Here is a 68348-nt window from a genome sequence, read left to right on the forward strand (position 1 = left end):
TTTCTTCGAGTTCCATCATCTTGCCTTTCTTATCCAATAAGAACTCCTTCTCCAAGAAGGTGGCATTCCTTGAAACAAACACTTTTGTTTCAGTAGGATGATAGAAATAATATCCGATTGAATTCTTCGGATACCCTACAAAATAACAAAAGGTGGATCGACTATACAACTTATCTCCCACTGTCTGCTTCACGTAAGCAGGACATCCCCAAATCCTCAAGTACGAATACTTAGGAGCTTTGCCATTCCATAACTCGTATGGTGTTTTGTTCACTTCTTTAGTATGGACGTTGTTCAACAAAAATACCGCAGTTTCAAGAGCATAGCCCCAAAACGAAGGTGGGAGCTCAGTGAAGCTCATCATGGATCGAACCATGTCCAACAAAGTTCGATTGCGACGCTCCGAAACACCATTAAGCTGAGGTGTCATAGGAGGAGTCCACTGAGAGAGAATCCCATTCTCTTTTAGATAGCTCAAAAACTCGGTACTCAAGTATTCTCCACCTCGATCCGATCGAAGTGCTTTAATCCTTTTACCTAGTCTGTTTTCTACTTCAGCCTTGAATTCTTTGAACTTTTCAAATGATTCAGACTTATATTTCATCAAATATAAGTACCCATACCTAGAATAATCATCAGTAAAGGTAATGAAGTAGGTGTGACCAAATTTTGTACCAATACTAAATGGTCCGCAAACATCCGTATGGATCAAATCCAATAGATTTTGACTACGCTCAGGTTTTCCTTTGAAAGGAGATTTAGTCATTTTTCCTTTCAGGTAGGACTCACAAGTAGGTAGAGAGTTAATATCAGACATATCAAACATGCCCTCTCCCACTAGCTTGTTCATCCTCCTTGAGGAAATATGACCTAGCCTAGCATGCCAAAGGTTTGCCAGGTTTTGACTATCGATTTTCCTTTTGTTCGTTGTTACCGGTTTATCAACATAATTTATTGGAACGTCTTTTAATTTTAAGTTATATAGATCGTTTTCAAGTTGTCCATTTCCAATCAAACATTCATTCTTGTAAATATTGCAAATCTCATTCACAAAATTGCAAGAAAAACCATCTCTATCAAGCATAAAAATAGAAATAATGTTTTTAATCAAGTCTGGAACAAATAAAACATCTCTCAAAAGTAACTTAAAATTGTTCTGCAAAATTAAATAAACGTCTCCCACAGCTTTGGCTTCAACTCTAGAACCATTTCCGAGCCTCAGCTGGGTCTCACCCATTCTAAGCTTGCGACTTCTTGTCATCACCTGCAAATCATTGCAAATGTGAAATCCACATCCGGTATCTAATACCCAAGAAGTAGTATTAAGTGAAACATTTATTTCAATATAAAACATACCCTTCGCAGTTCGCAACTGCTCTAGATATTCCTTGCAATTACGTTTTCAATGACCGGGTTTCTTGCAGTGATGGCAAACATCCTTGAACTTTTCCATGTTTGAAGCCTTTGTCTTGTTCTTCTTCTCGGGTCCGGTTTTCTTGGATGGGGCAGAACATTTCTTACCCTTTGTACTTGGCCCCTTCTTAGCAGAAGAAGAGGAGCCCACCAAGAGAACCGATTTCTCCTTCTTTAAAGTGGCTTCATAAGTTACAAGCATATTGACCATCTCTTCAAGGGAGGCCTCTATCTTGTTCATATTGAAATTCACCACAAAACCGTCAAACGATGAAGGAAGAGAGAGAAGTAATAAGTCCACATTGAGTTCATGCTCCAATACCAATTCAAGCGTTACCAACTTCTGAATGAGCCAAATCACGCGTACCCCATGATCACGGACCGAAGTCCCTTCACGCATGCGACACGTCATTAATTCTTTTACAGTAGCGAACCTTTCAGCTCTCGATTGAGCCCCAAAAAGTTCCTTGAGTTGTACGTGAATGTCAGCAACATTCACGGTATCCTCAAATCGCCTCTTGAGTTCATCAGACATCGAAGCTTGCATATAGCATTTGGCCTTGATATCATGGTCCCACCATCTATCAAGTTTGGCCAACTCTTCCGGGCTTATATCAGCTGGTGCTTCCTTCGGAGGAGATTTTTCTAACACGTAGAACATCTTCTCCGAGGTCAAGACAATCTTCAACTTACGGAACCATTCCGTATAGTTTGCGCCAGTCAGTTTGTTTTGTTCGAGAATTGAGAATAGTGGATTGCGCGAATTCATCTTAATGAAATACTGAAAAGAAACAGACAATAATCAGTGATTATTTAATTAATTTACTAAGACATAAAATAGGCGAAATTTATTTTATGAATCTCACTCCCACTATTTTAACGATTTCACTACCCTCTAGTGAAAACGAGAAACATTTTCTTTAGTGGGAACATGGAGTCCAATTGAAAAACTATAGTCCCGAATAATATCAGCCAACCATAATTTTCAAAAGATAGAGCCCAATTGCTTCCAAAGCAACCTCTATGTTTTTTTTACCTCATGTCCAATAAGGGCCCAATAATATGACGCCGATTATTGTGACATGTCAAGATGACCCATCAATATTAAGTTGTGATGGACGGTCGTCATGTGGATCTCCAATAATATGAGTCAATCTCATGGGAGTTCCATCCAACTTACAACATGTGTCGATCCAATGTACAGCTTTCCGACGAACGGGCCCCCCCAATAATATGAGCCAGACCGTATCCGCGGGTAGCATCTCATACATTGATCGTTGATGGAAGGTAGGAACATTTAAACAATATTTAAATTTCCTTTATTTATCTTGATATCAATTTTAAATCATATTTAAAATGAGGGATTTTTAATTTTGAAAATTTGTCTCATCATTTAAAATTTGTATGCTTGCGGGATTCATACAATTTAGTCTAAACATGCATACAACGATAATATCATATATTATATTTTAGGATGATCGATTCCATTACTAATCGACCCGTGGTTGCCAATCACGAGTCTAAGTCCAATCCTAGGTGATATGCAAGTATGCAATGCAATCCTATTACATTGTGCTTCCAATTTATATTTCTTCAGTCTTTATCATTGCTTGCTGGTCCCACCTCCATCTTCAAAATCTCCCACTATTTCTAGTGAATTTACAATAAATTACTATGACAAATAAATGGATACATTATAGGGGTGGGAACGAGCCATAAACCAGGCCCACTTTTATTACAAATGATAAAATCAAATTTGGGCCATAAACCAGGCCCATTAATAAAACCCAACAATCAATAATAAAACCAAATGTAAACAACCTAACATACACCTATAATATTGGTCATGGCAATCGATCATCCTTATCCAATAGTATTTAATTCAAAAATTAATTTATTGGATATCATGCAATGGCAATAAATGTAAATAGATAAAATCATATTTCATACATAAAATCTTATTTTATATATAAAATCATATTTTATCTAGTTTATCCATAAAATCATATTTTACATATAAAATCTAATTTTATACATAAAATCATATTTTATTATCAATTGTACCAAAATTAATAATTAAAGATTTAATTTATTGGATTAAATTTATAAATTTCCAAAATTTAAAATTTATCCAAAATTAATTTTCTTAAAAATTTTGGGCTCAAACAATTTTGACCCATTGCCTCGTGAACCAACTGAAACAATTTTCAATCGGGCCAAAAACTGGGCCCGATAACAATTAACGGGCTGAAATTAAAAATTTCAAAAAAATAAAATTTTAATTTTTCTGGGCTGCCCGGGACGATCCCGGGCAGTCCCCGACAATCGGGCCGGGGGCCCAGCCCTTTGCTGGGCCGCTCGTCGCGGCCCAACTGCGCGCAGGCACCCTGCGCGCAGACACTCTGCGCGCAGGGCAGCGGCCGCCCGCTGCCCTTTCAGGCAGCGGGCAGTCCCCCCGCAAAATTAAATTTTTTTTTTTTTTTCGTTTTATTTTTCTGAAAAATCGAGGCTTGTACAATTGAACAATATTTTAATCGTAAAATCCGAGAACAACCTGGCTCTGATACCACTGTTGGAACACGGTCGTTCTCCGGATTGAAAAAGAAAGTGATACCTGGTGCAGCGGAAGTTTTAAAATTTTATATGGAACGATTCCATATGGGTATCAAATTCCTACGATTAAAATTGATAATATAAAATTTAAACAATATAAATTTTACCTTAAAATCTCGAAACGAGATTATGGACACCAACAGATTAAACTGCTCTTGTTGTATATCCCAGGAACTGATGAACGAACAATTCTTCAATCAGGTCCACGAACAGAAGTTTAATCCCTCTGATAGACTGCACTAGAAAGTCTATCAGAAGTTTCTACGAAGAGATAGAACAGATATGATCTGTTAAATCAGTCTGTAAATTCAAAGATTTACAGACTGAATTTTCGAACACTGTGAGAGGGAGAGGGAGGGGTCGGCCGAAAACCCTAAGAGAGAGCTCTCTAGGTTTTCGAAATTATGACCTGTGTTATTTAATTTCTGTACTGCAATAACTTATTTATAATGTGGGCTGCTAACAGCTTATGGCCCATTAGTCATAAGTTCAAGTCTGACAAGCAAAGCCCGCATGTTCAGAAATTAATATAAAATTCATCGTGACTCAGATTGATAAACCAATTTCACCAATGTGCACAGAAACCATTTCTGCATCTTTTAAAGTCAAGATAAATTTTCTGAATCCGAATTCAGTGGTTTCCAAAAATGTCCATCACTATGTCATTTTAGGAAATCTTACTCCCTCTACTTTTAAGTAAGAAGTCCCACTTCTTTATTCACTAAATTTAACTCTTTAAATTTAATTATCTCAACGGGGATTAGAAATCCATTACTTGTGTGACCCTCAATGGTTCAGGGATACAGCTAGCCGTGGGCTCACAACTCCTTGTGACTCGGAACAATAATTTTCGACTTACCCATCGAATCATGGTAAGAGCGCCTAGCAACATCGCCCCATGATTCCCTAGGTATCACTGATAGTGCCTGCAAGAACCAATAGATTTTGGTTAGCGTACAGTACGGTCCCTTCATCCATATATCCCGATCGAATCAACAACTATTGGTAAATCGAGAGTCGTTCGAGATTCGACAACTATGCAATACATCTTGAAGATCAAATAGTGACATCGCATGTGCTACTAGGAAACCAAGTAACCTAAAACACATCATGTACTCTGGCCAGAGATTCGTCACACTAATATCTCCTCAGATTGCATAGGATATCCACATTCGCAAGTATGTGGTGAATCCTTGACAACAAATCATTGACTCCTATATGTGTCGTAACTGTACCCAATCCCGACTCCTGATGACCCCAATAGAGTCGGTAAACGAGTCAAAGTAAAGTACTAGCATATAGAGTCTCAATGATATTTCAAGTAGTAAGGACTAATTGTGTACAACCAAAAACGCGGACTTTATCCACTCGATAAGTGATAACCACTTGGAAAGTCCGGATAGGGTAGTTCAATCATTCATCATATGAATATCCATTTGCATGCTTTGAACATCTCTATGTTCCATACCAATGAAACGTGGTACTCGGCATCGCAAACGCTAGTCTTAATCTCGAGCGATCCTTATCCTTATTAACGGACGGCTCAATTGACTAGGAACTGTTTAGAATATACAGTGACTTTAAGATGTGTTTCATGATAGGCATCCCCATGTGCTACCACATCTTACATACACTATAGTATATTCAAGGTCTTCATCTAAACATCTTATAGTATGTTACAACATAATAATATGATAAAAGATAAAGTAAATGTCATTATAAAAGTGTAAATTATATTAAACAAAAGATTGTTTATACATAGAGTCATAAAAGCCCTTAGCCACAAGTTGGCTCACCGGGCACCCACTCTTTCAACAATAGTCTAGGCCAATCTCTTGGATTATCCTACATCATTTTCTTTGTTAGATTCCTCCGCTTGTCCATTGGCTTAAGGATAAGATGGAGAGGAACAATGAAATTTGATGACATAGTCAGCTGCAAAATTTTTCACTTCAGACCCTACAAACATAGTTCTTTGGTCTATAATTGTAGACTTTGGGATGCCAAATCAATGTATAATGTGATCCTTAATGAAATAAATGACATTTTTTTCTCCATCTTTTTCAATCGTATTGCCTCTGCCCATTTGGTAAAGAAATCAGTGGCCACAATAATAAAACTATGGCCCTTCGATGAAGATGGATAGATTTTACCAATTAGGTCCATGGACCATCCCCGGAATAGCCATGTTTCACAATTGCATACATTTCATCTGCAGGAACTCGTTGGATATTACCGTGATTTTGCAAGGTTGACACCATTTTGCGTATCTAATGGAATCTTTCAACATGGATGGTCTGTAGTATCCGTACCTCTTTACAAGCCATCGCATTTTGATCCCAGACTAATGATAACCACATACTCCTTCGTGAACTTATTTCATGACTTCTAATGCTTCAGAGAACCCAATGCATCTCAACAACAACCCATCCATTCCCTTTCTGTGCAGATCCCCTTCAACCAAGACATAGTTCAGAGATTTTATCTTTAAGTCATATGGAATTGACTACTCCGAGAACTGTAAAACTTCTTTTTAAGTTCTTCTCTCCAATTACCTGCGAAGTTAACAACTAAACTTAAAGTTTCTACCTGTATTACCCTTTGTGTGATGGAGGGGTGATTTTTCTTCTAGATTAGCACCAATATGTGAGTAAGTTCCTCTAAAAACTTTAATCTAGAAGAAATCTGAGCTAATTCATTGGCCTCTCATTTTGTTTTGTCTTGGTACGTACTGGAAGTTGATTTTATCAAATTCATCAGTCATATGTGAAGCGGCTATAAAATATAGGGCCAATGATAAATTGGTACACTTGTTTTCACCAGCAACTTATCGTAGCACCAACTGTGAGTCTCTAATCACTTGCACGTTCTTGGCTTGTAAATCTTTTAATATCTCCAATCCAATCACTAGTTCCTCATACTCTGCTTGATTGTTGGTTCATGGGAAATCCAAGTTGAAGTACATAGTTGTTTTCACTTCAGTAGGGGATATGATCACAACTCCTACACCTGCAGTTTCTTCTGTACTGGATCCATCAAACTTCAGTATCCATGGTTGTTCCTTGATCCCATAAACAGGGATCTCCACCTCCTCTGGTATTGACTCATCGAAACTTGGATGGTGAGCTAAAAAATCTGCAATTGCTTATCCTCTCATGGACTTTTGAGGTTAATAAACCAAAGTGAACTCTACTAAAGATAATGAAAATTTACCAATTCTTCTTGATAACACTGGTCTACTAAGAATGTATTTTATCAAATCAATTTTTGATACAACAAACATTTTTGACTGAATTAAATAATGCCTTAATTTAGAACATGCATAGAACAATGCTAAACATAGCTTTTCGATTGCAAAATATTTACATTCTCCATCATGAAGTGAACGAATTAAAAACTATATATAGCCTGCTCCTTGCTCTCATCATTATTTTGGACTAACAAACACCCTATTGATTCTGGAGCGGCTGTGATATACAATTTCAAAGGAACCCCATACCTTGGAGATATTAATACTGTTGGAAATTTCCTCAAAACTTAGGCACAACTCTGTTATATACCCAAAGCGCTCCGCCACTCACGGCTTCCCAATACGATGCCTAAAAACCCCTAATATTGACTCAAAGGAGCTAAGAACGAGAGAGAGGATTTAGAATGTGCATCTAAAATTAAAACCTCGGACCTCTATTTATAGAAACAGTTTTGACCGCCCGAACCCCGGGATAGGACCATCCGAACTCCCCAAGCAACCCCCTCCGAACACGTGTCCTAGATTGTGACATCACTCTCACCGAAATATGATTGGAGCGTCCTATCCAATCCTTTGGATCATCCGATCTTACGGTCCTATCCAATCAAATCCTTATCCATTTATTCAGATGAGATCGGACCGTCCGATCACCCTTTTAAGTGTCCGATTTGCACGGGGCTTCCAAACTAGGCTCTAATCAGTTCAGACCGTCCGAACATGGTTCGAATCATTCGAAATACCCAAAACCCAAAACTCTTCCGGTCCCCTTTTTAAGATCCTTTAATCAAGTTTTAGCCATTTAAATATACTTAGGCGTTTGATTACTTAATTTGGAGATAGGTTACTACATGTTTCCTTTTTTTCATGGTTCTTGAATACCCTTAGTGGCAAAATGTTCACTGTAGAACCATTATCGATGAGTAACCTTGAGACTGGTTGACCATTTGCATGCACCTTGATGTATAGAGGCCTAATATGCTTGGTCATCTCAATGGTGGGTTTTTCGATAACCAATCTCTTTGGCTTATGTGGTTTATCTTGTATTCTCACACCACTGCATGGTTCCCTGGAGATATCTTCCTGCATTGGTTCCATTGTACTGGCATGTTCCTCACTAGACTTGAACATATCAGGTAAGATCACAAATCCAGTGGCACAATCCACCAATATGGTGAACTTGCCTACTTGGAAACTAACTTGCTTCTTGGTATTTGGTTTTTCCTCGGACAACAAGTCATCATCTTCAAATTCTTTGTCCTCAGTTGCATTTCTACCAAACTTGTTCTTGCTAGGCACTGGAAGTTCACCATTAATTTTGCACATCATTGTTTTCTCCCTCAAGAGCCTTCTTTTTGAGTCCTTGTGAGTGGTAGAGGAAACTTTTTGTGGCGCACCAAATGCTACTGTCCATTAGGTTGTACATCAGAGGGGGAACCATGAATCTGGGTTTATTTCACCTTGTGATATGGATTTTATGATCATGGTTCCTCGGCCTGGAATATGACACATGTACTAGAGATACCACATTAGTTACCTGAAGCATTGTGTGATTGCCCCCAGAGCGGTCTTTCCTGTAACCCTCGAAAGATTTCCTTGGCCCATGGGTCATGTTTCTTTATGTATATGTGTGGCTCTTTCCCTAATTTTTCCAAGCATATTGAGTTTGCTTGTCAATGCATTTCTCTTCTTTGATTTCAAATATTATGTTCTTAGGAACCCAGCATATTTTTATCATCCTCTTGGGACCCATTTCTTTGTCTCGCTGATTTTCCCTCCTCCGGTTAACGATACTCCTTAGATCTGGGGTACTAACATTCACTTGTGCAACTAGAGAAAAAGAATCCTCATCAATCAAAATGGTTTTTTTTTTCTCAGGGAACTTCAATAATCCCTTGTTTATTATGTCTTGGATGACATTCTTAAACGCCCAACAAGAATTGGTAGTATGATTGAAAGAATTATGATACTTATAGTATTCTTTTCCTTTCAATTCCTCTTTCTTTGTCACTTTATGGTCTGCAGGAAATGTGACGAACTCCTCCTTGACAAGAAAATAAAAATTCTCCTCTTTCTAACAAAAGTGAACTAAATGGTGCTCTGACCTTGCTTCACTGATGCACTTAATTTTGCAAGTTCACCAGTTTGCGTTTCAGAAATGGACATATGAAGGAACCATATTTTCCAACCTCCACTAATGCCACGTCCGTCACATACTGATATTGTTTTCTTTCTACGTGATTCCTCTTGTAATAGTTCCTCATACTCGGCCACTTTTACGGCCATTTCGTAGAAACCACGAAATTCGATTCCCTAAAACTTTTTCCACAACTCAAAGTCCAACCCCCTATGTAACACCCGGTATTTTTTTAATACGTAAATCCGCATGCATAATTAGGATATTTAATTATTTAAATTTTAGATTTATGGGTTAAATAATTATGTGAATTATTTGTGCATGATTTAATTTATTTTTAAGCATTTAACCCATAATTAGTGATTTTTATGATTTTTAGTATTTTAATTAATTGTTTTGATCGCGTAGACGGGACCGTGGACGGACGAGATGACAACTTTCCACCCAAATTATTTTATGAGTATTTTTAGAGCCCAAAAATATTATTTTGAGATATTATTCCCCAAAATTATCAGTATTTAATTTTAATTATTTTAGGAGTCCGTTTTTACCCTATTTAAGCCAAAATATGGACTTTTTAATACCTTTAAAATTCCTATTTTTACTAATTTCGAGATTTAAATTTTACCATCAGTTTTATTATGTTTTTAAGAGTTTTTAAGTTATATTTTACTTATTTTAAATTCCCTTTTTATTCCCTAATTAAATATATATCATATTATATCAATTCCTAAACCTATTCTACACTCTTCCTCACGTAAATCACACACAGCCGCCACCCTCACTTCTCAGCCTCTTCACCATCGGCCATCACCATCCAAGAGCCTTAGCCGTGGGTTTTTCTAGCTCGAAGTCATCCCGTCGTCGCCCCGTCGTCCCGAAGCCCGTCGTGCACATTTTAGCTCTATCAAATCGGTGTTAAGGCATGATTTTCTTCTCTTTTCAATCCTATATCAGTGTATGTATGTGTGTGGGTGTGTAGCATCGAGATCTATCATTTTTTACAGCAAGTTTTCAAATTCTTTCTCTTATGCACTCGGTTTTGGCTTTGTGATGTTCATGCTCACGTTTTTACTATCCATGGCTTGAAGGGGGCTGCTGGCTAGGTCCTACGGGGTCCCTAGAGTGTCTAGATGGGTCGGCTTTGGCTGGGTTGGGGCTAGGAGTCACGGCCGATCGAGTTTCAGAAGGGAAGCCATGGGCGCGCAGGTTAGGGTTGTCTTGGAAGAGGGTTAGGTGTTGGGGAAGGAGGCAGCATGGGGTTCGGGCCAGGGCATGGTTCGAACTGGCAGGACCCTGGGGAGGTCCTGCCGGCGGGGCTCCGGCCACGGTGGTCGGAGCTGGGCTGCAGCAGGCCGTGAAGGCCTGCTGCTCGTGCGGCCGCGGCAAGGGGGAAGAGGGAAGAATAGGGTTTCGGGTTTTTGGGTTGTTGGTGGATCCGGGTCGGGCCATGTGGTCCGGGTCGGGTCGGGTCTAAAATAATATGGGTTAAGTTAGTTGGGTCCGGGTCCGGGTTATTTTAATTGGGCTCGGGTATTTTTATTTTTAAGTTTTTAAGTTAATTAGGAGTTAAATGGGCTAATTAAATTCCCAAAAATTTAATTAGTACCATTTAATTTATTTGGGCTCCATTAAATTATTTTGGGTTAATTTAATTATTTTTGGGCTTTTATTAATTTTTATTTAAATTTTTAAGTTGGCCAGAAATTTTTATGGGCTTGGGAGCCCATGAAAGTTATTGGGCCTGTTATTGGGCTTTTGGGCCCATTGGGCCAGGGACAGTGTTATTGGGCCTAAGCTAGTCTTAATGGGCTTTGGTTGATTTATTGGGCCTAAAAAAGTTGTTAATGGGCTTAAGTACACTAATGGGCCAAGTCTTAAGTTAATGGGTTTGTATGTCTAGGGCCAGCAGTTGAATCAAACCATGAGAAATTTCATGTGTCCTGAGTTTATATTTAATTATTTTATGCATGAAAAGTTATTTGAATATTTATATGATATTAGAAAATAAATTAAATATAAATGAAGGACACACAATTTATTTAAAGTACATGCATTCATGAAATCAATTTTTATGCTATGATTGAAGTTCTATGGTTGAGCAAATAAAATATTTTAGGTGGAAATTGAAGTAGTGTGGCCATTTATGTATGGGCAGTTTCTGCCATTTATGTATGGGTGGTTCGCCACCAGTCTCGTACGATGGCTTCTTAGATTGATCAGTCGCACTATAAGTATGGGTCACACTTACGGATAGGACCATTCGATGTTAAGAAAATAAGTGCTCAACAACTCAAGTATGTATGATATTATGTATGTTATGTATAATTCAGTGATTTCTTTAAGCAACATTTATGTTATTATGTTTGAGGCATGCTCATGCATTTATAGGTTAAGTATTATGTATGAAAGTGTATTAAATTATTTTAAACCCTTGTTAGTATGCATGTTGGGCCTCTAGGCTCACTACACTGATATGGTGCAGGTGAGTACGTAGAGGAGCAGGTTACCCCTACCGGTGGTGAGGACGTATGAGCGGAGCTGCAGTGGCCCCGTGACCGTAGTCTGCATCGTGCTAGTGTTCTATGCATGAATATTTTAAACACTATTTTATTTGAAGATTTTATTCCAGTGTTGAGATTTAAGTATTATTTTTATGCAACTTTCTAGTGTATGCACTGTTGATTAAATTGTTTTGAATTATTTTAAGTATTGCATGATTCAGACGTTTTAGTAATTATTTTTATGTTGCATAATTATTTATTAAATTTTAAATCTCTTTTATGGTTGTACATATATGTATGGGCATATATGTATATATATATATATATATATATATATATATATATATATATATATAAATATTTTACTTAGTATTTATTTTAAAATTAAAAGAAAAAGAAAAATTTTTAAATTTTCCGCATTTTAGAAATTTATAAGTCTAGGATGTTTCAGTTGGTATCAGAGCACGGTCCTTGGAGGGGTCATTACTGCTATGCTAGCTCAGAAATCCACGCTACCGGTCTGTAAGTTTTAAGTGTTTATAGCATGATTTAATTCTTTGAATTTAAGTTAGCATTACTTTTAAACCACTTAGTTATGCATGGCGATTTACGTAAAGTAATATGTGGTGGTGCAGAATGCCTCCCAGACCAGTGAACCGACGTGGGGGACCTCCACCTCCACCTCCGCCTCCACCGCCACCTCCGCAGAATCCTTTATCAGCATTGGAGCAGGCCAATGCTAATATGATGGCGGGTATTACTGCTCTGTTGGAGCAGCAGGCTGCACGTCCCAGACTGTCCCATGAGGAGGACGTTGCTGAGAGGTTCCAGAAGAAGGGGCCCAAGGAGTTTGTTGGTACCACCGATCCTTTGGTGGCTGAGGGATGGATTCGCTCTCTTGAGTCCATCTTTGATTATATGGGGATCACAGACACCGACAGGGTGAGCTGTGCGACGTACATGATGAGAGGAGATGCAGCCCTTTGGTGGGAGGGTGCAGTTAGAGGAGTCCATCTACCTACACTGACGTGGACCGAGTTCAGGCGTATCTTCTACGCCAAGTACTTCACTGAGGATGTGCGCAGTCGCATGATCCGGGAGTTTATGAGTCTCCGTCAGGGGGACAAGACAGTGGTCGAGTATGTGAGACAGTTCGAGAGGGGCTGTCGCTTTGTGCCTATGATTTCTGATAGTCCACCAGAGAAGTTGAGGCAGTTTGTGGAAGGTTTGAAGGCGGATATCAAGCATGATGTTCGCATGGCAGACGTACTTACTTATGAGTCTGCAGTTAGTAGGGCCTTGCGTTCCGAGGAGGGTCGGAGAGAGATCCAGAGAGAGCAGCAGGGTAAGAGGCAGTTTCAGCAGACGGGGTATCAGCGACCATCTTCGCAGCCTCCTGCGAAGAAGCAGTTTACAGGGCCATCTAAGGGCCCGAATCAGCAGAGGCCTCAGGGGAAGCCACAGCAGCAGACTAGGGGCGGGGCCCCTACTCCAGGGAGATATCCAGTATGTCCGAAGTGTCAGAAGATGCATTCCGGGCAGTGTCTTATGGGAGCAGGAGTCTGCTATCGTTGCAAAGAGCCGGGGCATCAGATTGCCAACTGCCCGCAGAGGCAGAACGTCAGTGGGCGAGTATATGTGATGCAGGCGGAGGAGGCAGACCCAGATACCTCCTTGATCACCGGTATACCTAACCCCTAGAACTTTTTCAATTCTTTGCTTTTGTTTATTGCGATTATATCTGAATGCCTGTTACTTGAGTTTAACTATCAGCATGCTAGAATAAGAATTTTGTTTCTTTGTGATTAGAATTAAGGATTGTAGTGTTTTAACCTTGGGAGCGTAGTGGTATGAATTGTTGGGAATCTTCTGCGTGCAGGGAGAATTCTAGTTGGAGGCAACTCCACGTTTGCGTTGCTAGATTCAGGAGCCACGCATTCGTTTATCTCCCGAGATTTTATCAGACGGATAGGCATTACACCGGAGGTTGTCGACTGTGGTTACGATGTTACCATGCCATCCGGACAGACTATCACTACCACTAGTGTCATCAGGGATCTGGAATTGGAGTTGCAGGGACACTCCATTCGAGCAGATCTAGTGGTTCTTCCATTGACCGGGTTTGACTTGATTTTGGGTATGGACTGGCTATCAGTTAATGGAGCTTCGATTGATTTCCGACGTAGGACAGTGTCAGTGAAGCCAGCAGGAGGTGAGATGTTTACTTTCTTTGCATCTCAGTCTAGCAGTATTCCTCAGATGATATCACTTGTTCGTGCGAGGAAATTATTGCGCCATGGATGTCAGGGCTTTCTTGCTAGTGTGGTCACTACCTCAGACGTTTCTAGCAGATCTTTATCAGATATAGAGGTGGTACGTGACTATCCAGATGTTTTTCCTGACGATGTTGCAGGAGTTCCACCAGTGAGAGAGGTGGAGTTCAGTATTGAGTTGTTGCCGGATACTGTGCCTATCTCTAAGGCACCGTATCGACTTGCTCCTACAGAGATGAGAGAGTTGAAGGAGAAGATTCAGGAGCTGTTGGAGAAGGGCTTTGTTCGTCCTAGCTTTTCTCCATGGGGAGCTCCAGTGTTGTTTGTGAAGAAGAAGGACGGCAGCATGAGATTGTGCATCGACTACCGAGAGCTCAACAGAGTCACAGTGAAGAATAAGTATCCACTACCGAGGATAGAGGATTTATTCGATCAGTTGCAGGGAGCTTCGGTATTCTCCAAGATCGATCTGCGATCTGGTTACCATCAGCTGAGAGTCAGAGATTCAGACGTGTCTAAGACTGCCTTTAGGACACGATATGGACACTATGAGTTCTTGGTGATGCCCTTTGGGTTGACCAATGCTCCAGCAGTTTTTATGGATCTCATGCATCGTGTCTTCCAGCCGTATCTAGATCAGTTTGTCATTGTATTCATTGATGACATATTGATCTACTCGAGGAGCATTGAGGAGCATATACAACATTTGCATACAGCCTTGCAGACTTTGAGGGAGCATCGACTGTTTGCAAAGTTCAGTAAGTGTGAGTTTTGGTTGGAGCAGGTGGCGTTTCTAGGCCACATTATTTCTAGGGATGGGATTGCAGTGGATCAGTCCAAGGTGCAGGCAGTGAGGGATTGGGGGATTCCAAAGAATGCTTCGGAGATTCGCAGCTTCTTGGGTTTAGCAGGATACTATAGGAAGTTCATCAAGGATTTTTCCTCTATTGCAGTACCCTTGACTTCCTTAACCAAGAAGAACGCGAAGTATATTTGGAGTCCAGATTGTCAGAGGAGCTTTGATCAACTGAAGGATGCACTTACTTCAGCACCTGTGTTAGCTATGACAGTGCCACATGAGGAGTTAGTGGTGTACACCGACGCGTCCAAGCTTGGTTTGGGCACAGTACTTATGCAGAGTGGCAGAGTTATCGCATATGCGTCGCGACAGTTGAAGATTCATGAGCAGAACTATCCGACGCATGATTTGGAGCTTGCAGCAGTGGTATTTGCGTTGAAAATCTGGAGGCACTATCTTTACGGCAAGAAGTGCAAGATTTTCACCGATCACAAGAGCCTCAAGTACTTCTTCACCCAGAAGGAGTTGAACATGAGGCAGCGCAGATGGCTTGAGCTTGTTAAGGATTATGATTGTGACATTAGCTACCATCCGGGTAAGGCTAATGTAGTGGCCGACGCTTTGAGTCGGAAGTCCTCCGTATTACCCAGTTTGACAGTACCGTTACCACTGCAGAGTGAGATTCAGAGATTTGATTTGGAGGTGTATTCGAGTGGTCAGGCTCCGAGGTTGTCAGTATTGACAGTGCAGCCGATTCTTCGAGATCGGATCAGGGACGGACAGCCTACTGATGAGGAGCTACAGCGATGGAGACAGAGAGATGAGGCCAAGGGTGACCTTTTGTATTCAGTTGTGGATGGGATCGTTCAGTACCGCGGCAGGATGTGGGTACCGAACGTTGATCAGTTGAGAGCCGAGATTCTAGCAGAGGCTCATGCATCTCCGTACTCCATTCACCCCGGAAGTACGAAGATGTACCGAGACTTACAGTTATTGTATTGGTGGCCCGGGATGAAGAGTGACATCGGGAGAGTGGTGTCAGAGTGCTTGACTTGCCAGCAAGTCAAGGCAGAGCATCAGCGTCCAGCAGGACTTCTTAGACCTCTTCCCATTCCGGAATGGAAATGGGAGAATATTATGATGGACTTTGTGGTTGGCTTACCGATGAGTGCCAGAGGTTGCACAGCGATTTGGGTGATTGTGGATAGACTCACCAAGTCAGCTCATTTCTTGCCGGTGAAGACTACTTATACTTTGACACAGTATGCGGAGCTTTACATCAGAGAGATTGTTAGACTGCATGGCATACCAGTGTCTATTGTGTCAGACAGAGATCCGAGATTCACATCTGCGTTTTGGAAGAGTCTGCACACAGCTTTGGGGACGAGGCTTTTGTTCAGTACAGCATTTCATCCCCAGACAGATAGTCAGTCTGAGAGGGTGATTCAGGTTCTCGAGGATCTTCTGAGAGCTTGTGTCATCGATTTTCAGGGCTCTTGGGAGACTAGACTGCCATTGGTGGAGTTTACCTATAACAACAGTTTTCAGTCGTCTATAGGTATGGCTCCTTATGCAGCATTGTATGGGAGGAGATGTAGATCTCCTGTGCATTGGGATGAGGTTGGTGAGCGGATTTTGCTGGGTCCTGAGATTGTGCAGCAGACAGCTGACATTGTGACTCAGATTCGGGATCGGATGAGGACTGCTCAGAGTCGGCAGAAGAGTTATGCAGATGCCGGACGACGAGATTTGGAGTTCGCCGTAGGTGATCACGTATTCCTAAAGGTGTCACCTATGAAGGGAGTAGTGCGTTTTGGCCGGAGAGGCAAGCTTAATCCGAGGTATATAGGGCCATTCGAGATCTTGGAGAGAGTTGGCACGTTGGCCTACCGTTTAGCTCTACCTCCAGGGCTAGCGGTAGTGCACAACGTTTTCCATGTATCCATGCTTCGGAGATATGTCTCCAACCCATCGCATGTGTTGGATTTCGAGCCCTTACAGTTGCCACCAGATCTAGTGTATGAGGAGAGACCAGTACGGATCTTGGCAAGGGAGGAGCGGAGGCTTAGGACGCGGGTCATACCGATGGTCAGAGTCCAGTGGCTGAATCACTCGGAGGAGGAAGCTACTTGGGAGACCGAGGCAGACATGAGGACTCGCTACCCGGAGTTGTTCGGGTAAGTACTTTAATTTCGAGGACGAAATTCAATTTAAGGGGGGGAGAATTGTAACACCCGGTATTTTTTAAATACGTAAATCCGCATGCATAATTAGGATATTTAATTATTTAAATTTTAGATTTATGGGTTAAATAATTATGTGAATTATTTGTGCATGATTTAATTTATTTTTAAGCATTTAACCCATAATTAGTGATTTTTATGATTTTTAGTATTTTAATTCATTGTTTTGATCGCGTAGACGGGACCGTGGACGGACGAGATGACAACTTTCCACCCAAATTATTTTATGAGTATTTTTAGAGCCCAAAAATATTATTTTGAGATATTATTCCCCAAAATTATCAGTATTTAATTTTAATTATTTTAGGAGTCCGTTTTTACCCTATTTAAGCCAAAATATGGACTTTTTAATACCTTTAAAATTCCTATTTTTACTAATTTCGAGATTTAAATTTTACCATCAGTTTTATTATGTTTTTAAGAGTTTTTAAGTTATATTTTACTTATTTTAAATTCCCTTTTTATTCCCTAATTAAATATATATCATATTATATCAATTCCTAAACCTATTCTACACTCTTCCTCACGTAAATCACACACAGCCGCCACCCTCACTTCTCAGCCTCTTCCCCATCGGCCATCACCATCCAAGAGCCTTAGCCGTGGGTTTTTCTAGCTCGAAGTCATCCCGTCGTCGCCCCGTCGTCCCGAAACCCGTCGTGCACGTTTTAGCTCTATCAAATCGGTGTTAAGGCATGATTTTCTTCTCTTTTCAATCCTATATCAGTGTATGTATGTGTGTGGGTGTGTAGCATCGAGATCTATCATTTTTCACAGCAAGTTTTCAAATTCTTTCTCTTATGCACTCGGTTTTGCCTTTGTGATGTTCATGCTCACGTTTTTACTATCCATGGCTTGAAGGGGGCTGCTGGCTAGGTCCTACGGGGTCCCTAGAGTGTCTAGATGGGTCGGCTTTGGCTGGGTTGGGGCTAGGAGTCACGGCCGATCGAGTTTCAGAAGGGAAGCCATGGGCGCGCAGGTTAGGGTTGTCTTGGAAGAGGGTTAGGTGTTGGGGAAGGAGGCAGCATGGGGTTCGGGCCAGGGCATGGTTCGAACTGGCAGGACCCTGGGGAGGTCCTGCCGGCGGGGCTCCGGCCACGGTGGTCGGAGCTGGGCTGCAGCAGGCCGTGAAGGCCTGCTGCTCGTGCGGCCGCGGCAAGGGGGAAGAGGGAAGAATAGGGTTTCGGGTTTTTGGGTTGTTGGTGGATCCGGGTCGGGTCATGTGGTCCGGGTCGGGTCGGGTCTAAAATAATATGGGTTAAGTTAGTTGGGTCCGGGTCCGGGTTATTTTAATTGGGCTCGGGTATTTTTATTTTTAAGTTTTTAAGTTAATTAGGAGTTAAATGGGCTAATTAAATTCCCAAAAATTTAATTAGTACCATTTAATTTATTTGGGCTTCATTAAATTATTTTGGGTTAATTTAATTATTTTTGGGCTTTTATTAATTTTTATTTAAATTTTTAAGTTGGCCAGAAATTTTTATGGGCTTGGGAGCCCATGAAAGTTATTGGGCCTGTTATTGGACTTTTGGGCCCATTGGGCCAGGGACAGTGTTATTGGGCCTAAGTTAGTCTTAATGGGCTTTGGTTGATTTATTGGGCCTAGAAAAGTTGTTAATGGGCTTAAGTACACTAATGGGCCAAGTCTTAAGTTAATGGGCTTGTATGTCTAGGGCCAGCAGTTAAATCAAACCATGAGAAATTTCATGTGTCCTGAGTTTATATTTAATTATTTTATGCATGAAAAGTTATTTGAATATTTATATGATATTAGAAAATAAATTAAATATAAATGAAGGACACACAATTTATTTAAAGTACATGCATTCATGAAATCAATTTTTATGCTATGATTGAAGTTCTATGGTTGAGCAAATAAAATATTTTAGGTGGAAATTGAAGTAGTGTGGCCATTTATGTATGGGCAGTTTCTGCCATTTATGTATGGGTGGTTCGCCACCAGCCTCGTACGATGGCTTCTTAGACTGATCAGTCGCACTATAAGTATGGGTCACACTTACGGATAGGACCATTCGATGTTAAGAAAATAAGTGCTCAACAACTCAAGTATGTATGATATTATGTATGTTATGTATAATTCAGTGATTTCTTTAAGCAACATTTATGTTATTATGTTTGAGGCATGCTCATGCATTTATAGGTTAAGTATTATGTATGAAAGTGTATTAAATTATTTTAAACCCTTGTTAGTATGCATGTTGGGCCTCTAGGCTCACTACACTGATATGGTGCAGGTGAGTACGTAGAGGAGCAGGTTACCCCTACCGGTGGTGAGGACGTATGAGCGGAGCTGCAGTGGCCCCGTGACCGTAGTCTGCATCGTGCTAGTGTTCTATGCATGAATATTTTAAACACTATTTTATTTGAAGATTTTATTCCAGTGTTGAGATTTAAGTATTATTTTTATGCAACTTTCTAGTGTATGCACTGTTGATTAAATTGTTTTGAATTATTTTAAGTATTGCATGATTCAGACGTTTTAGTAATTATTTTTATGTTGCATAATTATTTATTAAATTTTAAATCTCTTTTATGGTTGTACATATATGTATGGGCATATATGTATATATATATATATATATATAAATATTTTACTTAGTATTTATTTTAAAATTAAAAGAAAAAGAAAATTTTTTAAATTTTCCGCATTTTAGAAATTTATAAGTCTAGGATGTTTCACCCTATGTGCTAAATTGACAATTTGGGTTTTGGTAGGAACACCTTACAATGGCTCTTCAGCCTCTTGAAACGTTCAATGAACAACCATGTTGCCTCCCCGAGCTTTTGAGTTAATCGAGACAAATCAGCAATGCTAGTCTCTGGCTCAGTTTGATAGAACTGAGTATGGAACAAATTCTCCAATTCATTAGTGAAAATAGAGTTCCTCGGCAGTTGAGTGTACGTACCATGTAAACCTTGTCCGAGTGAGAGTATTTGGGAACAACTTCATCTTGAAAAATAAAAAATTCTCATAGTTGGCATGTGTTCCACATCAAATGGTGAACCTTGCTACATGCTCTATGGATGATTGACCATCTTCTTCTGAGAACAGTGTGAAATCTGGTACGTTTATGCCTTTGGATAAGGATTGTTGATGTCGATGATCTCTGGATAAGGTTTGTGGAACTCAGTCCCAGTCATTGGCCTAATTCCTAGTCCATGCAGATCCTGAACCATCTCTCTTATGGTTTCCTGATCCACTGCTAGTGGGCCAGTCAATGGATGATGATAAGTAGTTGCCTCCCAAGTGTTCAACACGGGATATGGGCGAGCAGGTTGTTCATCATAGAATCCTGACATTGCTCCAGGGTTGGTAACTTCAAAAACTCTGAATAATAAATCTCTTACCACTGTCTTTCTAGTTTGGTGGAACTCTCATCCATGGTTCATCTTCTCTTGTGTGCGGAGGAGTGTACCTATCGTTTTGAGGACCAAATCTGGAGTTTCCAGGGGGGCGAGGATCGCCTGCCAGGGAACTTTCGCTAGATCCTCCACCTACGTTGGATTTATGACTCTCACCAGCAATTTCCCTTGGATTAATTGTTTGATCCTGAGATATTTCGGTAGTTTTAGGCACAGGTTCCCCACTAGTTTTGAGATTGATCATCTCACCATGCATATAGCTCATGGCCGAGTTCATCAAGCTATGTGCTTCCTCCATGCATTTTGTTAGAACCTAATTGGGGGGGGGGGGGGGGGGGGGATTTAAGTTCTATTGGCAACTTTAGCAATTTAAAGCGATTATGCAAGTACGCAAGCGGAAGACTTAAAGAAATCAAATTTAAATGAGGTAAATAAATGCGTAAAGTAAATAAAGTGATAAAATAGATAGGATATGTTTATGGAAGTTCGACGATAAATCATCTACGTCTCCCCTTCTTGGCTAAGATCGATTAACCAAGGATCCACTAGCTTTTCGAAAGCTTCGAACAACAACATGATCACCGCGTCTCTTGGCCTTGATGGCTCCAAGGATAGCCGATACAAATCAACACGCTTGGCCTTAAGGGCTCCAAGGATAGCCACAACAAACAATAACAACTCGGGCTTCACACTCGAGTGTTTAAAACGATAGCACAACCAACTCACAAACTATTTTTACAAACAACTCTCGAATATATCGAATATAGAGCACTTGGATGATAAAAATGTTTGTAAGAGAAGTGGAATGAGTTGGGATACTTCAAATGGCTTGAAATGGCCTCTATTTATAGTTGAAACTGGCCAAGGTTCGGACGGTCCGTTCCAGGTTTGGAGCCTCCATTCAGAGTGAGGAGCGTATGTCTGGAATCTGTTTGAAGTTTGGACGGTCCGTTCCGCTTCGGGTGCACCATTCTGCACTACGCGGCAAATTTGAAAAATTCATATCTCTCAATCTAACCGTCGGATGGAGCTGAAATTTTTACATAAGCTTTAAAACATCCTAAAATTTATTGTGAAAGGTGGAGATTAGATTTGAATTATTCAAACACGTCCAATAATTATCAGAATTCGATTCATCATGTTTTCGCTTCTTATTCTGCACGGCACTTTAAAAAAAACCATATCTCTCAATCTATCCATTGGATGTAGCTGAAAATTTGACAGAAGATTTATAACAACCTAATCTTGATTTGTACTAAAGTATATTGGATTTGGATTTCGCAAACATTCCCAGTTATTTTCTGAAGTTGATTCTTCATCATTTTGCTCCTTCCCAAAGTAAGGTACAGCTGGGCATATTTGAAAAACTCATGACTCACAATCTAGCCGTTGGATTGGAAAGAAATTTAGACAGAAGCTGCACAACATCCTAGACTAGATTATGAACTGTGTAGATTGGATTTGGATGCACCAAACATTTCCAAAAAATTTCGGAGTTCTCTTTTTCATCCTTTTGCTTCACATTATATGTGTCATAGTTGAAAAATCATATCTCTAAATCTAGCCATTGGATCGTTATGAAATATGGACAGATGGTCTACAACATCCTTAGCTTTATTATGACTGGTGGAGATTGGATTTATATGACTAAAAAATTCCCATTAATTTTCGCAAATTTCTGCTCCGTAGTTTTGCTTGTTACTTTTACTCATATCCATCGTTAGAGTATTCCGCACATGAATTTATTTGTCAATAAGGATCTAATCTGTAAAGTCTCACTTTAAATGATTAGTAACAATTAACCGAGTTTTGTAATCATCAAAACAAAATAATATGAAACTTGTTAATGCATTAAAAATATTAATCTCATAAAACGATATTTGTATGCGTTTAAGGCATAACACGTTTCATGGTACCAGCGACCATCAGATCCATGTCCTTAAATTTTTTTGAGACCATGGAATCAAAGTGGTCAGAAGGAACCACTAACATTTCTGGAATTCCGCCTGATCCTTCTATAGTAATTGTCTTATTCGTGTCAACATTTTCAACCACTAGAGGCTCCATGTTTTCAGCCTCATCACCTGCACTCTCCTGTGACGGTTTCCGTCACCTTTCTCTGGATCTCTACAGTTCCTCGGTGACATGGTGTGCTACTTGGTGTGCCAAAATTATGTTTTGCACAAAAAAATGGCTAGAGTAAGGGAGTTGCGGGCGTTTCAGACACGATCGTGCTAAAAGATGAAATAAAAATGAAGAATATAATCTAACTTCAACACCAAGAGAAAAGAGTCTCGGTTTCTTCGTCAGTCTCTATTCCACCAGTTATATGCCACAGAACACTAGAAATATTAGCTAAAAAGTTCTAATAACAATCGAACATTGAACGTTGCTATTACAAACTTGAAAATGGCACGTGTTTGCCATCAAAAACAGAAAACATGATACTGAATAGTTTGAAGAACCAACAAAAAGTACTAGAAATATGCATTGAAAATTCTAGAAACATACTAAAATGATGAAGATTAGAAAATGCAAAAACAATGCTGAGAAATCAAAGAGCTTTTTGGAGCTTTTTGATTGATAAATTTGCTGATTTTTTCCGTCCTATAAAATTGTTGCTGTCGAAAAGCTTTGGTTTCCAATTTTCCAGAAGTCCCCATGATGTCCAAGTCTTTCTCCCACTTCCCATGATCTCAATTTTGACTTGGTCATACTTTTTAATTTCTTTCTTAATTTGGCCGCCACACCTGATGGGCTTCGAGTTTTTTTTCTGTTTCATGAGCTGAAGTGATTGGACTGAAGGAATATACTTTCTTTTGGGCTTGGAAAAATGATCACCAATTTTATGGGCTAAACAATTTATAATATCAAATCTATAATAAAAATATATTAAAGTTTTAACATTTTTTTTAACTTCATTAGCATGATTTGGTTTAAAAACACTTACAATCAAAAGGACGTATAAATTAAGAGAGTAAAAGTTTGGCTATTTTGACTCATCAATTTCTCATCAGTAAAATGTTTTATTGGCCTCGGAACGATGAACTCCTGAAACCGCCCTCTATCTTTATTTCAAGTTTTGCACGAGTCTCTTCAATTTTCTACTATCGCACTATTTTCTGCCCTCTCTATTTGGGGCAGCGACGAGTCATCGTGGGCCCGGACTCTCTCCACAGCCTTGGAAGCCTGATTTCCAAACAAAATTTTATGTGAAAGATTTGTTTAATAAAACTACCAAAATACATTAGAATCAAAACATGAAAATAACTACATATATGGAGCAGAGTGTAAACCTCCTTAGTCCAATTAGCACGAGTCACAAGCACAACCAACACCACAGTCTGAAGCAAACAGCCAAATAGCATCCCTAACCAGATCCCTTTCACGCCAAGATTGAACTTGTAACCGAGCAACGCCCCGAGAGGGAGACCAAATACATAATAGCACCCGATATTTACTAGTGCCACAGATGCTTGCCACCCTGCACCTACTGCCACGCCTGCACAGTCGAGGAGCAAATCGTCAGTAGGCTCGAAACCAAGTGGCTTCACTCGATAGGTTCTGATAGCAACTATACGTTACGTGTGCTTTTAGTTTACGAAGATGATTTACCCAAGTCACGAGAAGGTTAAATTATTTTATCTTTGAGGTCATTCACATCTCTCTTTATGATTTGATATGATATATATATATATATGTAGAATATTGTACTACCCACCATGGAGTACAGGCTGAATGCTGTTGAGGAGCATGGTTGCAGACAAGAAATAACCCAACTTGGATGTCTTGTTTATGACTTCTTCTTTGTCAGAAAACATCATGGGAAACACATTCTTGGTTGCAAGAATGGAGATTGCGAATACAACTCCAAACAACGTTGATGTAACGACAGCTACTACAACAGAGAATTTCGCTGCTTTGGGACTATTAGCTCCAAGTTCGTTTGAAACGCGGACACTGCAAATCGTGGAAAATAATTCAACTATTCATACCATTGAAATTGAAAGTACTTTTGTTTTATGCTTCTCAAAAGGGATAGACTGAAATTTCACACCTGATTGCAGCATTGAAACCAAGAGTGATCATTAATGTCCAAATCTCCAGATTCATACTGCCACAAGGAAAAGATAAATGCATAATGAATCGACGATAGCTCAAATGCGGTGCTCTGTATTCAAATTTACAACAAACTCATTGCATTTTACAAGACGGGACGATTGACACTCTCATCGACAGCAGCATTCATTTTTTATTTTTAAATCTAAGGTGTTGAAACCGTAACAGAGTTGAAGAACTAACCAGATGGAAATGGCATCAACCGCAAGTTCCGGATTCTTTAACCAGCCAACCATAAGTAACACCACAGTATAATACCATAGCTCCAAACTGCAATCACGTATAGAATTTCATAAGCAATCACCTAAAACAAAAGAAAAAGATCTTACACATGATATACATTCAGAATCCAACAACATACCAGAGCATGATGGCTGATGCAAGAGACAACTTCACAAATCCAGAAAGGGACTTGAATGCTTTAAACGATAATCCAGTCCACGATTCGGGGAAGTATCCGGATACCACATAAACCAATTGAGCTAAGACCACAAGGCACCATGATATGTTCCCCACCATAGCAGCACCAAGCAATCCTTTCCCAAGCTTTATCACCACCAGCCAGTTCAAGAAAACGTGGAAACCCAATACAAGTAACGAAATCACAGCCATAACCCATATTTTGCTCTGTGCTTGAAGGAACTTTTGAAGTGGGAAATTCAATGCATAAGCGAATAACTGAGGGATCACCCAAAGAGCAAACTTTCCAGCAAGACGTGAGATATTCTCACTTTGTCGGAAAAGTAAGAGTATCGGCGACGTGAAAATGTAAAGAGGGGATAGGAATAAGGCGGTGACAAGAGTTATAACGCAAGATCTTTGGAGATAGATTCCGAGCATTTCATATTGTCCAGCACCAACTGCTTGCCCACAGAGTGTTTCCAGAGCACTTCCCATTCCCAACTAATACAAGAAAATCAACAAAACCTTGAATACAAGTTCAATTTTTTTACCAAAAAAAATTTGTTCACAATAGAGTTAATCATACCATTAAGCCAAACACAAAGCCCTCGAGCACATTCTGCACAACTGACACAGCAGCAAGTTCCACCTCTCCAAGATGGCCTACAAATGCAACAGTCACAAATGCGATGGAGAATTGTGCGACAGAGGTAAGAATCGCCGGCGCCGCAATCCTCCACAGCTTCTTCGACTCAGCCCAGGTTCTTGATCCCGGTTTTCTGACATCGACGCCGGAGAGGTGAGCTTCTTTTTCTGTCTCGATTTCTAAAGAAGTGGGTTTCATGTTTTGTTGGCTTTCTTGATTTGCTCTGTTTCATGCAAGCATGAATAATAATATAATTACAAAACTAATGTTTTTTTTTCCAGTGTTTATCCCTTACTAGTTTTGACCAATTTCAGCTGAAAGAAAATTCGAGTAAAAGGTCTTAAATTATGGCGCAGAAATTTGTTGGGATGCGGATATACATACAAATGATGAGGTGTAGTGCTTGGGAATCTGCAAAATTGGTTAGTTCGAGTTTGGACAGAAGAAAAGTAGCACCGATTGCGAGAACGAACGAGGATATGCCGTCTAGTCTATGTTCAAAACTTGTCTTAAATAGCTTTACTCCATCCCGTGGGGAAAATGTAATAATTGAAATTAAATTAAATTAAATTATTTAGTTCAAGTAATAAATAATAAATTATATTGGTTTCACTTACTAATTTATTAATAGGTCATATAATATATATAAATTAAAAATGAAAAAAATCTAGTTATTCATTAAAGTTAATTTTCGGTTTTTAATTCCACTAATAAATATATTTACGACACAATTAATAAAAAAATTAGGAGAAAAGGTACCTAGCTAGTTGTGTGGCTAAAATAAATATAATGTGCTGAAGCTAAAATTTTTTGTTATTTTTCCTAAAAAAATAATAAATTTGGGAAAATATTGACAAAGTAATATAAATATGTTGCGTTTACTTGCTATGATAAACATAACATTATAAGCAATCTCATGTTTATTTATTTTTATGGTCCGTATTAACTCATTAAGTTCATTCATCAATTTCATGTTTACTTGATTTTTAGGACACGTATTAACCCATTAAGTTCATTCATATTTACCCAATTAAAATTTAAATCTTGATGATTTATCACAAATAAAAAGTATAATAAATAATTATTTTTAACTAATTTTCTTTTCAATTGAAAAAAATTACATTAATATCCTTAACTTCCCAAAATATAATCATGAAAACCCATTCAAAAAATTATGAAACACAAAAATTTAAAATACATTTAATATATTTCATTTGATTTTAACATATGAAAAATTTATTAAAAAATTATAAACATAAATAAAAAAATAAAAAATTAAGATATGATTGATTCATACATTTCATTAAATTTTATCATATTCATGGAAAAAAATTTTACTCCATTTAGTAAATTTTTTTTAAAAAAATAGATAATTTTTATACTCAATAATTTTGGTTAATGAAATAATTTAAATGTGATTCAATAATAACTTACATTATTCAATAAAATAATAATCTCAATTTTACAAATAAAATCTAAAAATAATATTATATATTATAAGAAAAGGACAAAATTGTAACTCGTCACTCGATCATAATTTCAATCATAAAATCGCTCAATCAAAGTAAACATGTTATTGTTTATATACCATTATTCTGCATCCTATAAAACTAGTTTTATAGTCTCAATATTATTTATCTATATATAATTAATTCTACTAAATAAACACATCCACATTAATGTATTAGAAACGGTCGATCGATCTGACAGATTTTGAGCAAAAATAATCTTTTTTTTCTTGTTTATTATTAGTAAGATAATTGTGAAACATCAGGATTGCTAAAATTCATCAAAAAAACAAAAACGAATTATTAACTTTACAAATTTTGAGCATATGTATCCTCATATTTTCAAAGCTTGAACATACGCATCTCAGATGTATATATGTGCCGAAAATTTGAAAACATATAAATAGAAAGTTAATAATCATGATAGAGCTTGCGAAATAGCGTACTTAATTAACTCTAAACATGTTGGACTTCTTTTTTTTTTTTTTGTAAAAAAAAAAATCCGCAGTTAGATTCGGACCTGAGACGAGGACAATGAGACCTATGTTGTAAAAAAAAAATCCGCAGTTAGATTCGGACCTGAGACGAGGACAATGAGACCTATATTGTAAAAAAAAAAATCCGCAGTTAGATTCGGACCTGAGACGAGGACAATGAGACCTATGTAGACCCAGAATCATTTTGGGCCTAAAAAATTATATAGACTAGGTTTTGTTCTTCTATTCCGCAGCTAGCAGCCCCTAAAAATTTATATTAACATTTTAAGTATTGTCATGGGTTGGGTATTCCATATTCCGAATAAGTGTAAAACGAAGTTAGTTAAAATGTGATATAGATTTTAAGCCTTAATTTTGAAATAAACTTTATCTTGATCATCTTATATCCAGAAAATTAGTTTTTTTAACTTAATAGATTTTTTGTTATAACTAATTTGATATTACTAAAATATTTTATAAATTAAATTCTTCCTAAATTTTATAATCTGATTAAATTAATTTTTTACCAATATATAAGAAAGCTATGTCTTCTATTTGATACAGTCAATTCCATGTCAATTATTATTATCTTTTAATGAGATCCATGTTTGTACTGTACAAGGATTGCATGGTTAGGAGTTGGTGTGGTCTATTGGTAGCCAAGATACTGATATAGTTAAACATATGGATATTATCATAATGAGTCAACGGGGCGGGCCAACTCGCAACCCATCAAAATCGGTCGGTCGGCAGGACGGAACAGACCGACCCACTATTTAGGCGGGCTGAGAAATTATCAACTCAATCCGTCTATTTGGCGATACGAAACAGGTCGACCTGCCAATTTTTAGTTATATTTAGCTGGTTGACCCGCAACCCACCACTTGACGAAGCGAGGCGGGGCGGTCAACAATTTAGACGGGTTAAAAATTTGTCAATCCAACCCGTTTATACTCTATATAGGGAGTGTTTTGGAGAGCTTTTGCTTAATTAAAAGTGTTTTTTGTAGAGCTTATTTAAAAGTTGATGAGAAGCTAAAGCATGTAGTGTTTGGAAATAGAAGTTTGAAGGTGCTACAAGCTTAAATTTGGTGTTTGTTGAATAATTGCTTCTAAACTTAATTTTTTACTTAAATGACAATCATACCCTTTTTTAATTAATAATTTAATTTTTGATTCTCACATCATAAAAAATATGTTTATATATTATTATTACATTATTTTTGTATCAAAAATATTTTATTTTTTTATAACATTAATGCTTTACAAAATATACAATATTAATTAAAAAAATATAAAAATTTATAATATTTGTAAAAAAATCCAAGATATCTACAAAAAAATCCAAGAAGATGCAAATATACAAATATACAAGATATCTAAAAAAATCCAAGGAAATGCCATATTTTTTGGAAAATAATTATTGTTAATAACAATGTAAAATTTTTGAAAAAATCTAAATTAGTTAAACGACATTTTATAATTAAAAAAAAACTGAATATTCAAAACTAGAAGAAACCAAATTTGATTTACATTATACAAATATTTCAATCATTAAAAATTACAAAAAATCTCCATACTTTTGCTTGAAATTTTTCAAAAACTGTAGAAGTCCTTCACAAAAATATATGCAATCTATAATAATAAAAAAAATGAAGATGATCAAAACTAGAGAAACCAAATTTGATGTTCAATTTATTGTATTGAAAAAAGGGATACCGATCCTTCCAAATGTAATTGATGCACATATATCATCCCTCAATTTTTCCATGGTCTCATCTGATGGTTGACCATAAGAAACTGTGTTGTTTGCACCATTTTGTTCAATATCATCATTTCTATTATTTCTTCTTAAATCAGCCTCCAAAAAATCTTCATCCCTTGCATCCATTTTTCTGATAAAATTGTGTATTGCCATTGTAGCCGGCACAAGTGCAACCTGGTCTGACCAAGAAATATTGACTGGCATGTTACTCATGATTTGAAACCTTTTCTTCCATACACCAAAAGTACGTTCAATGGTATCACGCAGAGATGAATGCAAGTGATTGAAGACCTCACGATGATTGTTGTATGAAGAGGCACGCTGAAAATCTGGAATGTGATATTTTTGCCCTTTATACGGAGCTAGAAATCCCAATATATTAGGATATCCTGCATCAACTAGATAATATTTACCCCTAGGTGGCATTGGAAAGTTCTTTGATGCATCTTTAATAGCGGAATAGAAAACTCTAGTGTCGTGAGCACTCCCTTCCCAACCAGGCAACACAAATGTAAAACACATATCAAAATCACATGCCACCATTACATTTTGAGTTGGACTACCTTTTCTGCCAATAAATGGAACTTGCAAGTGGCACGGTATTGATGCTTTGATGTGAGTACCGTCAATTGCACCAATACAATCCTGAAAATTTGTGTAAGAAAGCAGATATGAACCATGGAAAAAAAACATTTGATAAAGATGATATATTCAAGAAAAGTTATGATCATTTACCTTAAAATGAGGGAAATATCGAGAGTTTTCTTGAATATATGGATGAGTTGTGTTGTGATCAGAAAATGGCCTTATCCAATCGAGAGACATCTTTGTACAAGATTTCAGAACGTTATGAAAGGACATACTAATAGTATAACCAGATCGTTGAAAAAACTCTTGTACTTGTCTGTTCCCTTCACATACACCGACTATCATCATGAAAGTTGCCAATTGCTCTTCAACAGTCACACTTCTTGTAGGTTTCAAGCCATAATTGTCCACTAAAATTCCGCATAAGTAAAAAAATACCTCTTTATGCATTCTAAAAGATTGGTGACAACGACGAGGATTTCCATTTAGTATCGACATCAATGAAGCCCATCCACTATATTCACGATCATAACATGGAGTCTTAAGCAAATATTTCTCACAATATATTGTTGATCCAACTGTTAACGCAAATAACAATTTTTTTCTCCCCTTAGTGGGTGGGTTTGAACTAGTACCTTCAATGTCTTCGGTGCTCATGAAGTCGTCTAACTCTTCAGAACCCGAGGAAGGAGAAATGGAATCCAATCTACCGTCTGAGTCACTCTCTAAGTCACTATCTGACATTTTCAAGCTTCCTGTAAAATGAAAAATATACCAATTAGTGGTATTCCTTCCCTAAGACAAAAAAGTGTTCTGGTCCAATACGAAGGGCAAAGTAAATGCTAGCTGCAAATACAGAGAAATATAAAACAAAAAAGAAACATATAAGAAGTAATTCAAGAGTAAAATGACTTGAAATTTCATTAACTAAATCTAAAACACTGCGAGAAGTGAACGTTAACAATATTCAAACAAAACAAACAATAGAAATTTCCCAACATATCTCACTCTTACCAAGATTCATAACTCTTTACAAACACGAAAGCTGAAAATAACAACTAGATTGACAATTGTTTTAATCATCCGATGCCTTCAAGGCTACATAAGCTATTTAAAATTAAAATATTGTTTAAATCCTATTTAAATGATGCTCATCCAAAAGAAGCATTGTCATTATGGTATGATTCTCCACGTGATGCATGAGCTGAAATAATTGAAGTAGTCCTTCTTTGCATGTCTCTTTCCATCTGATCTTGCAACCACTTTAGCCGTAAATCATCTCTCTTGATAGTTAAAAATAACTCTCTAACAGCAGGTTTCAAAAACAACCGTGTTGCATACATCCACAAACTACCACCTTCTTCAATTCCAGACATACAATCTAAAATTTCCATGCAGTCTTTGATAGTGTACTGTCCCACATTTCCATTTGACACCCGAGATGATTGTGATTCACTCTCTATTGTATTAACCATCCGCTCTAGACACTTTGCAATTTTTTCTGCAGTTGATGTTTTCTTTTGCCTTTTATGACGAACAGGAGCAGAAAACAGGTTTTTTCTAAGGTTACTTCTTCTAGAAGAACCACTCTCCATGTTGGTTTGTTGTGTGTCATTTGTTTCAGTTGTATGGTCAATGCCGGATCTGTCAATCTCACTAGAATGTATATTGTCATCAGTAGGCTCATCTTGTAAGTGTGGTGGCATTATTCCAGAGCTTGGTGCCCATATACTGTTCCCTGAAGCTACAACATCTGAAAATAGTAGATGTTGATCAGCAACTAGTATAGGTCCTCGCTCTCTGAACTTGGCAGCTTCAGGATGTTCCTAATAAAAATATAAAATTACATATTCATGTGTTAAAGTAAGCAAGCATTAAAACAGTAAAATATATCATAAAAATTTCATATTTTTTAAACTCACTTGTATCTTTCGTTGCCACCACTCAGGAGTTGCATCCACAGTTCCCTTTTCATGGTTCCAACCTAGTCCAGTCTCTCCTCTCAATAATGTTTTCCAAAGACCCCATTCTTTCTTCAAGCCATCCCAACGATTTTTTAATTGTATCTTTGAATACTTAAGGTTCGTACAAACTTCAAATTTACAAATCAAATTTTCCCAACCAGTCCTGTTGAAGTGAGTACCGGGCCTGTTCCCTGCTTGAAGCTCCTCTACGCATATTCTAATAAATGCCTCAGTTTTTGCACGATCCCAACTTGCCTTCCCAATATGCTCATTAATTCTCATATTTTGTTGTCTACTAGAATCAATGCTTTGAGATGGTTGTGATAATGGTTGTGACCGTGGTTGTAATAATGATTGTGAATGCATCTCAAAATTAGAATCAGAACTTCTAGCCCAAGGCATTTGGGAATCCATTACTACACATCATAAATCAAACAATGGTGGCTGAATGCATTAAAATATGTGGTAAAAAATATGCCAACATCCATGGAATACTAATAAATCAAAAGAAACATTATATCAACTACATTAATGTTTGATCCTTCTGTCCATTCCTTAAACGAGATTCTTAAATTAAATCATATCCAAAATTAGCTCTCGAGTATTTATGTTCATAATAATTTATTCAGCCTACTCATTATTCCTTCCACCAAATCCCTATATTAATCACAAATTAATCCATAATCAAATCTAGCTATTAATTATTAAATCAAACATTATTTTTTTTAATCGGGACAATGTAATTGTGTTCTGAAAAATCATAGACCGATCATCCAAAACTAGTTTTTCTATGGATTCTGTATTTTAAAGCATAACGCAAACACAGTTTAATAATGGTAAATCCATCCGTCAAAAGGTTTCCAAGCTACAACAAATTTGAATAAAGAAAAATCATCAACGGGAGCAAAATATGTTTAATATTGTTTATACAATTAAAATTCCGTTCATATATAAAAAAAGAATAAAATCGAGGAAGAATCTAGAATTAACCTTCGATTGATGTTAGATAATCTTCAGCTCAAGTCGTCGCCGGAAGTCGATTGATGTTAGATAATATTCAGCTCAAGTCGTCGTCGGTAGTCGCAGGAATCCGTCGGCGATTTCTGAAGGTGGCATGAATTCGATAAAAGCGAAAATCGCCTCTGTCGCGGCTGATTTTGGAAGAGGCGTGAATGAGGAGAAAAATTAGGTCATACGAAGTCAGGGGTAATTATGTAATATTATAAGTTTGTTAAGGGTATAAATGACAACTTATAATTGTAGACCTTAAACAAAAAATCAGAAGTTAAAAAAAGCATCAAATTTGAGCTTATTGCTTTTGGCTAAAAATTGTAAAAGCTACAGCAGAATTTAACATTTCCAAACACTCAAAATCACTTTTATGTAGCTAAAAGCTGAGAATCACTTTGTAAAATCCCTACCAAACACTCCCATAATAGAATAGAGCGTGACGGAACAATCCAAAAGATCCAATCCACTTGCTCTAAATGCAAGAGAATTTCATACAAATATATAGGAAATGTTTAAAGCAATAATTAATTGGTATAGCATTTTTCTTTCTCCTATCATGGGATTGGGATGCATTCAAGTTCCTTAAATTTTACACTATTTTCTGCCGATCTCTCTATTTGAGGCCGCGACGTGTCGGCATAGGTCCGGACTCTCTCCACAGCCTTGGAAGCCTGCAATAGTACAAATAAGATATCATATGTAAGTATGTAACAAAATCAGGGAGTAAATGTATCAGGTTTTAGCCTGGACTGAAAGATGATTTCATTGGAAAGTTGTAAACTTTGTTTAAATGATTTGAAAATAGCTCACTAATTAGCATTAAGTCGCTTTTTTTTATCAAAAACTAGAATCAGAACAAGAAAACAACTAAGTTGTGCAGAGTGCAAACCTCTTTGTTCCAATTAGCTCGAGCCACAAGCAAAAGCAACACCGCAGTTTGAAGCAAACAGCCAGATAACATCCCTAACCAGATCCCTTTCACGCCAAGATCGAACTTGTAACCGAGCAACGCCCCGAGAGGAATCCCAAATACATAATAACACCCAATGTTTACTAGTGCAACAGACACTTGCCAGCCTGCCCCTACTGCCACTCCTGCACGGTTGAGGAGCTAGCAAATCGTCAGTAAGTTCACGAGGTAGATTCTGCTGGCAACTACTTCACGTTGTGTTTTTAGTTTACGAAAATAATTTACCTAAGTTGCGAGAAGGCTAAATCACTCAATCTTATAAGGTTATTCACAGCTCTCTTTATGATTTGATACGAGATATATATGTAGAATAATATTGTACTACCCACCATGGAGTACAGGCTGGATGCTGTTGAGGAGAATGGTTGCAGCCAAGAAATAACCCAACTTGGAAGTCTCCTTTATGACTTCTGCTTTATCAGAAAACATCCTGGGAAACACGTTCTTGGTTGCAAGAATGGAGACGGCGAACACGACTCCAAACAGTGTTGATGAAACGACAGCTACAGCAACAGAGAATTTCGCTGCTTTGGGACTATTAGCTCCAAGTTCGTTTGAAACACGAACACTGCAAATTAAGGAATCTAACAATAAGTTGTCACAGTTTGCAAATGACTCAACTATTCATTGTAATTCTACAACTGAAAAAGTACTGTTAGGAACCCAATTCAGGCAGCCCAGCCCAACTCCAACTCAATCCATACAGCCCAGCCCAAATCAAACAAGAATCGTGCAGCAAAAATCAAGGATGTGCTATATCAAAGATTTACTCATGGAAAGTTCAGAAAATAAGGAATGGATTGATTAGATCTGATTTACCTTCCTTTAATAAGTGCTTGTATCTCGAGCCTAGATAGGGAATTTTAATGCTTTCTTTTGTATTTATATGACTGCCGATGAAAGGAATAGGACATTCAACTTTTCTCCCAAACAATATTATTAAATATTGAGATCGCGAGGTTCTCTCAAACGAGCCTCGAAACTCCCGAAAAATAGGTAGACAAGGTAGAAGAAGCAACAAACAAATCTCAGAGCTCAACGATCAACCCATTCACCGACCCATAACCCGATCCCTCAGTCGTGGCCATAACAAGTACTTTGTTTTGTTTGTGGAAAGTGTTCGATTTTGTTCTTCTCAATAGGGATGGATAGACCAAGATTTCTAACCTGATTGCAGCATTGAAGCCCAGAGTTATCATTAATGTCCAAAGTTCCAGATTCATGCTGTCATGGAAAAGATTAATGTATAAATGAATCAATAATATCCCAAATGGGGTACTCTGTAGTCAAGTTTATAACAAAACTCAACGCATTTAGGCCAGGGCGAATGCAGGAATTCGGATAAGAACAGGCAAGACAGGGATGCATTGGTGTTGAAACCGTGACAGAATTGAAGAACTAACCAAATGGAAATGGCATCAACTGCAATTTCTGGATTCTTTAACCAGCCAACCATAAGTATCACCACAGTATAATACCATAGCTCCAAACTGCAATTTCGAAAAAATCGAAAAGAAGTTCATATGCAATCACCTAAAACGAAAGAAACAGAGCTTATACATCTACATTCAAAATCCAACAACCTACCAAAGCATTAGAGCTGATGCAAGAGACAACTTCACAAATCCAAAAAGGGACTTAAATGCCTTCAAAGACAATCCAGTCCATGATTCGGGGAAGAATCCGGATACCACATAAACCATTTGAGCTAAGACCACAAGGCACCATGATGTATTCTCCACCATAGCAGCACCAAGCAAGCCTTTCCCAAGTTTTATCACAACTAGCCAGTTCAAGAAGACGTGGAAACCCAAGACAATTAACGAAATTATGGCCATAAACCATACTTTGCTCTGTGCTTGGAGGAATTTTTGAACTGGGAAATTCAATGCATAAGCGAATAACTGAGGGATCACCCAAAGAGCATACTTTCCTGCAAGATTTGAGATACTTTTACTTTGTCGAAGAAGTTTCAGGATCGGTGACGTAAAAATATACAGGGGAGAGAGGAATATGGCTGTGACAAGAGTTATGACGCATGATCTTTGGAGGTATATTCCAAGCATTTCATATTGTCCAGCACCAACTGCTTGCCCACAGAGTGTTTCGAGGGCACTTCCCATTCCTAGCTAAAAAAAAACACGTTTCTTGTTAATCTTGAAGTTGGTTCCACAATCAAGAATTACCCCACTCTACCAAAATCATAGATCCCATGAAAAATTTTGAGATCCAAAAACAGAAGCAGTATTTATTAATTAATTCAAGATTCAAGATCTGATATAACATTTAAAATGACGTCTTAATTTTTCCATCTCACATATATAGACAAAGCCACAAGATACTCACCATTACGCCAAACACAAAACCCTCGAGCACATTCTGCACAACTGAAACAGCAGCAAGTTCCACCTCTCCAAGATGGCCTACAAATGCAACAGTCACAAATCCAATAGAGAATTGTGCGACAGCCGTGAGAATCGCCGGCGCGGCAATCTTCCACAGCTTCTTCGATTCGTCGCAGGTTCTAGATCCCACTTTTCTGACACTAACATTTGGAATGATCTGAAGTTCTTTTTCTTTTTCCATCTCTAAAGTAGATGACTTCATATTCTGTAGGTGGCTTTCTTGATTAGCTTTGTGTCATGTATATTTGCATGTGTATTAATTTTTCAGTAACTAGTTTTGACCAATTATAGTTTATAAATTTTTGGCTTTGTCTCGTGGAAGATCTTTCTGGTGTAGAAATTTGTTTATATATCCAAATGATTAGGTGTACTGGTCGAGGATCTTCAAAATTTCTTCGTTGGCCATGCATGTGTTGGCGCCTTAACATGACGTCGGTACATAACAACATTGAGTATCTTTTTTTTTTTTAAATATAAACTAGATTAAAGTATATTTTAATAAAAGTTATTCACAATTTAAAAATAAACCTATTTTTTTTTTTACACAAGAAAAAAAGCACCGAGTGGCGAGTACAACGGGATATGACTTTAGTTTGGGAGATAATGAATTGAAAGGTATTGATGAAACAATTATTTTTTTAATTATAATAGAGAATAAGTTTTCTTCTTTTTTTTTTTTGGAAGATAGTTTATTCTTATGAATTTATAGTTGTGAGATGAGTCAAACAATCACTACCCAATTAATCTCATCTATAATTATAGTAAACATAATAATAATTAGTAGGTAATTTATTATGAGACGGTATCATAGATCATTATTCGTGAGATGAGTCAATTCAACTTATATTTACAATAAAAAAAAATAATATTTTTGACATAAAAAAATAATAATTTTTCATGAATATGTCAAATAGGGAATCTGTATCACAAATTGACTCATGAGATCGTTTCACATAAATTTTTGTATAAAAGATAATACTTTTTCATGTGGGTCGGGTGGGGTTGGATATTTATCTTACAAAACTAATCGGTACTTGATATGGATTTAGACGAGTTTTTGTGTATAATGTTTAATAAAACTATGAATGGATCGTATATATATATAGAGAGAAAATGATGTGGGTGTATTTTGTGAATTTATATCTAAAATCTTTTTTATCCAGTTTCAATTTATTAATAAAAATAGTTGTTCTGACTAGTGTCTTACTTATTCTATTCTATCCCTAATTATTTTCTTCAGATATTAAAAAAAATGTTAAATAGTAATGGCATTTAATATTGAATAATCATCTCTCTTTATTCATTTGCGTCTGATCTTTCTCTCTCTGCCTTTAAATGTCAATTTTCAATGACTACTACACAAAAAAATATATTTGCTGCATAAAAAACCAAATTTGCACATGATTTTGACTAGTTTTGATGGAAAATTGCAATTTTACTCATACATATTTTCTCTTAGTAATTTTGTTATTGATATTAAATGTTTTCGATTTCAATTTTAGTGTTTTATCTTTGTTTTTATTTTTGCAAATTAATTTAGATTCTTTTATTTGTTTATGTGCAACGGACGTAATTACACTAAAATGATATCTATGTGTGCAATATCATATCAATATTATGATAAGAATCATGACTAAAACCGTTAAAATTTGAAACATATAATAACTAGGACTATAATTTGACAACATGAAGAACAAGAGTTATAATTTTTCCTAAATTTGATTATCACGCAAGGGAAAAACAAAAGAACAAAAACGATATAGTTACAACAGTATAGATGCATGATCGTATTCATTAATTTCTTGGAACCTCAACGTCAAGGTGTTTGGTGAAAGCTTGAAACCGAAGACATTCTTTGACTTTTATGCTTAGCAAACCTAACTAATCACCCCATCAATATTATCATATTAGGTCCGTCTCAAAGTGGCGAACCAAATAACCAAAATATATATAATTTAATCTTTTTCTTCTTTGGCACCAAATCAAATTAATTTTATTATTCTTGCTTGGAAATCATTAAAATAAAGTTTGGTTTGGATTGAAAGATTTTAGATCCACGATTTCATATTTCTCGTGTTGTAATTGATACTATAAGCAAAATAAATCAGGTTTTGAAAAATAAACTACCAAACAAACGGAAACTTAGATAAATCAAAAAACAAAAATTTAAGGAAAAACAATAACTCATGGATCGAATTATAAATTTTTTTAATTAATTAATTATGAGAATAAATTATGCTCAAAATAATACATAATCGTCTGATCTTGAAACAGACAGACATAAGAATTAAAATAAAATTAAGAAATTTTTTTTAAAAATTATGTTGATTCATTTTTTTTTTTTTTCAAATAAAGCAGTTTGATATGTTGTTTTGATGTATTCAAACTTTTTGCTCTTTCTCATTGCTTCAATAAACTTTTTTTTTCTTATTAAAAATATTTTGGGAATTTAAAAAATATTTACTAGTTATTTGGGAGAAATATATAGTAAAAAAAACAATTTTTAATTGTTGAAATTATCGAATAAGTGAATTCTTTTCTTTAGTATGTTACTTTGAAATAAATAAAAGTAACTTATAATCTATATATATATAATAACTGAGTTTTTGCCAAATATAGTAAAATCCCGCCAAAAATTTTAAGCTAAAATAGGAAACAAACTTTATTTAATTCTATTTATATGTTTTATGCACCGAAATTTATTTTAAATATTACTTAGAAATAGTTGTCATTTTCATATATATCTATATATATAATGCACAAATATAATTGATTCAAATTAACTTACTTTATAATAATTTTATTTGCCAAAAACTTACTTTAATTTAAAATTTGCTTAATCACTTTATAAAAAATAATTAATTATTTGAGTCCATATATATTTCAAAATATCTTACAATACTATAAATAATAATGTACAAATGTATTATATAACAATTTATTTCATTTAGTATTTCGAATTTGCTTCATAAACAATTTTATACGGAACTAAATTCATCTGAAAACATGCTTCCAATGCCAACGAACAAACTTTTCAAACAATTATCATATATATGTGAAATCTTCAATAAATGCTATATATATTATATAATAATAACAATAACAACAACAACAACAACAACAACAACAACAATAATAATAATAATAATAATAATAATAATAATAATAATAATAATACAACAAAATTTTGCAGACTTTCCAATTATATATAAAATTTTCAATAAATGATAAAATTTTTGTAATTTAGAATTAAAATTTATATGGGTCAAAATTCGTCTGAAAATTTGCTTCAAATCAAATTTTGAAACAAATTACCAAATCAAATTTTGAAACAAATTACCGCATATATGTGAAATTTTAATAAATTCTAAATTTCTATAATAATACAACGAATTTAGAATATTTCTCAATTACATATAAAATGTTCCATAAATAATACAATTTACCTAATTTAGAATTAAAATTTAGAAATTTTACAGAATTAAGGAGGTTCATTTTTCTTTAAAAAAAAGTTTATGTTAGAATATTATTCGCATAAAAATTTGATTCGTTTTAAAATATTTACCATATTTATGAGAAATACTTATATCATTTGAGATAATCTTTAAATTGACATACCAATTTTGTGTGATTACATTAAATTCTTTATCTTGGTTGATATAACTCTTATTAATAAAAAAAATATAAAAAGATATTATAAAAATCATATATTATTTTTCAATCAGAATTTTTAAAAATAAATATTTTTCAAAAAATTCAAATTTTTTGTCGATTAATAAATTTGATTAAAAATGATAATTATTTTTTAGAATATGTTAAGTAAATTTATATCAAGGTTCTAATTAAGATACGTAATATAGATTTATGGAAAGTCAATATACCAAATATTATAGACGACGCTCTTTTAAAAATTCTGAAAATGTAATATTTTATAAAACAAATGTTTTCGAAATAAAAAAAATCATAATTTTCCGTCAAATATATTTGAATTCAAGAAATTTAAACATTTGACGAACGCAGAAGTCATCGACGAATCAAAATTTTTTGTCATATTTAATCTTGAAGTGTCGTGTAATTAAATGATCTTGGCATGCATTTATTATTATATTTTAATTTGTGTCAATTTATCACTTTATTTTACTAGATGTGATTGGGGTAAATATTGTTATTTTAATATCTTATTTTTATGGTGATTATGAATTTGAATTCTTATATATTCCATATATATTTATAATTTTTTAGGCACCACAAGTTAGCATGCACTTTGTGGGGAAATTTCATTGATAAAATGATGATATTTTTTATTACAATTGGTGATGATCCTGTATTGAAAATAATTGGTGATCAATCACATAAATTTAAAAATATTTATATACACATAAAAATATACGATGTAGATCATATATTATAATTTAGCTTTTTTCAACAAGAGAAGTCGCATGTTGTAATTTAGCTTTTAAAAAATATTTCATCAAATAATTTATTAAATTAAAAATATTTATATAACACACATAAAATACATTTGTTTTCTTATTAGTTTTTTTATGGTAAAAGAAAATATTTTTAATTTTGTCTGCATTGAAAATAAAATTAATAGAAGAAAAAAACTTAAAAATAAATTTACATTATTTTTTTATTATAATAGAAATAATATTTATCTGGTTTTATGAGAGTATATACTTTTGAAAGATAACTACACAAAACACTAAAAAAAACAATAATAAAATATAGTCCATAATTTTTTACCATAGATTTTTTTAACAAGATAATTATTTTTTTTAATTTTAATATTCATTATAAAAATTTTTCCTATCAATTATCTAATTTCGCTCTTTAAGAAAACTAAAAACAAATATAATAAAAAATATTTGCAATTAAAAACACATATAAAAGAAAAATATGATATATTAAACAAAGATAATTTATTAATGAACATATTTTTGGTCTTTAAATTTGAAGAAAAGTATAATATTCTATCTTATTAGTTAAAATTTATAATTTTAAACCATTTATAATTTTTAAACTCCGAACAAATTGTAATTTTTTTTATTTTTTTCAAAAAGGTTATTGTTAAAAAACTTTTATATTTGGTTTTTGTGTATATACACTTAACAATTTTTATAATCTTACCAAATTAAATAAATTTATCTATATGAAAATTTTACCCACTATATTAAATTAAAATAATAAAAAATTTTAAATATGATTTGTATATTGTTATTTTGGTCTATTAAAAAATAAATTTAAATAGTTTCCTTTTATACATTGTTAAAAATGGGTTAATTAAAGTATGAAACAATATTTTTTAGAATTATAAGATTTTGTGGGACATTACGTTTTAAAATCCTAAAGAGTTGTAGTATATAATAATACTAGAGAGAAATAGAAAATCCGAAATTATATTGAAGATACCATAATTTGGTCGCAAAAATGATCTATATATACTTAAGGACAACAAACCGTATCGTACCAAAAATATATGTCATATCGAAAAATATTGAATAAAATTTTTTTATACCGATACCGCACCAAAAATTTTGATATATACCGAAATCGGTGTACCAAAAATTTTGATACATATAATTATCATAACGATTATACCAAAATTTTACGATATACAGAGATTTCGATACGTATTGATCGGTATATATATTCAACTTTATACAAAAAAAACTTTATATTTTTTAAAAGTTATAAATATATGATATTATTAAATTTTAAATATATTCATTATATTTTATCAATATTTTTAAATATATTCAAACGATTATACTTATTACCTATATATTTAATCGTTAAATATATAAAATAACACACCGTGCATCGCACGGGTGAAAAACTAGTACATTAAAAAATTAAGTTGGTCGAATTATATATGAATAAATATTAAACTAAGATATAATTAAATAAAGAAAAGCATAATTTCTGGGTCAAACGAGACCTTGTCCATTTTTTTCCGCTTCTGTTTTGTTTGCCACGGAAAAAGACAAAATTAGGTTGTTTTTAAATATCCCAAACACAATTATATTCAAGGACGTGAATTGCCATCGTGTTAGTTATACCAAATAAAAAAATGATTTTTTATATTATCTTAATTTTTTTAAGACAAAAACATTAAGTAATTTGTTATATATATTATCTTTATTTCTCTTGAAAAAACATGTAAATAATTGTCCCATGTCGTATGGAAAAATTTTTATCTTGCAATATACACGTTTTTTTATTTTTGGTCATTTTATAAGTAAATTTACAATTTTAATCCATTATTGTGTGCTTTCTCGATTCTAATCTTTTTTTATCGGATTGTTGTTGTTGTGGCGTCGAAAAACGATGACAAATCATCGAAAATTGATGGCATGAGGACGGAAATTTCCGAGTTTCCAATGACACATCAATATTCCGATGAAAAATTATTAAAATGGAAAAATAAATATAGAAGTTAGGGAAAAGTAAGAATGTGATTTTCCTACTAATTTATATGTAATTTCACGATGATCGACTGTGCAATCTAAATGCGTTTTTCCTGTCATATAGTTTCACAAAAACTTATTTGAGGCCGCCGCATGGATCAATTTTGCGAGACAGAGCTCCGATCCGGTTCGATATAAGAAAATAAAAACATTATTTTTATGACAAAAATATTACCTTTCACTATAAATATAGATCGAATCGAATTTGTGGGGACCTCGGGTTGCTAATCTCAAATCTTAAGGGGCAATTAATGAATAAGCATCATTAATCTAATAAGAAAAGAATAAGGATCAAACAAATTTTTTTTTTTTTTCAAAGGGGGGGGGGGGGGGGGGGGGGGGGGGGTGCGCCCGGGCGGTTAAAAACAGCCGCCCGGGCGCCCCTGTTTTTTTCCAAAACAGTAGGCTGAGCCCCGGGTGCGCCCGGGCTATAATTTTCTGTCGCTCGGGCGAATCCTGGGCAGAAAAATATGCTCTGATCTTTTGTCAACAACTTGATCCTTTCAATCCATCCAACTCAAGTCTAAAACATGATATATAAGATCCAAATCATGCATATAAACATAAACAAGATCTCAAGCATCTATACATGCATTTGTTGCATCGAACAAGTCTCTAAATTACGATAAACGACATAAACTATCTCAAGTTCATACATGCATTTCAAAACCAACAAGTTCTAAGGTTTGATGCTTCTACATCTCAAGATTTCATCTACACCCCGAGTCCTCACGTGCTAGACTCTCTTTCCCAGCTGTCAATAACGTCGTTGATAAGTTCCTGCCCTCTCTGTTGTCATGCACACATACAAAACAAGACAACAGCCGGATAAACTCCGGTGAGAAATCATTCTCAGTATAATCGACATATAAATGCGTTAAATAAAATTCATATCAACTCTAAACATGTCAATTCAAGAATAGAGTTAAAATAACGCATATATCAACTCAAACTTCAAATCAAGACTTCAATTTATATAGCGCGCTTATCTCAAGAATTGATTCTTATCACTTCATTGCCATCAAGATTCGTAACCGATCTTGACATGGATATCCATCTATCGTAGCCATTCCGGGCTAGAAAATAAGGTTAACCGCAACCTTGGCATAGAATTAATTCAATATACAATCATATCAAAAGCAATAAAGATCAACTACCTGTGATGGATCGACAATAACATAAGTTCTACCTCAAGAACAAGTATTTAAACAAGTATGTGATTTGCTCGGGATAACTCAAGAATAGTCATCTTTGAGTTTCAAAGTCCCTGACTCGCGATGTCATCATTATACCTTTCATTCTCGAGTTTGTCATGTTTCACATCTGGATAGGAAGTACCACAACTCCTACAAGAATCTGATCATTCAAACATAAATCAATCTTCAATCAAATTCACTTCAATCTTGATCACTTCTTCTTCGATTTCAAGTTGAGGTTCTTGAGTCAATAGTCTCCTATTAAACTCTGAAACATATCATCAAAACATGCATATCAAACTTCATTCTATTCAATCATTTCAGAATTGAATCAAAATCATCAATATAGATTCAATCAACATCATTTCAAACTTCAACTTCTTCTTATTCAGTACAACTCGTAGTCGTGAATCGTTAGCCTTTGAAACTCAACTGAAATCGAGAAATAAAAATGCCATAACATTCATAACATCTAAACAACTATTTCAACTCAGTTATAGGCTATCAAAACGATGTCAAAACATCAACCGGCGGCATAGCGATTGAAAATCGGGAACCGACTCGGTATCTAATCACTTCATATCATTCATAATCCTCATATCAGTAGCTATAATCTTCCATAAACAAGCCAAAAACATGATGAAATATTCATCAATTCATATAACCTCAAGTTCTCAATTCATCCTCAATATCAAAGCACGTACAAGTTAAAGAACATGCATCTATAACAAAAATACTGATCTCTGCCAAATTCCGATTCTTAAACCATGCCAAAACAATCTGAAACTTACATCAAATTGAAGGCCTCGTTGCAAGGATTCCATAACATCTTTCAGAATTGAAATCGGACGAGCGAATCAAAAGTTACGGCGATTTGAACAAATCGAATTCAAAGGAAAATGAGGAGAAGCTCGGCTCCTGTTCTCAATTCTGAATTCCTTACAATTATGCACGTGTACATGCTAATAATCTGATTAAAATCAGATATGTATTGCATAAATTACAATTTAGTTCCTCAAGTTTTCATTAATTGCAATTCAGTTCTCGGCCTTCTTTTAATTCAATTTCAATCCAAAATAATTTAAGAATATTAAAATTTAAATCGAAACTCTAAATATTCCCAAATTAAATATACTCGGATTAAAATTAAATAAATTCGGATTAAATCAATAATCCCGGCCTATTTCTCTTTAGTCCTCGAATCTTCGATATTCTCAAATCAGTCCCTGATCGGGTTGTATCTTCAAAATTAATCTTCTTTAATTCCCGAAATATGGAATTTAATCTCAAATTCCATAAATAAATATTTATTCTTTTAATTTAAGAATTCTTGGAATTTAATTCTCAAAATTCAAAAAATTCCAAATTAAATATTTTTGGCTCGAAAATTAAATCTATCATGTCCATAACTTCTCAAATCAATATTAGCCCATAATATGGAATTTAATTCTCAAATCCCATAATTAATAATTTAATATTTTCGGGCCTTACAATTCCTCCCCTCTAAGAAATGATTTCGTCCTCGAAATCGTAGTCAATCCAAATATCAAGTCTGATAGACTGAATGATTATCTGAAGTTATTCTTACTTCAATCATTCAATTCTAATCTTCGTATCTCATCTCTTCATCTCTTATCAGATTATTTCTACGAATCTGTTTCTATTTTCGTGTATTTTAATTAACCGATAAGAATTCTTTCTGAGTGGTTTCTTTCCTCAATCAAGGATCTGTCGAATAATTGACTTAACTCAGAATCTTTTCAATATCTATTTCATCTGATTAACGCACGTAGGAAGAAAAATCGATTGATACTTCTTTCACATAGATACGTGAAACAAATCAGATCCATCATATCAAACTGAAAAGATTAAATCGTTCAATCGAATCATCAATTCCATCTGATATCTCAATCAGTGAAATTCAACTTCAGTAACGACTTGTTTCTTTCTCGATATCATTCTATGCTCCGCATAGAAGATATATCAAGTCTACACTGTTATTCTATTCATCGTTTCAAAATCAGTATTCACATTCATATTCTGAATCTGTATCTCAACTTCGTTCTTTCTCAATTCTGAATCGAATGATTTTCAGGAATAACTTTTACGCTTAACGAGTCAGTTTCAGCTTCAAAAGTTATATCTATCATTCAATTACTTACTCTGATTCTTCTTTTCTATTTTTGCTTCGTACAGATTCATCTTCATCATCCTTGTGTTCCTCAAATCAAATCTGATCTGATATCGACAAATCATGGTTGATCTGATATTATATACTTCAATAGTAACATTTCAACACAAAGAAATCGGATTTTCTTTCATCATATCATCATAACATTATCTCAAAATCGACTCATTATCTGTTACAGGAATTGTAATCATTAAGTGGCAACACATCAAGACAAATAATACCGAATCAGGTATTAAAGTTCTGAGAATAATCTCAAAATCTGGAAAATCAAGTCAGATAATCCATCAATCGAACAATGGTATAATGTAATCACATATAACCAACTCTCAGAACATCAATCAATCAATCGATGCCACATCTGTCGAATAAATCTAAAGTCTTAATCCTGACAATAGATTTTAATCATTCCTGTAATTTCATCATATCTCTATCTTCTTCACAGATCTGAATAGATAGCTGTTATTCACAGCTCATACAGTGTATTCAGAGCTGTTGATAATCGGTATCATGTCAGATAAAATTCATTCTCGAAATTCAATTCATCTACTCTGATTATTCTTCCAATTCAAGGATATCATGTTTTACCTCAAAAAGTACTCAAAGTCTTCGGATCATCTGTATTACAATGTAATAGTAAACCCAATGTTTCAATCTGAAACATTATTTCTTGGCTTACTGTTTGTCTTGCAACGAATCTAATCACAATTCAGTGATTTGATCAAACAGACAGATTATCGTATCCAGTAATTTCAATCAATTTGTTCATAACTACCACCTGTTTACTTCATATAAACTGTTTCATCTTGGTAGTTTCACAAAATACTCTTTCAAATAATGATCTCAAACCAATTCTGAAATTTCTAAACTATCACTAAACTCATCTGGTCAACAATTTTCAACTTCATCAGAAACTCTCTGTACATTTAACTTCGAAAACGTACTAATTCTGTTACCTCTATTTGCTTTATCTTCTGATAAAACAATTATTGGATGAATCTTAAATTCATTTTCGTGCATTATCTTCAAAATCTGATATTTTTTTTTCGGACATATCAATCACAATCAGATAATCAATCATAATAGAATTCATTCATTCTAATCTGAGGCTTCAATTCATATCTATATGACATTCTATACTGAATTCTCATCGCTTTAGTTTACTTTCTGTGTTTCTTTCATCTTCTAAACAGTTCTGGATTGCTTTCAATCAAAAATCATTCTAATTGGTCATATATTCATCTGAATATTCAAACCAAAATACACAAAATCTGAAATCAATTGATCGAATGCCTATTTCATTCTTCATTTCTATTTCTCAATTGAATTCTAATAACTTGATCTCATCTCAATGTGCTTTAATCCTTCCAAATCAATTCTCACTTAATTTGGATTACAGCAATTCTGACTGTTTTAGTATCTATCTCGATACTTCAAGCACATAAATTCAAAAGATCAATCAATCACGCATTCTTCTCTTCTTTTCGTTCTATTTCCCAAATCTCAATGGGAAATTCTATCAGTTAAAAGTCAAAAAAATTATAATATACTGAATGTATACATCAAAAAATCAGTGACTCTTAAAATTCATAATCAGGAAAACTCACTTAAGTCAAGATCATCCACAAAACAATAATATGAATGACAATATGCTAAGTGAAAACAACTCACTAGCATCTAAGCTTAAGACAAATAAATCAAATCAGACCCTAACAAAGAATAAGAGTCCATCAAAATCGATTGAGGTCGGTACCAAAACCTCAAAATCAATATCAAGAATTTCAAAAATCATGATTTATGATGTAATAACTTCAGTAAAATCAAATAAAAGACTCATCTGTAACTGATTTTCATATCATCATCTATGTTGTAAACCTCAAAAGCAGTAGTCAATTCACAAACTCATCAATTCTCTGATAAATTCCAGGTCACAACTTAAACTAAAGTCAAGAATCTTACTGAAATATATCTGCCATCTCTACTCATCGGCATATCTTTCAATTCTGATTTAGATCATGAACATATCTAGTGCATTGAATATACTTATTTCAGAATATTTCTGTAATCAAACATCATATATCGAACAGAAATCACAAAATCTTAATTCGATATTCTATATCATCATATTCAATTGCACATTATGTTCTTACTGATCTAATTTAATCGCTTTTTATCATCAATTCTTCTACTCATCTGTATTCAATTATTGCATCATCATCTATCATGCAATATAAACAGATATTTCAATACGAACAAAATCATCTTCAGTTTCAGTTCATCGAAGCAATAGTTCCATTCTTCAGTTCAATTCACACAGTCTCTTTTCTGATACAGAGGTGATCATATAATAAGCTTTCAGCTATCATGAATCTATTGCACCAATAATAGACAGGTCAAAATAAAATAAATCTGTTACCTGAAATTTCATTCTCAGGTGCAATTTCATTCTGATTCTCTGTATACTTCTGGAATAGAAATTGTAGCTAAATATGTGTTTCTCTCACACACCATAGCATCTTTACAATTTTAGTCATTTTGCTTCATCATTCAGCTTCAGTTCTATTAAACAAGACTATGTCTTTCATAAAATGTTTCAGTCGTCAACATTTATTCAGATATATTCTTCGAATTCAAGCCATAATTAAACAACTCAATCTTGAGCTTCATTATTATTATCCATAATTCAAAGAATTATAATAGGCTTGAAAATCTAATAAGACATTCTTCAAAATTCAAAATATTTAGCTTCAAGAGGGTATATTTTTCCTTCTCATCATTTTTATCTGTTGTGGCAAAGAAACATTAATAAAACTCTGTTCTAAGCACTTACCAACAAATAAATATACCTTTATTTTGTCAGAATTTCTTCGTCAAACTCTATCAGTTGGTTGCTAGGTTTCGAAGTTGGTATACAATCCATCTGATACATCATTCATCGGTATCTTTCAGATATCCGAACATTAGGTCTTCAGAACAACTTCTACCTGCAATACCTCTATTCATTCGCTGATATTCTGTTTTGTTCAATCAGAGATACTTCATTCAGCTGAGCAATAATACAGTTCTGTTCAATCTGGCCATACCATTCTGTCAGTCTGGCCATACAACTCTGTCAGTCTGGGGTGCTTACATCACCCAAAGAACAATGTTCTCTTCGATTCTGGGTGCTTACATCACCCGGGGAAATTCTTATAATAACATCGATAAGAATTCGAAAATTTACAAATCAGTAAATTAATCAATTCAATTTCAAAGGTAGATCACGAGCACATGCCTTTTATCAAATCATCGAATCAAATACTGCATAATCATGCAATACTAAAAATGCATGTGACTCACTCTTCCCCGCTCAACTTCTATCTCAGTCCAGAACCTACTCTCTGATCCACCTGTTGTGGGGACCTCGGGTTGCTAATCTCAAATCTTAAGGGGCAATTAATGAATAAGCATCATTAATCTAATAAGGAAAAAATAAGGATCAAACAAATTTTTTTTTTTCAAAGGGGGGTGCGCCCGGGCGGTTAAAAACAGCCGCCCGGGTGCCCCTGTTTTTTTCCAAAATAGTAGGCTGAGCCCCGGGTGCGCCCGGGCTGTAATTTTCTTCCGCTCGGGCGAATCCTGGGCAGAAAAATCTGCTCTGATTTTTTGTCAACAACTTGATCCTTTCAATCCATCCAACTCAAGTCTAAAACATGATATATAAGATCCAAATCATGCATATAAACATAAACAAGATCTCAAGCATCTATACATGCATTTGTTACATCGAACAAGTCTCTAAATAACGATAAACGACATAAACTATCTCAAGTTCATACATGCATTTCAAAACCAACAAGTTCTAAGGTTTGATGCTTCTAGATCTCAAGACTTTATCTACAACCCGAGTCCTCACGTGCTAGACTCTCTCTCCCAGCTGTCAATAACATCGTTGATCAGGTCCTGCCCTCGCTGTTGTCATGCACACATACAAAACAAGACAACAGCCGGATAAACTCTGGTGAGAAATCATTCTCAGTATAATCGACATATAAATGCGTTAAATAAAATTCATATCAACTCTAAACATGTCAATTCAAGAATAGAGTTAAAATAACGCATATATCAACTCAAACTTCAAATCAAGACTTCAATTTATATAGCGCGCTTATCTCAAGAATTGATTCTTATCACTTCATTGCCATCAAGATTCGTAACCGATCTTGACATGGATATCCATCTATCGTAGCCATTCCGGGCTAGAAAATAAGGTTAACCGCAACCTTGGCATAGAATCAATTCAATATACAATCATATCAAAAGCAATAAAGATCAACTACCTGTGATGGATCGACAATAACATAAGTTCTACCTCAAGAACAAGTATTTAAACAAGTATGTGATTTGCTCGGGATAACTCAAGAATAGTCATCTTTGAGTTTCAAAGTCCCTGACTCGCGATGTCATCATTATACCTTTCATTCTCGAGTTTGTCATGTTTCACATCTGGATAGGAAGTACCACAACTCCTACAAGAATCTGATCATTCAAACATAAATCAATCTTCAATCAAATTCACTTCAATCTTGATCACTTCTTCTTCGATTTCAAGTTGAGGTTCTTGAGTCAATAGTCTCCTATTAAACTCTGAAACATATCATCAAAACATGCATATCAAACTTCATTCTATTCAATCATTTCAGAATTGAATCAAAATCATCAATATAGATTCAATCAACATCATTTCAAACTTCAACTTCTTCTTATTCAGTACAACTCGTAGTCGTGAATCGTTAGCCTTTGAAACTCAACTGAAATCGAGAAATAAAAATGCCATAACATTCATAACATCTAAACAACTATTTCAACTCAGTTATAGGCTATCAAAACGATGTCAAAACATCAACCGGCGGCATAGCGATTGAAAATCGGGAACCGACTCGGTATCTAATCACTTCATATCATTCATAATCCTCATATCAGTAGCTATAATCTTCCATAAACAAGCCAAAAACATGATGAAATATTCATCAATTCATATAACCTCAAGTTCTCAATTCATCCTCAATATCAAAGCACGTACAAGTTAAAGAACATGCATCTATAACAAAAATACTGATCTCTGCCAAATTCCAATTCTTAAACCATGCCAAAACAATCTGAAACTTACATCAAATTGAAGGCCTCGTTGCAAGGATTCCATAACATCTTTCGGAATTGAAATCGGACGAGCGAATCAAAAGTTACGGTGATTTGAACAAATCGAATTCAAAGGAAAATGAGGAGAAGCTCGGCTCCTGTTCTCAATTCTGAATTCCTTACAATTATGCACGTGTACATGCTAATAATCTGATTAAAATCAGATATGTATTGCATAAATTACAATTTAGTTCCTCAAGTTTTCATTAATTGCAATTCAGTTCTCGGCCTTCTTTTAATTCAATTTCAATCCAAAATAATTTAAGAATATTAAAATTTAAATCGAAACTCTAAATATTCCCAAATTAAATATACTCGGATTAAAATTAAATAAATTCGGATTAAATCAATAATCCCGGCCTATTTCTCTTTAGTCCTCGAATCTTCGATATTCTCAAATCAGTCCCTGATCGGGTTGTATCTTCAAAATTAATCTTCTTTAATTCCCGAAATATGGAATTTAATCTCAAATTCCATAAATAAATATTTATTCTTTTAATTTAAGAATTCTTAGAATTTAATTCTCAAAATTCAAAAAATTCCAAATTAAATATTTTTGGCTCGAAAATTAAATCTATCATGTCCATAACTTCTCAAATCAATATTAGCCCATAATATGGAATTTAATTCTCAAATCCCATAATTAATAATTTAATATTTTCGGGCCTTACAATTCCTCCCCTCTAAGAAATGATTTCGTCCTCGAAATCGTAGTCAATCCAAATATCAAGTCTGATAGACTGAATGATTATCTGAAGTTATTCTTACTTCAATCATTGAATTCTAATCTTCGTATCTCATCTCTTCATCTCTTATCAGATTATTTCTACGAATCTGTTTCTATTTTCGTGTATTTTAATTAACCGATAAGAATTCTTTCTGAGTGGTTTCTTTCCTCAATCAAGGATCTGTCGAATAATTGACTTAACTCAGAATCTTTTCAATATCTATTTCATCTGATTAACGCACGTAGGAAGAAAAATCGATTGATACTTCTTTCACATAGATACGTGAAACAAATCAGATCCATCATATCAAACTGAAAAGATTAAATCGTTCAATCGAATCATCAATTCCATCTGATATCTCAATCAGTGAAATTCAACTTCAGTAACGACTTGTTTCTTTCTCGATATCATTCTATGCTCCGCATAGAAGATATATCAAGTCTACACTGTTATTCTATTCATCGTTTCAAAATCAGTATTCACATTCATATTCTGAATCTGTATCTCAACTTCGTTCTTTCTCAATTCTGAATCGAATGATTTTCAGGAATAACTTTTACGCTTAACGAGTCAGTTTCAGCTTCAAAAGTTATATCTATCATTCAATTACTTACTCTGATTCTTCTTTTCTATTTTTGCTTCGTACAGATTCATCTTCATCATCCTTGTGTTCCTCAAATCAAATCTGATCTGATATCGACAAATCATGGTTGATCTGATATTATATACTTCAATAGTAACATTTCAACACAAAGAAATCGGATTTTCTTTCATCATATCATCATAACATTATCTCAAAATCGACTCATTAGCTGTTACAGGAATTGTAATCATTAAGTGGCAACACATCAAGACAAATAATACCGAATCAGGTATTAAAGTTCTGAGAATAATCTCAAAATCTGGAAAATCAAGTCAGATAATCCATCAATCGAACAATGGTATAATGTAATCACATATAACCAACTCTCAGAACATCAATCAATCAATCGATGCCACATCTGTCGAATAAATCTAAAGTCTTAATCCTGACAATAGATTTTAATCATTCCTGTAATTTCATCATATCTCTATCTTCTTCACAGATCTGAATAGATAGCTGTTATTCACAGCTCATACAGTGTATTCAGAGCTGTTGATAATCGGTATCATGTCAGATAAAATTCATTCTCGAAATTCAATTCATCTACTCTGATTATTCTTCCAATTCAAGGATATCATGTTTTACCTCAAAAAGTACTCAAAGTCTTCGGATCATCTGTATTACAATGTAATAGTAAACCCAATGTTTCAATCTGAAACATTATTTCTTGGCTTACTGTTTGTCTTGCAACGAATCTAATCACAATTCAGTGATTTGATCAAACAGACAGATTATCGTATCCAGTAATTTCAATCAATTTGTTCATAACTACCACCTGTTTACTTCATATAAACTGTTTCATCTTGGTAGTTTCACAAAATACTCTTTCAAATAATGATCTCAAACCAATTCTGAAATTTCTAAACTATCACTAAACTCATCTGGTCAACAATTTTCAACTTCATCAGAAACTCTCTGTACATTTAACTTCGAAAACGTACTAATTCTGTTACCTCTATTTGCTTTATCTTCTGATAAAACAATTATTGGATGAATCTTAAATTCATTTTCGTGCATTATCTTCAAAATCTGATATTTTTTTTTCGGACATATCAATCACAATCAGATAATCAATCATAATAGAATTCATTCATTCTAATCTGAGGCTTCAATTCATATCTCTATATGACATTCTATACTGAATTCTCATCGCTTTAGTTTACTTTCTGTGTTTCTTTCATCTTCTAAACAGTTCTGGATTGCTTTCAATCAAAAATCATTCTAATTGGTCATATATTCATCTGAATATTCAAACCAAAATACACAAAATCTGAAATCAATTGATCGAATGCCTATTTCATTCTTCATTTCTATTTCTCAATTGAATTCTAATAACTTGATCTCATCTCAATGTGCTTTAATCCTTCCAAATCAATTCTCACTTAATTTGGATTACAGCAATTCTGACTGTTTTAGTATCTATCTCGATACTTCAAGCACATAAATTCAAAAGATCAATCAATCACGCATTCTTCTCTTCTTTTCGTTCTATTTCCCAAATCTCAATGGGAAATTCTATCAGTTACAAGTCAAAAAAATTATAATATACTGAATGTATACATCAAAAAATCAGTGACTCTTAAAATTCATAATCAGGAAAACTCACTTAAGTCAAGATCATCCACAGAACAATAATATGAATGACAATATGCTAAGTGAAAACAACTCACTAGCATCTAAACTTAAGACAAATAAATCAAATCAGACCCTAACAAAGAATAAGAGTCCATCAAAATCGATTGAGGTCGGTACCAAAACCTCAAAATCAATATCAAGAATTTCAAAAATCATGATTTATGATGTAATAACTTCAGTAAAATCAAATAAAAGACTCATCTGTAACTGATTTTCATATCATCATCTATGTTGTAAACCTCAAAAGCAGTAGTCAATTCACAAACTCATCAATTCTCTGATAAATTCCAGGTCACAACTTAAACTAAAGTCAAGAATCTTACTGAAATATATCTGCCATCTCTACTCATCGGCATATCTTTCAATTCTGATTTAGATCATGAACATATCTAGTGCATTGAATATACTTATTTCAGAATATTTCTGTAATCAAACATCATATATCGAACAGAAATCACAAAATCTTAATTCGAGATTCTATATCATCATATTCAATTGCACATTATGTTCTTACTGATCTAATTTAATCGCTTTTTATCATCAATTCTTCTACTCATCTGTATTCAATTATTGCATCATCATCTATCATGCAATATAAACAGATATTTCAATACGAACAAAATCATCTTCAGTTTCAGTTCATCGAAGCAATAGTTCCATTCTTCAGTTCAATTAACACAGTCTCTTTTCTGATACAGAGGTGATCATATAATAAGCTTTCAGCTATCATGAATCTATTGCACCAATAATAGACAGGTCAAAATAAAATAAATCTGTTACCTGAAATTTCATTCTCAGGTGCAATTTCATTCTGATTCTCTGTATACTTCTGGAATAGAAATTGTAGCTAAATATGTGTTTCTCTCACACACCGTAGCATCTTTACAATTTTAGTCATTTTGCTTCATCATTCAGCTTCAGTTCTATTAAACAAGACTATGTCTTTCATAAAATGTTTCAGTCGTCAACATTTATTCAGATATATTCTTCGAATTCAAGCCATAATTAAACAACTCAATCTTGAGCTTCATTATTATTATCCATAATTCAAAGAATTATAATAGGCTTGAAAATCTAATAAGACATTCTTCAAAATTCAAAATATTTAGCTTCAAGAGGGTATATTTTTCCTTCTCATCATTTTTATCTGTTGTGGCAAAGAAACATTAATAAAACTCTGTTCTAAGCACTTACCAACAAATAAATATACCTTTATTTTGTCAGAATTTCTTCGTCAAACTCTATCAGTTGGTTGCTAGGTTTCGAAGTTGGTATACAATCCATCTGATACATCATTCATCGGTATCTTTCAGATATCCGAACATTAGGTCTTCAGAACAACTTCTACCTGCAATACCTCTATTCATTCGCTGATATTCTGTTTTGTTCAATCAGAGATACTTCATTCAGCTGAGCAATAATACAGTTCTGTTCAATCTGGCCATACCATTCTGTCAGTCTGGCCATACAACTCTGTCAGTCTGGGGTGCTTACATCACCCAAAGAACAATGTTCTCTTCGATTCTGGGTGCTTACATCACCCGGGGAAATTCTTATAATAACATCGATAAGAATTCGAAAATTTACAAATCAGTAAATTAATCAATTCAATTTCAAAGGTAGATCACGAGCACATGCCTTTTATCAAATCATCGAATCAAATACTGCATAATCATGCAATACTAAAAATGCATGTGACTCACTCTTCCCCGCTCAACTTCTATCTCAGTCCAGAACCTACTCTCTGATCCACCTGTTGTGGGGACCTCGGGTTGCTAATCTCAAATCTTAAGGGGCAATTAATGAATAAGCATCATTAATCTAATAAGGAAAAAATAAGGATCAAACAAATTTTTTTTTTTCAAAGGGGGGTGCGCCCGGGCGGTTAAAAACAGCCGCCCGGGTGCCCCTGTTTTTTTCCAAAATAGTAGGCTGAGCCCCGGGTGCGCCCGGGCTGTAATTTTCTTCCGCTCGGGCGAATCCTGGGCAGAAAAATCTGCTCTGATTTTTTGTCAACAACTTGATCCTTTCAATCCATCCAACTCAAGTCTAAAACATGATATATAAGATCCAAATCATGCATATAAACATAAACAAGATCTCAAGCATCTATACATGCATTTGTTACATCGAACAAGTCTCTAAATAACGATAAACGACATAAACTATCTCAAGTTCATACATGCATTTCAAAACCAACAAGTTCTAAGGTTTGATGCTTTTAGATCTCAAGACTTTATCTACAACCCGAGTCCTCACGTGCTAGACTCTCTCTCCCAGCTGTCAATAACATCGTTGATCAGCTCCTGCCCTCGCTGTTGTCATGCACACATACAAAACAAGACAACAGCCGGATAAACTCTGGTGAGAAATCATTCTCAGTATAATCGACATATAAATGCGTTAAATAAAATTCATATCAACTCTAAACATTTCAATTCAAGAATAGAGTTAAAATAACGCATATATCAACTCAAACTTCAAATCAAGACTTCAATTTATATAGCGCGCTTATCTCAAGAATTGATTCTTATCACTTCATTGCCATCAAGATTCGTAACCGATCTTGACATGGATATCCATCTATCGTAGCCATTCCAGGCTAGAAAATAAGGTTAACCGCAACCTTGGCATATAATCAATTCAATATACAATCATATCAAAAGCAATAAAGATCAACTACCTGTGATGGATCGACAATAACATAAGTTCTACCTCAAGAACAAGTATTTAAACAAGTATGTGATTTGCTCGGGAAAACTCAAGAATAGTCGTCCTTGAGTTTAAAAGTCCCTGACTCGCGATGTCATCATTATACCTGTCATTCTCGAGTTTGTCATGTTCCACATCTGGATAGGAAGTACCACAACTCCTACAAGAATTTGATCATTCAAACATAAATCAATCTTCAATCAAATTCGCTTCAATCTTGATCACTTCTTCTTTGGTTTCAAGTTGAGGTTTTTGAGTCAATAGTCTCCTATTAAACTCAGAAACATATCATCAAAACATGCATATCAAACTTTATTCTATTCAATAATTTCAGAATTGAATCAAAATCATCAATATAGATTAAATCAACATCATTTCAAACTTCAACTTCTTCTTATTCGGTACAACTCGGAGTCGTGAATCGTTAGCCTTCGAAACTCAACTGAAATCGAGAAATAAAAATGCCATAACATTCATAACATCTAAACAACTATCTCAACTCAGTTATAGGCTATCAAAACAATGTCAAAACATCAATCGGCGGCGTAGCGATTGAAAATCGGGAACCGACTCGGTATCTAATTCATTATTAACTTCTTATCAACTTCTAATCACTTCATATCATTCATAATCCTCATATCAGCAGCTATAATCTTCCATAAACAAGCAAAAAACATGCTGAAATATTCATCAATTCATATAACCTCAAGTTCTCAATTCATCCTCAATATCAAAGCACGTACAAGTTAAAGAACATGCATCTATAACAAAAATACTGATCTCTGCCAAATTCCGATTCTTAAACCATGCCAAAACAATCTGAAACTTACATCAAATTGAAGGCCTCGTTGCAAGGATTCCATAACATCTTTCGGAATTGAAATCGGACGAGCGAATCAAAAGTTACGGCGATTTGAACAAATCGAATTCAAAGGAAAATGAGGAGAAGCTCGGCTCCTGTTCTCAATTCTGAATTCCTTACAATTATGCACGTGTACATGCTGATAATCTGATTAAAATCAGATATGTATTGCATAAATTACAATTTAGTTCCTCAAGTTTTCATTAATTGCAATTCAGTTCTCGGCCTTCTTTTAATTCAATTTCAATCAAAAATAATTTAAGAATATTAGAATTTAAATCGAAACTCTAAATATTCCCAAATTAAATATACTCAGATTAAAATTAAATAAATTCGGATTAAATCAATAATCCCGACCTATTTCTCTTTAGTCCTCGAATCTTCGATATTCTCAAATCAGTCCCTGATCGGGTTGTATCTTCAAAATTAATCTTCTTTAATTCCCGAAATATGGAATTTAATCTCAAATTCCATTAATATTCAAATCGAATATTTATTCTTTTAATTTAAGAATTCTTGGAATTTAATTCTCTAAATCCAGAAAATTCCAAATTGAATATTTTCGGCTCGGAAATTAAATCTATCATGTCCATAACTTCTCAAATCAATATTAGCCCATAATATGGAATTTAATTCTCAAATCCCATAATTAATAATTTAATATTTTCGGGCCTTACAGAATTCAACTCATCTAACGGATAAATATCTGCGAAACCTTCTCTCACAAAAGATATACGTACTCATGTGCAGGGGCGGAGCCAGTGTAGTGACCCTTACCCGGATCACCTACTAAATAGAACTTAGGCATGCAATTAACTTAATTAAACAGATATCAGAATAAACTGCGAAAACATTACAAATACTACAATCCCAAGGCAAGAAATCTGTAAAAATCCAATTAGATTATACAACCATATCAAAAAGTTGTATCAATCCGATAACAACAGAAATAAAAACCTAAGCGAAGCTCCAGCTGACCAACCGCTGCCTAGCCCCTCCTGGAACCACCCGCCTCATCCAATCGCAAATCTGCCCCATGGAATAGGGTGTTCAGAAACACAAAGTACGAGACGTGAGCATAAAATGTTCAGTACGAGAGTATGAGTATACATGCGTGCTGTAACGCCCCGTTTTTATCTTAAATGAGTTTATTTGAGTTAATCGGAGATTACAGAGTTCACGAGCCGACTTGATTTTGATCAGGGTCCTTTTTACAAAAATTGGATTTTTCAGTGACTAAAACGCAAATTATGGATTTTATATATTATCTACTCTTAGTATTGATTGGGAAGTCTTCCCTCATCTTCCTCCCAACCGAGAAGCACCATTGAAGACGCCTCCAAGATTTTCCAAGCTTCCAGATTTCAGTCCGAGCTCGATCCGGCCGTTGGAATTTATTTCTGAAGGCAGATTATCGATCACTGCAGTGAGAGCTCTGTTATTTTGTAAGTTCTTCTACGATCGGATACATTCTAGTTTTTGGATGTTGTTAGAATTGTTCGAGATTCGAGTATGTTGTTCTAGACAGAGTTCTGATAATTTATTATCTGTCGATTTTGAATTAGAGCGACGTTCGGATTTGTTATGATTTTTGGAAGCCATTTTCAAAAATATGGATTTTGAGATTGATGGGTTGCTTTGTTATTGTTGTTTTGGGCATTGATATGAGGTTAAATCATTATTGAACTGCTGTCTGCATTTCCGGTTTGTTTAGTTTATAGCCGTTATGCCGTCGGTTTGAGTTTTGGACATTTCGAACTATTTTTGTATTGATTGAAGCTTTGGCTTGTGAGTGATCATGGTTGTTGATCAACTCTTGTATTCGTACAGATTCGTTGGACTTTGTCGAGCCCTGTGTTAGCAGCATTGTTCGTCGAGAGTTGGACGAAGAACGGTAAAGAGATTTCCTTGAACCGTTGTTTGTTGTTTAGGTTGTATAGTTGTTGATACAATCTTTTGTTGTAGCTTGTCCGGAGTTGGATCTACGACATTGAAAGGTAAAAGCAGTTATCGTAGCGGGATAGCATACTCGGGACAGTTGGTTCTCGAGTTTCCCTTTCAAATCACATATTGCATCTACACTTGTTCTAGCATGAGGAACTTGTGTCTTGTTGATTGATTTTGCTTTTGACTATGTGGCTTATGTTTTATGTTTCTGTTATGCATTCATCTTGAGCCTACGTTGATTCAGCGGGCAGAACCGCCCTTTTTGCTTGGACGTTTGGAACTATGATTGAGTGGCCTAGGTCGTAGTCGTATCGCCTAGTGCTAGCATACTCATTATCGGTGCTCAAAGTCTAGAGGAGTGAGATATGTGGCACCACCTCGATCGGGAGAGTCGGTGAGTCATTACATGATCTCATCCTCGGGATTCCAAAAGACAGCAGCAATCCTTCGTTTATCAGATTTGATATCCCGGTTTGAAGACATGCATTTTATTATATTACTATTGAATCTATTGTTGTCTTGAAAACATGTTTATTGTTGTATTACTTGATATGTTGCTTTTACTGGGATTATCATTCTCACCGGTGTATCCGCCTGTTGCTTTGTTTTGTATGTGTACTTGGCAACAGGAAGGGCATGATCAAGTCAGCATAGACCTGGTTAGTGTCAAGAGCAAGGGATAGAAGTGAGACTCGTTTAGAAGTCGAATCAGCATGTCAACCTAGTTATGTTTTGTGAACATGTTTAGTCATTCGAACTTCTCGTATTTGTTTTGTAAGCAAGAAACGATGTAGGTACTACCGAATTGAATGTTTCTCTTCCCTAAACCTTACTTGTATTGTTATTGGCATGTCAAATACTTTTAATGCAAGTGTTTAGGTTAGGTTGAGTTTATTTCGGTGCCTTAGCTTTTCTGGGCGAGAGGACGGCGCGGGCGTGCGGTTATTGGCATGGGCGCGCGGCCTCTTTGCAAGGCAAGGGCGCGGGTGCTCTTACTTAGAGAGCGAGCGCTCTGGTTTTTGCGCAGCATCGGCGCGGGCGCGCTGCCTTAGGCGCGGGCGCGCTGGTTTTAGCGGAGCTTAGGCGCGGGCGCGCGAGCCTTCTTTAAAAAAAAAATAATATTATTGGTTGCTTCTCATCTTGGTTTCTTGTTTACTTATGGATTGTTGTCCGATATTAGATGTTTAGAAATGAGATCTCACATTAAGTGGTATCAGAGCGATAAGATTCTTGGTTGAACTAGAGTGTGCGGGGTAGATCGAGTCTGTGTGTATTGGCTCATCGCATGTGTTTGAATTATTTTAGCTGTATAATTAATTCCATGCGAGCATGCTTTATTGTTGAGAATTATTTGAATTACATGGTTATGTGATTTACTTTTATAAAGCATGATCTACTTGAGATATAACTGCTTATGTTATCGACTGGTATCCGATTTTTCTGAGCAGTTGTAAAGGGGCACCGGTTGTAGCGATTGAGATATCTTGTGCCCTAAACTTTGTTATTCAGATGGGTCCTCGTCGAGTGATAAACAGAAATACACCGCCAGTTATCCCTGCGACTGAGCAAGCTAGCACTGAAGTTGATCAGTTGGATGCTTCAGCAACGCCTATGAAAACCTTGCTGAAGAGGTTTCAGTCGTTCAATCCGCCGTTATTGATGGGTTCAGAAAATCCAGTTGACTGCGAGAGTTGGTTGGATGATATTGATCAGCTGTTCGATTCCATTGATTACACAGATGACCGCAGAATCAGGTTAGTCATTCATCAGCTACGTGGGGTTGCTAATAGCTGGTGGATCATGACAAAGAAAGCAATAGAGAGTAGAGGTACGGAAGTTACTTGGACTCTTTTTAAATCTGAATTTTATAAGCGGTTTTTCCCTATCTCGTATCGCAAAGATAAGGGATCAGAGTTTGCCAACCTGAGGTAAGGGAATCTGAACATTGAAGAGTACGTGGCTAAGTTTGATAGTCTGTTGCATTTTGCACTGCTAATTACCGGAGATGAAGAAGCTAAGGCAGATCAGTTCATCAATGGTTTGAACCCCAACGTCTTCACGTTGGTAAACACCAACAGGCCTAACAACTTCGCGGATGCCATAAATCACGCAAAGGGAGCAGAAGCAGGCTTGTGGAGGCAAAGAGGTAACCAGGTAGCACCTCAGCAACAGAGGCAGTATCAGAACCCACCATCTCAGTATCAGAATCAGCCACCTCAGCATCAGAACCAGCAGCAAAGGTATGAAGGTGGAAACAGTGGGGGAAACAGAATAGATCAGTACAAAGCAAGAGGTAAACAGTTCAAGAGGCAGGGGAATAGTTCTTTTAGTTCCAGTGGTTCCAAGCAATTCGGTTCAGGACAGAGTTCTGGATCTTCAGCCATGTACTGCAGCAAGTGTGTGGAAAGACACTCACCGGATCAGTGTGTGGGAGTCTTTGGTAATTGTAACACCTGTCAGCGACCGGGACACTTCTCTAAGGTGTGCCCTCAGCGTAACAGAGATAGAGCTCAGAGCGGAAGTTCATCTCGACCTGCAGCTCAACCCGAGAGGCAGTCTTCTGCAGTGCACTCTTTCCAGCCTCAGCAGCAGAACAGACAGGGAGGTAACTCTAGTGCGAACCAGCCTCCGAGACAGCATGCACGAGTCTTTGCTTTGACAGAGGATCAGGCTCAGGCAGCACCTGACGATGTTATAGCAGGTAACTATTCTATTTTTGGTTATTCTGCTCATGTTTTGATAGATACAGGTGCTTCCCATTCCTTTATCTCTGAGAAATTTGTGTTATTGCATGCCTTTCCTACTGAGTTGTTGCCTACTATAGTAGCTGTTACTTCACCGTTGGGTGGAGGAATTGTTTCTGTCAGACTAGTCAGGAACTGTGAACTTTGTTTTGAGGGAAATTTGTTAGAATTCGACTGTATTGTGCTTGGACTGTCAGATTTTGATTGTATTGTCGGTATAGATGCTTTGACCAAGTACAGGGCAACAGTTGATTGTTTTCTGAAGGTTGTCAGGTTCAGACTTGAAATGGCAGACGAGTGGAAATTCTTTGGTAAGGGTTCTCGATCTAGAATTCCTTTGATTTCAGTGTTATCTATGACTCGTTTGTTACAGAGAGGTGCAGAAGGATTTTTGGTTTATGCGGTTGATGTACTGAAATCTAGCCCAGCTTTGGTAGATTTACCAGTGGTTAGAGATTTTGCTGATGTGTTTCCGGAAGATGTTCCTGGATTGTCACCTATTCGAGAGATCGAATTCAGCATCGATTTGGTGCCAGGTACTCAACCTATTTCCAAAGCTCCTTATCGTATGGCACCTATTGAACTGAGAGAGTTGAAGGAGCAACTTGAAGATTTGATTGCCAAGGGATACATCAGACCTAGTGTATCGCCTTGGGGTGCTCTTGTTCTGTTTGTTTGGAAGAAGGATGGTTCTATGCGGCTTTGTATCGACTACCGTCAGTTGAATCAGGCTACAGTTAAGAACAGGTATCCTTTACCCCAAATAGATGACCTTTTTGATCAGCTGCAGGGTTCTTCTGTCTATTCCAAGATTGATCTGAGGTCAGGCTATCACCAGCTGAGAGTGCGAGAGGAAGATGTTCCTAAGACCGCATTCAGAACGAGGTATGTTCACTTTGAGTTTATAGTCATGCCGTTCGGTTTGACTAATGCTCCCGCGGTTTTTATGGGTTTGATAAACCGTATCTTTCAGCATTATTTAGATGAGTTCGTCATTATCTTTATCGATGATATTCTTATCTACACGACCGTACTGACCATGCAGAGCACTTGAGGACCATACTGCAGATTTTGCGAGTTGAGCAGTTGTTTGCCAAGTTGTCTAAGTGTGAATTCTGGTTGGATCGAGTTGTCTTTCTTGGTCATATCATTTCTGGAGATGGGATTTCTGTCGATCCCAGCAAGATTGAAGCGGTTATGAATTGGCCTAAACCGACATCAGTACCTGAGATCCGAATATTCATGGGTTTAGCTGGTTATTATCGCCGATTTATCGAGGGTTTCTCGTCTATTGCCAAGCCAATTACCCAGCTAACTCAGACGAATGCGCCTTTTGTCTGGACTGCAGATTGTGAGGCTAGCTTTGTTGATCTAAAGAGGAGACTGACCAGTGCTCCGATTCTTTCTATTCCAAAGGGTACTGGAGGTTTCACAGTCTATTGTGATGCTTCTAACCGAGGCTTGGGTTGTGTTCTTATGCAGCATAAGCATGTGGTGGCGTATGCATTGAGGCAGCTGAAACTGCACGAGACTCGTTATCCGGTTCATGATCTTGAACTAGCCGCGATCGTCTTTGCTCTGAAGATCTGGCGTCACTATCTATATGGTGAGTCTTTCGAGATCTTTTCTGACCATAAGAGCCTTAAGTACTTGTTTTCGCAGTCAGAGCTGAATATGAGACAGAGAAGATGGTTAGATCTGTTGAATGATATCGACTGTGAAATCAAGTATTATCCGGGAAAGTCGAATGCAGTTGCAGATGCCTTGAGCCGAAAGGTTTGTTCTTTATCTCTTTCTACTATTTGTGTTTCTCAGTTGATCGAAGATTGTTGCACTTCTAGTTTAGAGTTTGAAACAGATAGGGAGACTATCAGAGTGTTTGCTATTCAAGCCGAACCGGAGTTGTTTGTTGCAATCAGAGAAGCACAGAAGTCTGAGCCGAGCATTCAGGTTTCAGTAGAGAAATTCAGATCTGGGCATCAGTCTGAATTTCAGGTTAGAGATGACGTTTTGTTTGTGAATAACCGTATTGTTGTGCCTAATATTTCGGAGTTGAGGCAGCGTATTCTTCGAGAGGCTCATTGCAGTCGGTTTAGTATTCATCCTGGAGGTCGTAAGATGTACAACGACCTGAAGAACCAGTTCTGGTGGAAGAGAATGAAGAGCGATGTTGCGAGGTTCGTATCTCGGTGTTTGAACTGTCATCAAGTTAAAGCAGAACGGAAGCGACCAGGAGGTCTGTTGCACAGTCTATCTGTTCCTGAATGGAAGTGGGATCACATTTCCATGGATTTCGTGACGAAGCTACCACGATCCGTTCGAGGATGCAATGCCATTTGGGTAGTGATCGACCGATTGACGAAGTCTGCGTGTTTTATTCCATACAGGATGACGTATCGTCATGATCAGATGGCTGAGTTGTATGTTAGCAATGTTGTGAGATTTCATGGTGTGCCGAATTCGATCGTTTCAGACAGAGATCCTAGATTCACTTCGCACTTCTGGCACAGTCTTCAGGGGGCACTTGGTACTCGATTGCATCTGAGAACAGCTTATCATCCTCAGACTGATGGACAGTCAGAGCGGACTACCCACATGTTAGAGGATATGCTGCGAGCGGTAGTGCTAGACTTTGGCACTAGTTGGCAGGATTCTTTGCCTCTTGTCGAGTTTTCTTACAACAACAGCTTCCAAGCGAGTATCGGTATGGCGCCTTTTGAGGCTTTGTATGGTAGAAAGTGCCGATCTCCGTTGTTTTGGGATGATTTGTCCAAGTCACCAGATTTGGGACCGGAGATGCTTAGAGATATGGCAGAGGAGGTTAAGATCATTCAGACCAGAATGAAGTCAGCTCAAGATAGACAGGCAAAGTATGCGAATGTCAGGCGTAGACCTCTGAGTTTTGATCAGGGAGACCGAGTCTTTCTGAAGATTTCTCCGTTCAGAGGCACTGTCAGATTCGGTAAGAGAGGGAAGTTATGTCCGAGATTTATCGGGCCGTATGAGATTCTCGAGAAGATAGGAGATCTTGCCTAAAGACTTTCACTTCCTCCGTTTTTATCTAGTATTCATGACGTTTTTTACGCCTCTATGCTGCGAAAGTATCATCCAGATCATTCTCATATTCTTCAACCTGACGAAGCCGAGTTAGACGAGACTCTGAGCTACTTTGAGCGACCGCTTCAGATCCTTGATCGGAAGGAGAAACAACTCAGAACCAAGTCGATCCCGTTAGTGAAAGTGCAGTGGAGCCGTCACAGAGTCGAGGAAGCGACTTGGGAGACAGAATCTGGCATGAGACAGCGATTTCCGGAGTTATTCGGATGACGTGAGTTCTTCTTACTGTCTTTAGTTCTTTATTCTATCTTATGAGTTGTGATTCTTGTTGATTTCGAGGACGAAATCTCTTCTTAGTGGGGAAGAATTGTAACGCCCCGTTTTTATCTTAAATGAGTTTATTTGAGTTAATCAGAGATTACAGAGTTCACGAGCTGACTTGATTTTGATCAGGGTCCTTTTTGCAAAAATTGGATTTTTCAGGGACTAAAATGCAAATTGTGGATTTTATATATTATCTACTCTTAGTATTGATTGGGAAGTCTTCCCTCATCTTCCTCCCAACCGAGAAGCACCATTGAAGACGCCTCCAAGCTTTTCCAAGCTTCCAGATTTCAGTCCGAGCTCGATCCGGCCGTTGGAATTTATTTCTGAAGGCAGATTATCGATCACTGCAGTGAGAGATCTGTTATTTTGTAAGTTCTTCTACGATCGGATACATTCTAGTTTTTGGATGTTGTTAGAATCATTCGAGATTTGAGTATGTTGTTCTAGACAGATTTCTGATCGTTTATTATCTGTTGCTTTTGAATTAGAGCGACGTTCGGATTTGTTATGATTTTTGGAAGCCATTTTCAAAAATTTGGATTTTGAGATTGATGGGTTGCTTTGTTATTGTTGTTTTGGGCATTGATATGAGGTTATATCGGTATTGAACTGCTGTCTGCGTTTCCGGTTTGTTCAGTTTATAGTCGTTATGCCGTCGGTTTGAGTTTTGGAGATTTCGAACCATTTTTGTATTGATTGAAGCTTTGGCTTGTGAGTGATCATGGTTGTTGATCAACTCTTGTATTCGTATAGATTTGTTGGAGTTTGTCGAGCCTGTGTTAGCAGCATTGTTCATCGAGAGTTGGACGAAGAACGGTAAAGAGATTTCCTTGAACCGTTGTTTGTTGTTTAGGTTGTATAGTTGTTGATACAATCTTTTGTTGTAGCTTGTCCGGAGTTGGATCTACGACATTGTAAGGTAAAAGCAGTCATCGTAGCGGGATAGCATACTCGGGATAGTTGGTTCTCCAGTTTCCCTTTCAAATCACATATTGCATCTACACTTGTTCTAGCATGAGAAACTTGTGTCTTGTTGATTGATTTTGCTTTTGACTATGTGGCTTATGTTTTATGTTTCTGTTATGCATTCATCTTGAGCCTACGTTGATTCAGCGGGCAGAACCGCCCTTTTTGTTTGGACGTGTGGGAACTATGATTGAGTGGCCTAGGTCGTAGTCGTATCGCCTAGTGCTAGCATACTCATTATGGTTGCTCAAAGTCTAGAGGAGTGAGATATGTGGCACCACCTCGATCGGAAGAGTCGGTGAGTCGTCACATGATCTCATCCTCGGGATCCCAAAAGCACAACAGCAATCCTTTGTTTATCAAATTTGATATCCCGGTTTAAAGACATGCATTTCATTACGTTGCTATTGATTGTGTTGTTGTCTTGAAATCATGTTTATTGTTGTATTACTTGATATGTTGCTTTTACTGGGATTATCATTCTCACCGGTGTATCCGGCTGTTGCTTTATTTTGTATGTGTACTTGGCAACAGGAAGGGCAGGATCAAGTCAGCATAGACCTGGTTAGCGTCAAGAGCAAGGGATAGAAGTGAGACTCGTTTAGAAGTCGAATCAGCATGTCAACCTAGTTATGTTTTGCGAACATGTTTAGTCATTCGAACTTCTCGTATTTGTTTTGTAAGCAAGAAACGATGTAGGTACTACCAAATTGAATGTTTCTCTTTCCTAAACCTTACTTGTATTGTTATTGGCATGTCAAATACTTTTAATGCAAGTGTTTAGGTTGTGTTGAGTTTATTTCGGTGCCTTAGCTTTTCTGGGAGAGAGGACGGCGCGGGCGCGCGGCCTCTTTGCGAGGTAAGGGCGCGGGCGCTCTTACTTAGAGAGCGGGCGCGCTGGTTTTTGCGCAGCATCGGCGCGGGCGCGCGAGCCTTCCTTAAAAAAAAAATATATATATATATAATTGGTTGCTTCTCATCTTGGTTTCTTGTTTACTTATCGATTGTTGTCCGATATTAGTTGTTTAGAAACGAGGTCTCACACATGCAAAGTGAACTCCCTATAACTCGAGGTCAAAGATCAGATAACAGAGATAGACCGGGCCCTGGTATGTAGCACGCTGTGCCGTCGCTGCAGGAGGTGGCTCCCATACCAATATACCAGTGGATATGCCGGACCCAAATCGATGGAAGTCCATCCACTAACAGGATAGGGTACAACCCTACTA

At 36.0% G+C, this 68348-nt stretch overlaps 3 protein-coding genes across 3 annotated transcripts; all 3 read right to left on the reverse strand.

Moving 5' to 3' along the window:
- Positions 1-23611: 23611 nt before the first annotated feature.
- On the reverse strand, positions 23612-25827 carry LOC140867028 (protein DETOXIFICATION 33-like). Its single transcript, XM_073272098.1, has 7 exons — positions 25721-25827; positions 25094-25635; positions 24916-25002; positions 24671-24727; positions 24335-24573; positions 23910-24115; positions 23612-23802 (listed from the first exon to the last, which is right to left on the reverse strand). The coding sequence occupies exons 1-7, from the start codon at positions 25721-25723 to the stop codon at positions 23710-23712; spliced, it is 1227 nt and encodes a 408-aa protein (XP_073128199.1). The 5' UTR covers positions 25724-25827; the 3' UTR covers positions 23612-23709.
- Positions 25828-31267: 5440 nt separating this feature from the next.
- Positions 31268-32494, reverse strand: LOC140861135 (L10-interacting MYB domain-containing protein-like). The gene is made up of 2 exons (XM_073264144.1): positions 32039-32494; positions 31268-31942 (listed from the first exon to the last, which is right to left on the reverse strand). Exons 1-2 carry the CDS (start codon positions 32492-32494, stop codon positions 31268-31270), a joined length of 1131 nt encoding a protein of 376 aa, XP_073120245.1.
- A 1007-nt stretch (positions 32495-33501) lies between these two features.
- LOC140866742 (protein DETOXIFICATION 33-like) lies at positions 33502-36699 on the reverse strand. The gene is made up of 7 exons (XM_073271777.1): positions 36408-36699; positions 35649-36190; positions 35465-35551; positions 35229-35285; positions 34391-34629; positions 33981-34186; positions 33502-33762 (listed from the first exon to the last, which is right to left on the reverse strand). Exons 1-7 carry the CDS (start codon positions 36666-36668, stop codon positions 33646-33648), a joined length of 1509 nt encoding a protein of 502 aa, XP_073127878.1. The 5' UTR covers positions 36669-36699; the 3' UTR covers positions 33502-33645.
- Between the last annotated feature and the right edge of the window lie 31649 nt (positions 36700-68348).

The sequence above is a fragment of the Henckelia pumila genome, chromosome 4, assembly GCF_033568475.1.
Source record: "Henckelia pumila isolate YLH828 chromosome 4, ASM3356847v2, whole genome shotgun sequence".
Lineage (NCBI taxonomy): Eukaryota > Viridiplantae > Streptophyta > Magnoliopsida > Lamiales > Gesneriaceae > Henckelia > Henckelia pumila.

Excerpts from the sequence above, each read along its gene's own strand:
- LOC140861135 (XM_073264144.1), bottom strand. The coding sequence starts at position 32,494 with ATGGATTCCCAAATGCCTTGGGCTAGAAGTTCTGATTCTAATTTTGAG. Across the intron at positions 31,943-32,038 it reads GGTGGCAACGAAAGATACAA|GAACATCCTGAAGCTGCCAA; the intron begins GTGAGTTTAAAA and ends TATTTTTATTAG.
- LOC140866742 (XM_073271777.1), bottom strand. The coding sequence starts at position 36,668 with ATGAAGTCATCTACTTTAGAGATGGAAAAAGAAAAAGAACTTCAGATC. Across the intron at positions 36,191-36,407 it reads GTTTTGTGTTTGGCGTAATG|CTAGGAATGGGAAGTGCCCT; the intron begins GTGAGTATCTTG and ends GTTTTTTTTTAG. Across the intron at positions 33,763-33,980 it reads GAGCTAATTGGAACAAAGAG|GCTTCCAAGGCTGTGGAGAG; the intron begins GTTTGCACTCTG and ends GTACTATTGCAG.
- LOC140867028 (XM_073272098.1), bottom strand. Across the intron at positions 24,574-24,670 it reads GGTTTCAATGCTGCAATCAG|TGTCCGCGTTTCAAACGAAC; the intron begins GTGTGAAATTTC and ends CACGATTTGCAG. Across the intron at positions 23,803-23,909 it reads GTGCTAATTGGACTAAGGAG|GCTTCCAAGGCTGTGGAGAG; the intron begins GTTTACACTCTG and ends TTTGGAAATCAG.